Genomic DNA, 72,089 nt, shown 5'->3' with positions numbered 1-72,089 from the left:
ACTACATTATCTGTACTCAGAGATATCACTGTGTGATCTGTGGTGTTACATAGGACTGCAGGTGACATCTACTACATTATCTGTACTCAGAGATATCGCTGTGTTATCTGTGGTGTTACATAGGACTGCAGGTGACATCTACTGCATTATCTGTACTCAGAGATATCACTGTGTTATCTGTGGCGTTACATAGGACTGCAGGTGACATCTACTACATTATCTGTATTCCGAGAGATATCACTGTGTTATCTGTGGTGTTACATGGGACTGCAGGTGACATCTACTACATTATCTGTACTCAGAGATATCACTGTATTATCTGTGGTGTTACATAGGACTGCAGGTGACATCTACTACATTATCTGTATTCCGAGAGATATCACTGTGTTATCTGTGGTGTTACATAGGACTGCAGGTGACATCTACTGCATTATCTGTACTCAGAGATATCACTGTGTTATCTGTGGCGTTACATAGGACTGCAGGTGACATCTACTACATTATCTGTACTCAGAGAGATATCACTGTGTTATCTGTGGTGTTACATAGGACTGCAGGTGACATCTACTACATTATCTGTACTCAGAGATATCACTGTGTTATCTGTGGTGTTACATAGGACTGCAGGTGACATCTACTGCATCATCTGTACTCAGAGAGATATCACTGTGTTATATGTGGTGTTACATAGGACTGCAGGTGACATCTACTACATTATCTGTACTCAGAGAGATCACTGTGTTATCTGTGGTGTTACATAGGACTGCAGGTGATATCTACTACATTATCTGTACTCAGAGAGATATCACTGTGTTATCTGTGGTGTTACATAGGACTGCAGGTGACATCTACTACATTATCTGTACTCAGAGATATCACTGTGTTATCTGTGGTGTTACATAGGACTGCAGGTGACATCTACTACATTATCTGTACTCAGAGAGATCACTGTGTTATCTGTGGTGTTACATAGGACTGCAGGTGACATCTACTACATTATCTGTCCTCAGATATCACTGTGTTATCTGTGGTGTTACATAGGACTGCAGGCGACATCTACTACATTATCTGTACTCAGAGAGTTATCACTGTTATCTGTGGTGTTACATAGGACTGCAGGTGACATCTACTACATTATCTGTACTCAGAGATATCACTGTGTTATCTGTGGTGTTACATAGGACTGCAGGTGACATCACTACATTATCTGTGCTCAGAGAGATATCACTGTGTTATCTATGGTGTTACATAGGACTGCCAGTGACATCTACTACATTATCTGTACTCAGAGATATCACTGTGTTATCTGTGGTGTTACATAGGACTGCAGGTGACATCTACTACATTATCTGTACTCAGAGATATCACTGTGTTATCTGTGGTGTTACATAGGACTGCAGGTGACATCTACTACATTATCTGTACTCAGAGAGATATCACTGTGTTATCTGTGGTGTTACATAGGACTGCAGGTGACATCTACTACATTATCTGTACTCAGAGATATCACTGTGTTATCTGTGGTGTTACATAGGACTGCAGGTGACATCTACTACATTATCTGTACTCAGAGAGATCACTGTGTTATCTGTGGTGTTAAATAGGACTGCAGGTGACATCTACTACATTATCTGTACTCAGAGAGATATCACTGTGTTATCTGTGGTGTTACATAGGACTGCAGGTGACATCTACTACATTATCTGTACTCAGAGATATCACTGTGTTATCTGTGGTGTTACATAGGACTGCAGGTGACATCTACTACATTATCTGTACTCAGAGAGATACCACTGTGTTATCTGTGGTGTTACATAGGACTGCAGGTGACATCTACTACATTATCTGTGCTCAGAGATATCACTGTGTGATCTGTGGTGTTACATAGGACTGCAGTTGACATCTACTACATTATCTGTACTCAGAGAGATATCACTGTGTTATCTGTGGTGTTACATAGGACTGCAGGTGACATCTACTACATTATCTGTACTCAGAGAGATATCACTGTGTTATCTGTGGTGTTACATAGGACTGCAGGTGACATCTACTACATTATCTGTATTCAGAGAGATATCACTGTGTTATCTGTGGTGTTACATAGGACTGCAGGTGACATCTACTACATTATCTGTACTCAGAGAGATCACTGTGTTATCTGTGGTGTTACATAGGACTGCAGGTGACATCTACTACATTATCTGTACTCAGAGATATCACTGTGTTATCTGTGGTGTTACATAGGACTGCAGGAGACATCTACTACATTATCTGTACTCAGAGATATCACTGTGTTATCTGTGGGGTTACATAGGACTGCAGGTGACATCTACTACATTATCTGTACTCAGAGAGATATCACTGTGTTATCTGTGGTGTTACATAGGACTGCAGGTGACATCTACTACATTATCTGTACTCAGAGATATCACTGTGTTATCTGTGGTGTTACATAGGACTGCAGGAGACATCTACTACATTATCTGTACTCAGAGATATCACTGTGTTATCTGTGGTGTTACATAGGACTGCAGGTGACATCTACTACATTATCTGTACTCAGAGAGATACCACTGTGTTATCTGTGGTGTTACATAGGACTGCAGGTGACATCTACTACATTATCTGTACTCAGAGATATCACTGTGTTATCTGTGGTGTTACATAGGACTGCAGTTGACATCTACTACATTATCTGTACTCAGAGAGATCACTGTGTTATCTGTGGTGTTACATAGGACTGCAGTTGACATCTACTACATTATCTGTACTCAGAGATATCACTGTGTTATCTGTGGTGTTACATAGGACTGCAGGTGACATCTACTACATTATCTGTACTCAGAGAGATATCACTGTGTTATCTGTGGTGTTACATAGGACTGCAGGTGACATCTACTACATTATCTGTACTCAGAGATATCACTGTGTTAACTGTGGTGTTACATAGGACTGCAGGTGACATCTACTACATTATCTGTACTCAGAGATATCACTGTGCTATCTGTGGTGTTACATAGGACTGCAGGTGACATCTACTACATTATCTGTACTCAGAGATATCACTGTGTTATCTGTGGTGTTACATAGGACTGCAGGTGACATCTACTACATTATCTGTCCTCAGAGAGATCACTGTGTTATCTGTGGTGTTACATAGGACTGCAGGTGACATCTACTACATTATCTGTCCTCAGATATCACTGTGTTATCTGTGGTGTTACATAGGACTGCAGGTGACATCTACTACATTATCTGTACTCAGAGATATCACTGTGTTATCTGTGGTGTTACATAGGACTGCAGGTGACATCTACTACATTATCTGTCCTCAGATATCACTGTGTTATCTGTGGTGTTACATAGGACTGCAGGCGACATCTACTACATTATCTGTACTCAGAGAGTTATCACTGTTATCTGTGGTGTTACATAGGACTGCAGATGACATCTACTACATTATCTGTATTCAGAGAGATATCACTGTGTTATCTGTGGTGTTACATAGGACTGCAGGTGACATCTACTACATTATCTGTACTCAGAGATATCACTGTGTTATCTGTGGTGTTACATAGGACTGCAGGTGACATCACTACATTATCTGTGCTCAGAGAGATATCACTGTGTTATCTGTGGTGTTACATAGGACTGCAGGTGACATCTACTACATTATCTGTACTCAGAGATATCACTGTGTTATCTGTGGTGTTACATAGGACTGCAGGTGACATCTACTACATTATCTGTACTCAGAGAGATATCACTGTGTTATCTGTGGTGTTACATAGGACTGCAGGTGACATCTACTACATTATCTGTATTCAGAGAGATATCACTGTGTTATCTGTGGTGTTACATAGGACTGCAGGCGACATCTACTACATTATCTGTACTCAGAGAGTTATCACTGTTATCTGTGGTGTTACATAGGACTGCAGATGACATCTACTACATTATCTGTATTCAGAGAGATATCACTGTGTTATCTGTGGTGTTACATAGGACTGCAGGTGACATCACTACATTATCTGTGCTCAGAGAGATATCACTGTGTTATCTGTGGTGTTACATAGGACTGCAGGTGACATCTACTACATTATCTGTACTCAGAGATATCACTGTGTTATCTGTGGTGTTACATAGGACTGCAGGTGACATCTACTACATTATCTGTACTCAGAGATATCACTGTGTTATCTGTGGTGTTACATAGGACTGCAGGTGACATCTACTACATTATCTGTACTCAGAGAGATATCACTGTGTTATCTGTGGTGTTACATAGGACTGCAGGTGACATCTACTACATTATCTGTACTCAGAGATATCACTGTGTTATCTGTGGTGTTACATAGGACTGCAGGTGACATCTACTACATTATCTGTACTCAGAGATATCACTGTGTTATCTGTGGTGTTACATAGGACTGCAGGTGACATCTACTACATTATCTGTACTCAGATATCACTGTGTTATCTGTGGTGTTACATAGGACTGCAGGCGACATCTACTACATTATCTGTACTCAGAGAGATATCACTGTGTTATCTGTGGTGTTACATAGGACTGCAGGTGACATCTACTACATTATCTGTACTCAGAGATATCACTGTGTTATCTGTGGTGTTACATAGGACTGCAGGTGACATCACTACATTATCTGTGCTCAGAGAGATATCACTGTGTTATCTGTGGTGTTACATAGGACTGCAGGTGACATCTACTACATTATCTGTACTCAGAGATATCACTGTGTTATCTGTGGTGTTACATAGGACTGCAGGTGACATCTACTACATTATCTGTACTCAGAGATATCACTGTGTTATCTGTGGTGTTACATAGGACTGCAGGTGACATCTACTACATTATCTGTACTCAGAGAGATATCACTGTGTTATCTGTGGTGTTACATAGGACTGCAGGTGACATCTACTACATTATCTGTACTCAGAGAGATATCACTGTGTTATCTGTGGTGTTACATAGGACTGCAGGTGACATCTACTACATTATCTGTACTCAGAGAGATATCACTGTGTTATCTGTGGTGTTACATAGGACTGCAGTTGACATCTACTACATTATCTGTACTCAGAGAGATATCACTGTGTTATCTGTGGTGTTACATAGGACTGCAGGTGACATCTACTACATTATCTGTACTCAGAGAGATATCACTGTGTTATCTGTGGTGTTACATAGGACTGCAGGTGACATCTACTACATTATCTGTACTCAGAGAGATCACTGTGTTATCTGTGGTGTTACATAGGACTGCAGGTGACATCTACTACATTATCTGTGCTCAGAGAGATATCACTGTGTTATCTGTGGTGTTACATAGGACTGCAGGTGACATCTACTACATTATCTGTACTCAGAGAGATCACTGTGTTATCTGTGGTGTTACATAGGACTGCAGGTGACATCTACTACATTATCTGTCCTCAGATATCACTGTGTTATCTGTGGTGTTACATAGGACTGCAGGCGACATCTACTACATTATCTGTACTCAGAGAGATATCACTGTGTTATCTGTGGTGTTACATAGGACTGCAGATGACATCTACTACATTATCTGTACTCAGAGATATCACTGTGTTATCTGTGGTGTTACATAGGACTGCAGGTGACATCACTACATTATCTGTGCTCAGAGAGATATCACTGTGTTATCTGTGGTGTTACATAGGACTGCAGGTGACATCTACTACATTATCTGTACTCAGAGATATCACTGTGTTATCTGTGGTGTTACATAGGACTGCAGGTGACATCTACTACATTATCTGTACTCAGAGATATCACTGTGTTATCTGTGGTGTTACATAGGACTGCAGGTGACATCTACTACATTATCTGTACTCAGAGAGATATCACTGTGTTATCTGTGGTGTTACATAGGACTGCAGGTGACATCTACTACATTATCTGTACTCAGAGAGATATCACTGTGTTATCTGTGGTGTTACATAGGACTGCAGGTGACATCTACTACATTATCTGTACTCAGAGAGATATCACTGTGTTATCTGTGGTGTTACATAGGACTGCAGTTGACATCTACTACATTATCTGTACTCAGAGAGATATCACTGTGTTATCTGTGGTGTTACATAGGACTGCAGGTGACATCTACTACATTATCTGTACTCAGAGAGATATCACTGTGTTATCTGTGGTGTTACATAGGACTGCAGGTGACATCTACTACATTATCTGTACTCAGAGAGATCACTGTGTTATCTGTGGTGTTACATAGGACTGCAGGTGACATCTACTACATTATCTGTGCTCAGAGAGATATCACTGTGTTATCTGTGGTGTTACATAGGACTGCAGGTGACATCTACTACATTATCTGTACTCAGAGAGATCACTGTGTTATCTGTGGTGTTACATAGGACTGCAGGTGACATCTACTACATTATCTGTGCTCAGAGAGATATCACTGTGTTATCTGTGGTGTTACATAGGACTGCAGGTGACATCTACTACATTATCTGTCCTCAGATATCACTGTGTTATCTGTGGTGTTACATAGGACTGCAGTTGACATCTACTACATTATCTGTACTCAGAGAGATATCACTGTGTTATCTGTGGTGTTACATAGGACTGCAGGTGACATCTACTACATTATCTGTACTCAGAGAGATATCACTGTGTTATCTGTGGTGTTACATAGGACTGCAGGTGACATCTACTACATTATCTGTACTCAGAGAGATCACTGTGTTATCTGTGGTGTTACATAGGACTGCAGGTGACATCTACTACATTATCTGTGCTCAGAGAGATATCACTGTGTTATCTGTGGTGTTACATAGGACTGCAGGTGACATCTACTACATTATCTGTACTCAGAGAGATCACTGTGTTATCTGTGGTGTTACATAGGACTGCAGGTGACATCTACTACATTATCTGTCCTCAGATATCACTGTGTTATCTGTGGTGTTACATAGGACTGCAGGCGACATCTACTACATTATCTGTACTCAGAGAGATATCACTGTGTTATCTGTGGTGTTACATAGGACTGCAGGTGACATCTACTACATTATCTGTACTCAGAGATATCACTGTGTTATCTGTGGTGTTACATAGGACTGCAGGTGACATCACTACATTATCTGTGCTCAGAGAGATATCACTGTGTTATCTGTGGTGTTACATAGGACTGCAGGTGACATCTACTACATTATCTGTACTCAGAGATATCACTGTGTTATCTGTGGTGTTACATAGGACTGCAGGTGACATCTACTACATTATCTGTACTCAGAGATATCACTGTGTTATCTGTGGTGTTACATAGGACTGCAGGTGACATCTACTACATTATCTGTACTCAGAGAGACATCACTGTGTTATCTGTGGTGTTACATAGGACTGCAGGTGACATCTACTACATTATCTGTACTCAGAGATATCACTGTGTTATCTGTGGTGTTACATAGGACTGCAGGTGACATCTACTACATTATCTGTACTCAGAGAGATATCACTGTGTTATCTGTGGTGTTACATAGGACTGCAGGTGTCATCTACTACATTATCTGTACTCAGAGAGATATCACTGTGTTATCTGTGGTGTTACATAGGACTGCAGGTGACATCTACTACATTATCTGTACTCAGAGATATCACTGTGTTATCTGTGGTGTTACATAGGACTGCAGGTGACATCTACTACATTATCTGTACTCAGAGAGATATCACTGTGTTATCTGTGGTGTTACATAGGACTGCAGGTGACATCTACTACATTATCTGTACTCAGAGAGATATCACTGTGTTATCTGTGGTGTTACATAGGACTGCAGGTGACATCTACTACATTATCTGCACTCAGAGATATCACTGTGTTATCTGTGGTGTTACATAGGACTGCAGGTGACATCTACTACATTATCTGTACTCAAATATATCACTGTGTTATCTGTGGTGTTACATAGGACTGCAGGTGACATCTACTACATTATCTGTATTCAGAGATATCACTGTGTTATCTGTGGTGTTACATAGGACTGCAGGTGACATCTACTACATTATCTGTACTCAGAGATATCACTGTGTTATCTGTGGTGTTACATAGGACTGCAGGAGACATCTACTACATTATCTGTACTCAGATATATCACTGTGTTATCTGTGGTGTTACATAGGACTGCAGGTGACATATACTACATTATCTGTACTCAGAGATATCACTGTGTTATCTGTGGTGTTACATAGGACTGCAGGTGACATCTACTACATTATCTGTACTCAGAGAGATATCACTGTGTTATGTGTGGTGTTACATAGGACTGCAGGTGACATCTACTACATTATCTGTACTCAGAGATATCACTGTGTTATCTGTGGTGTTACATAGGACTGCAGGTGACATCTACTACATTATCTGTACTCAGAGAGATATCACTGTGTTATCTGTGGTGTTACATAGGACTGCAGGTGACATCTACTACATTATCTGTACTCAGAGAGATATCACTGTGTTATCTGTGGTGTTACATAGGACTGCAGGTGATATCTACTACATTATCTGTACTCAGAGATATCACTATGTTATCTGTGGTGTTACATAGGACTGCAGGTGACATCACTACATTATCTGTACTCAGAGATATCACTGTGTTATCTGTGGTGTTACATAGGACTGCAGGTGACATCTACTACATTATCTGTACTCAGAGATATCACTGTGTTATCTGTGGTGTTACATAGGACTGCAGGTGACATCTACTACATTATCTGTACTCAGAGAGATATCACTGTGTTATCTGTGGTGTTACATAGGACTGCAGGTGACATCTACTACATTATCTGTACTCAGAGAGATACCACTGTGTTATCTGTGGTGTTACATAGGACTGCAGGTGACATCTACTACATTATCTGTGCTCAGAGATATCACTGTGTTATCTGTGGTGTTACATAGGACTGCAGGTGACATCTACTACATTATCTGTACTCAGAGAGATACCACTGTGTTATCTGTGGTGTTACATAGGACTGCAGGTGACATCTACTACATTATCTGTGCTCAGAGATATCACTGTGTGATCTGTGGTGTTACATAGGACTGCAGTTGACATCTACTACATTATCTGTACTCAGAGAGATATCACTGTGTTATCTGTGGTGTTACATAGGACTGCAGGTGACATCTACTACATTATCTGTACTCAGAGAGATATCACTGTGTTATCTGTGGTGTTACATAGGACTGCAGGTGACATCTACTACATTATCTGTACTCAGAGATATCACTGTGTTATCTGTGGTGTTACATAGGACTGCAGGTGACATCTACTACATTATCTGTACTCAGAGATATCACTGTGTTATCTGTGGTGTTACATAGGACTGCAGGTGACATCTACTGCATTATCTGTACTCAGAGATATCACTGTGTTATCTGTGGTGTTACATAGGACTGCAGGTGACATCTACTACATTATCTGTACTCAGAGAGATATCACTGTGTTATCTGTGGTGTTACATAGGACTGCAGGTGACATCTACTACATTATCTGTACTCAGAGAGATATCACTGTGTTATCTGTGGTGTTACATAGGACTGCAGGTGACATCTACTACATTATCTGTACTCAGAGAGATATCACTGTGTTATCTGTGGTGTTACATAGGACTGCAGGTGACATCTACTACATTATCTGTGCTCAGAGATATCACTGTGTGATCTGTGGTGTTACATAGGACTGCAGTTGACATCTACTACATTATCTGTACTGAGAGAGATATCACTGTGCTATCTGTGGTGTTACATAGGACTGCAGGTGACATCTACTACATTATCTGTGCTCAGAGATATCACTGTGTGATCTGTGGTGTTACATAGGACTGCAGTTGACATCTACTACATTATCTGTACTCAGAGAGATATCACTGTGTTATCTGTGGTGTTACATAGGACTGCAGGTGACATCTACTACATTATCTGTACTCAGAGATATCACTGTGTTATCTGTGGTGTTACATAGGACTGCAGGTGACATCTACTACATTATCTGTACTCAGAGAGATATCACTGTGTTATCTGTGGTGTTACATAGGACTGCAGGTGACATCTACTACATTATCTGTGCTCAGAGATATCACTGTGTGATCTGTGGTGTTACATAGGACTGCAGTTGACATCTACTACATTATCTGTACTGAGAGATATCACTGTGCTATCTGTGGTGTTACATAGGACTGCAGGTGACATCTACTACATTATCTGTGCTCAGAGATATCACTGTGTTATCTGTGGTGTTACATAGGACTGCAGTTGACATCTACTACATTATCTGTACTCAGAGAGATATCACTGTGTTATCTGTGGTGTTACATAGGACTGCAGGTGACATCTACTACATTATCTGTACTCAGAGAGATATCACTGTGCTATCTGTGGTGTTACATAGGACTGCAGGTGACATCTACTACATTATCTGTACTCAGAGAGATATCACTGTGTTATCTGTGGTGTTACATAGGACTGCAGGTGACATCTACTACATTATCTGTGCTCAGAGATATCACTGTGTGATCTGTGGTGTTACATAGGACTGCAGTTGACATCTACTACATTATCTGTACTCAGAGATATCACTGTGTTATCTGTGGTGTTACATAGGACTGCAGGTGACATCTACTACATTATCTGTACTCAGAGATATCACTGTGTTATCTGTGGTGTTACATAGGACTGCAGGTGACATCTACTACATTATCTGTACTCAGAGATATCACTGTGTTATCTGTGGTGTTACATAGGACTGCAGGTGACATCTACTACATTATCTGTACTCAGAGATATCACTGTGTGATATGTGGTGTTACATAGGACTGCAGGTGACATCTACTACATTATCTGTACTCAGAGAGATATCACTGTGTTATCTGTGGTGTTACATAGGACTGCAGGGGACATCTACTACATTATCTGTACTCAGAGATATCACTGTGTTATCTGTGGTGTTACATAGGACTGCAGGTGACATCTACTACATTATCTGTACTCAGAGATATCACTGTGTTATCTGTGGTGTTACATAGGACTGCAGGTGACATCTACTACATTATCTGTACTCAGAGAGATATCACTGTGTTATCTGTGGTGTTACATAGGACTGCAGGTGACCTCTACTACATTATCTGTACTCAGAGATATCACTGTGTTATCTGTGGTGTTACATAGGACTGCAGGTGACATCTACTACATTATCTGTACTCAGAGATATCACTGTGTTATCTGTGGTGTTACATAGGACTGCAGGTGACATCTACCACATTATCTGTACTCAGAGATATCACTGTGTTATCTGTGGTGTTACATAGGACTGCAGGTGACATCTACTACATTATCTGTACTCAGAGATATCACTGTGTTATCTGTGGTGTTACATAGGACTGCAGGTGACATCTACTACATTATCTGTACTCAGAGAGATATCACTGTGTTATCTGTGGTGTTACATAGGACTGCAGGTGACATCTACTACATTATCTGTACTCAGAGATATCACTGTGTTATCTGTGGTGTTACATAGGACTGCAGGTGACATCTACTACATTATCTGTACTCAGAGATATCACTGTGCTATCTGTGGTGTTACATAGGACTGCAGGTGACATCTACTACATTATCTGTACTCAGAGAGATATCACTGTGCTATCTGTGGTGTTACATAGGACTGCAGGTGACATCTACTGCATTATCTGTACTCAGAGAGATATCACTGTGTTATCTGTGGTGTTACATAGGACTGCAGGTGACATCTACTGCATTATCTGTACTCAGAGATATCACTGTGTGATCTGTGGTGTTACATAGGACTGCAGGTGACATCTACTACATTATCTGTACTCAGAGATATCACTGTGCTATCTGTGGTGTTACATAGGACTGCAGGTGACATCTACTGCATTATCTGTACTCAGAGATATCACTGTGTGATCTGTGGTGTTACATAGGACTGCAGGTGACATCTACTGCATTATCTGTACTCAGAGATATCACTGTGTGATCTGTGGTGTTACATAGGACTGCAGGTGACATCTACTGCATTATCTGTACTCAGAGATATCACTGTGTGATCTGTGGTGTTACATAGGACTGCAGGTGACATCTACTACATTATCTGTACTCAGAGATATCACTGTGCTATCTGTGGTGTTACATAGGACTGCAGGTGACATCTACTGCATTATCTGTACTCAGAGATATCACTGTGTGATCTGTGGTGTTACATAGGACTGCAGGTGACATCTACTGCATTATCTGTACTCAGAGATATCACTGTGTGATCTGTGGTGTTACATAGGACTGCAGGTGACATCTACTACATTATCTGTACTCAGAGATATCACTGTGTTATCTGTGGTGTTACATAGGACTGCAGGTGATATCTACTACATTATCTGTACTCAGAGAGATATCACTGTGTTATCTGTGGTGTTACATAGGACTGCAGGTGACATCTACTACATTATCTGTACTCAGAGATATCACTGTGTTATCTGTGGTGTTACATAGGACTGCAGGTGACATCTACTACATTATCTGTACTCAGAGAGATATCACTGTGTTATCTGTGGTGTTACATAGGACTGCAGGTGACATCTACTGCATTATCTGTACTCAGAGATATCACTGTGTTATCTGTGGTGTTACATAGGACTGCAGGTGACATCTACTACATTATCTGTACTCAGAGATATCACTGTGTTATCTGTGGTGTTACATAGGACTGCAGGTGACATCTACTACATTATCTGTACTCAGAGATATCACTGTGTTATCTGTGGTGTTACATAGGACTGCAGGTGACATCTACTACATTATCTGTACTCAGAGATATCACTGTGTTATCTGTGGTGTTACATAGGACTGCAGGAGACATCTACTACATTATCTGTACTCAGAGAGATATCACTGTGTTATCTGTGGTGTTACATAGGACTGCAGGTGACATCTACTACATTATCTGTACTCAGAGAGATATCACTGTGTTATCTGTGGTGTTACATAGGACTGCGGGTGACATCTACTACATTATCTGTACTCAGAGATATCACTGTTATCTGTGGTGTTACATAGGACTGCAGGTGACATCTACTACATTATCTGTACTCAGAGATATCACTGTGTTATCTGTGGTGTTACATAGGACTGCAGGTGACATCACTACATTATCTGTACTCAGAGAGATATCACTGTGTTATCTGTGGTGTTACATAGGACTGCAGGTGACATCTACTACATTATCTGTACTCAGAGAGATATCACTGTGTTATCTGTGGTGTTACATAGGACTGCAGGAGACATCTACTACATTATCTGTACTCAGAGAGATATCACTGTGTTATCTGTGGTGTTACATAGGACTGCAGGTGACATCTACTACATTATCTGTACTCAGAGAGATCACTGTGTTATCTGTGGTGTTACATAGGACTGCAGGTGACATCTACTACATTATCTGTACTCAGAGAGATATCACTGTGTTATCTGTGGTGTTACATAGGACTGCAGGGGACATCTACTACATTATCTGTACTCAGATATCACTGTGTTATCTGTGGTGTTACATAGGACTGCAGGTGACATCTACTACATCATCTGTACTCAGAGATATCACTGTGCTATCTGTGGTGTTACATAGGACTGCAGGTGACATCTACTGCATTATCTGTACTCAGAGAGATATCACTGTGTTATCTGTGGTGTTACATAGGACTGCAGGTGACATCTACTACATTATCTGTACTTAGAGATATCACTGTTATCTGTGGTGTTACATAGGACTGCAGGTGACATCTACTACATTATCTGTACTCAGAGAGATATCACTGTGTTATCTGTGGTGTTACATAGGACTGCAGGTGATATCTACTACATTATCTGTACTCAGAGAGATATCACTGTGTTATCTGTGGTGTTACATAGGACTGCAGGAGACATCTACTACATTATCTGCACTCAGAGATATCACTGTGTTATCTGTGGTGTTACATAGGACTGCAGGTGACATCTACTACATTATCTGTACTCAGAGAGATATCACTGTGTTATCTGTGGTGTTACATAGGACTGCAGGTGACATCTACTACATTATCTGTACTTAGAGATATCACTGTTATCTGTGGTGTTACATAGGACTGCAGGTGACATCTACTACATTATCTGTACTCAGAGAGATATCACTGTGTTATCTGTGGTGTTACATAGGACTGCAGGTGATATCTACTACATTATTTGTACTCAGAGAGATGTCACTGTGTTATCTGTGGTGTTACATAGGACTGCAGGTGACATCTACTACATTATCTGTACTCAGAGAGATATCACTGTGTTATCTGTGGTGTTACATAGGACTGCAGGTGACATCTACTACATTATCTGTACTTAGAGATATCACTGTTATCTGTGGTGTTACATAGGACTGCAGGTGACATCTACTACATTATCTGTACTCAGAGAGATATCACTGTGTTATCTGTGGTGTTACATAGGACTGCAGGTGACATCTACTACATTATCTGTACTTAGAGATATCACTGTTATCTGTGGTGTTACATAGGACTGCAGGTGACATCTACTACATTATCTGTACTCAGAGAGATATCACTGTGTTATCTGTGGTGTTACATAGGACTGCAGGTGACATCTACTACATTATCTGTACTCAGAGAGATATCACTGTGTTATCTGTGGTGTTACATAGGACTGCAGGTGACATCTACTACATTATCTGTACTTAGAGATATCACTGTTATCTGTGGTGTTACATAGGACTGCAGGTGACATCTACTACATTATCTGTACTCAGAGAGATATCACTGTGTTATCTGTGGTGTTACATAGGACTGCAGGTGATATCTACTACATTATTTGTACTCAGAGAGATGTCACTGTGTTATCTGTGGTGTTACATAGGACTGCAGGTGACATCTACTACATTATCTGTACTCAGAGAGATATCACTGTGTTATCTGTGGTGTTACATAGGACTGCAGGTGACATCTACTGCATTATCTGTACTCAGAGATATCACTGTGTTATCTGTGGTGTTACATAAGACTGCAGGTGACATCTACTACATTATCTGTACTCAGAGAGATATCACTGTGTTATCTGTGGTGTTACATAGGACTGCAGGTGACATCTACTACATTATCTGTACTCAGAGATATCACTGTGTTATCTGTGGTGTTACATAGGACTGCAGGTGACATCTACTACATTATCTGTACTCAGAGAGATATCATTGTGTTATCTGTGGTGTTACATAGGACTGCAGGTGATATCTACTACATTATTTGTACTCAGAGAGATATCACTGTGTTATCTGTGGTGTTACATAGGACTGCAGGTGACATCTACTACATTATCCATACTCAGAGATATCACTGTGTTATCTGTGGTGTTACATAGGACTGCAGGTGACATCTGCTACATTATCTGTACTCAGAGATATCACTGTGTTATCTGTGGTGTTACATAGGACTGCAGGTGACATCTACTACATTATCTGTACTCAGAGACATCACTGTGTTATCTGTGGTGTTACATAGGACTGCAGGTGACATCTACTACATTATCTGTACTCAGAGAGATATCACTGTGTTATCTGTGGTGTTACATAGGACTGCAGGTGACATCTACTACATTATCTGTACTCAGAGATATCACTGTGTTATCTGTGGTGTTACATAGGACTGCAGGTGACATCTACTACATTATCTGTACTCAGAGATATCACTGTGTTATCTGTGGTGTTACATAGGACTGCAGGTGACATCTACTACATTATCTGTACTCAGAGAGATATCACTGTGTTATCTGTGGTGTTACATAGGACTGCAGGTGACATCTACTACATTATCTGTACTCAGAGATATCACTGTGTTATCTGTCGTGTTAAATAGGACTGCAGGTGACATCTACTACATTATCTGTACTCATAGAGATATCATTGTGTTATCTGTGGTGTTACATAGGACTGCAGGTGACATCTACTACATTATCTGTACTCAGAGAGATATCATTGTGTTATCTGTGGTGTTACATAGGACTGCAGGTGATATCTACTACATTATTTGTACTCAGAGAGATGTCACTGTGTTATCTGTGGTGTTACATAGGACTGCAGGTGACATCTACTACATTATCTGTACTCAGAGAGATATCATTGTGTTATCTGTGGTGTTACATAGGACTGCAGGTGATATTTACTACATTATTTGTACTCAGAGAGATATCACTGTGTTATCTGTGGTGTTACATAGGACTGCAGGTGACATCTACTACATTATCCATACTCAGAGATATCACTGTGTTATCTGTGGTGTTACATAGGACTGCAGGTGACATCTGCTACATTATCTGTACTCAGAGATATCACTGTGTTATCTGTGGTGTTACATAGGACTGCAGGTGACATCTACTACATTATCTGTACTCAGAGACATCACTGTGTTATCTGTGGTGTTACATAGGACTGCAGGTGACATCTACTACATTATCTGTACTCAGAGATATCACTGTTATCTGTGGTGTTACATAGGACTGCAGGTGACATCTACTACATTATCTGTACTCAGAGATATCACTGTGTTATCTGTGGTGTTACATAGGACTGCAGGTGACATCTACTGCATTATCTGTACTCAGAGATATCACTGTGTTATCTGTGGTGTTACATACGACTGCAGGTGACATCTATTACATTATCCATACTCAGAGATATCACTGTGTTATCTGTGGTGTTACATAGGACTGCAGGTGACATCTATTACATTATCCATACTCAGAGATATCACTGTGTTATCTGTGGTGTTACATAGGACTGCAGGTGACATCTATTACATTATCCATACTCAGAGATATCACTGTGTTATCTGTGGTGTTACATAGGACTGCAGGTGACATCTACTGCATTATCTGTACTCAGAGATATCACTGTGTAATCTGTGGTGTTACATAGGACTGCAGGTGACATCTACTACATTATCTGTACTCAGAGAGCTATCACTGTGTTATCTGTGGTGTTACATAGGACTGCAGGTGACATCTACTACATTATCTGTACTCAGAGAGATATCATTGTGTTATCTGTGGTGTTACATAGGACTGCAGGTGATATCTACTACATTATTTGTACTCAGAGAGATGTCACTGTGTTATCTGTGGTGTTACATAGGACTGCAGGTGACATCTACTACATTATCTGTACTCAGAGAGATATCATTGTGTTATCTGTGGTGTTACATAGGACTGCAGGTGATATCTACTACATTATTTGTACTCAGAGAGATATCACTGTGTTATCTGTGGTGTTACATAGGACTGCAGGTGACATCTACTACATTATCCATACTCAGAGATATCACTGTGTTATCTTTGGTGTTACATAGGACTGCAGGTGACATCTGCTACATTATCTGTACTCAGAGATATCACTGTGTTATCTGTGGTGTTACATAGGACTGCAGGTGACATCTACTACATTATCTGTACTCAGAGACATCACTGTGTTATCTGTGGTGTTACATAGGACTGCAGGTGACATCTACTACATTATCTGTACTCAGAGATATCACTGTTATCTGTGGTGTTACATAGGACTGCAGGTGACATCAACTACATTATCTGTACTCAGAGATATCACTGTTATCTGTGGTGTTACATAGGACTGCAGGTGACATCTACTACATTATCTGTACTCAGAGATATCACTGTTATCTGTCGTGTTACATAGGACTGCAGGTGACATCTACTACATTATCTGTACTCAGAGATATCACTGTTATCTGTGGTGTTACATAGGACTGCAGGTGACATCTACTACATTATCTGTACTCAGAGATATCACTGTTATCTGTCGTGTTACATAGGACTGCAGGTGACATCTACTACATTATCTGTACTCAGAGAGATATCACTGTGTTATCTGTGGTGTTACATAGGACTGCAGGTGACATCTACTACATTATCTGTACTCAGAGATATCACTGTGTTATCTGTGGTGTTACATAGGACTGCAGGTGACATCTACTACATTATCTGTACTCAGAGATATCACTGTGTTATCTGTGGTGTTACATAGGACTGCAGGTGACATCTACTACATTATCTGTATTCAGAGATATCACTGTGTTATCTGTGGTGTTACATAGGACTGCAGGTGATATCTACTACATTATCTGTACTCAGAGATATCACTGTGTTATCTGTGGTGTTACATAGGACTGCAGGTGACATCTACTACATTATCTGTAATCAGAGAGATATCACTGTGTTATCTGTGGTGTTACATAGGACTGCAGGTGACATCTACTACATTATCTGTACTCAGAGATATCACTGTTATCTGTGGTGTTACATAGGACTGCAGGTGACATCTACTACATTATCTGTACTCAGAGATATCACTGTGTTATCTGTGGTGTTACATAGGACTGCAGGTGACATCTACTACATTATCTGTACTCAGAAATATCACTGTGTTATCTGTGGTGTTACATAGGACTGCAGGTGACATCTACTACATTATCTGTACTCAGAGATATCACTGTGCTATCTGTGGTGTTACATAGGACTGCAGGTGACATCTACTACATTATCTGTACTCAGGGATATCACTGTGTTATCTGTGGTGTTACATAGGACTGCAGGTGACATCTACTACATTATCTGTACTCAGAGAGATATCACTGTGTTATCTGTGGTGTTACATAGGACTGCAGGTGACATCTACTACATTATCTGTACTCAGAGATATCACTGTGTTATCTGTGGTGTTACATAGGACTGCAGGTGACATCTACTACATTATCTGTACTCATAGAGATATCATTGTGTTATCTGTGGTGTTACATAGGACTGCAGGTGACATCTACTACAGTATCTGTACTCAGAGAGATATCACTGTGTTATCTGTGGTGTTACATAGGACTGCAGGTGACATCTACTACATTATCTGTACTCAGAGATATCACTGTGTTATCTGTGGTGTTACATAGGACTGCAGGTGACATCTACTACATTATCTGTACTCAGAGATATCACTGTGTTATCTGTGGTGTTACATAGGACTGCAGGTGACATCTACTACATTATCTGTACTCAGAGATATCACTGTGTTATCTGTGGTGTTACATAGGACTGCAGGGGACATCTCCTACATTATCTGTACTCAGAGAGATATCACTGTGTTATCTGTGGTGTTACATAGGACTGCAGGGGACATCTCCTACATTATCTGTACTCAGAGATATCACTGTGCTATCTGTGGTGTTACATAGGACTGCAGGTGACATCTACTACATTATCTGTACTCAGAGATATATCACTGTGTTATCTGTGGTGTTACATAGGACTGCAGGTGACATCTACTACATTATCTGTACTCAGGGATATCACTGTGTTATCTGTGGTGTTACATAGGACTGCAGGTGACATCTACTACATTATCTGTACTCAGAGAGCTATCACTGTGTTATCTGTGGTGTTACATAGGACTGCAGGTGACATCTACTACAGTATCTGTACTCAGAGAGATATCACTGTGTTATCTGTGGTGTTACATAGGACTGCAGGTGACATCTACTACATTATCTGTACTCAGAGATATCACTGTGTTATCTGTGGTGTTACATAGGACTGCAGGTGACATCTACTACATTATCTGTACTCAGAGATATCACTGTGTTATCTGTGGTGTTACATAGGACTGCAGGTGACATCTACTACATTATCTGTATTCAGAGATATCACTGTGTTATCTGTGGTGTTACATAGGACTGCAGGTGATATCTACTACATTATCTGTACTCAGAGATATCACTGTTATCTGTGGTGTTACATAGGACTGCAGGTGACATCTACTACATTATCTGTACTCAGAGATATCACTGTGTTATCTGTGGTGTTACATAGGACTGCAGGTGACATCTACTACATTATCTGTACTCAGAAATATCACTGTGTTATCTGTGGTGTTACATAGGACTGCAGGTGACATCTACTACATTATCTGTACTCAGAGATATCACTGTGCTATCTGTGGTGTTACATAGGACTGCAGGTGACATCTACTACATTATCTGTACTCAGGGATATCACTGTGTTATCTGTGGTGTTACATAGGACTGCAGGTGACATCTACTACATTATCTGTACTCAGAGAGATATCACTGTGTTATCTGTGGTGTTACATAGGACTGCAGGTGACATCTACTACAGTATCTGTACTCAGAGAGATATCACTGTGTTATCTGTGGTGTTACATAGGACTGCAGGTGACATCTACTACATTATCTGTACTCAGAGATATCACTGTGTTATCTGTGGTGTTACATAGGACTGCAGGTGACATCTACTACATTATCTGTACTCAGAGATATCACTGTGTTATCTGTGGTGTTACATAGGACTGCAGGTGACATCTACTACATTATCTGTACTCAGAGATATCACTGTGTTATCTGTGGTGTTACATAGGACTGCAGGTGACATCTACTACATTATCTGTACTCAGAAATATCACTGTGTTATCTGTGGTGTTACATAGGACTGCAGGTGACATCTACTGCATTATCTGTACTCAGAGAGATATCACTGTGTTATCTGTGCTGTTACATAGGACTGCAGGTGACATCTACTACATTATCTGTACTCAGAGATATCACTGTGCTATCTGTGGTGTTACATAGGACTGCAGGTGACATCTACTACATTATCTGTACTCAGAGATATATCACTGTGTTATCTGTGGTGTTACATAGGACTGCAGGTGACATCTACTACATTATCTGTACTCAGGGATATCACTGTGTTATCTGTGGTGTTACATAGGACTGCAGGTGACATCTACTACATTATCTGTACTCAGAGAGCTATCACTGTGTTATCTGTGGTGTTACATAGGACTGCAGGTGACATCTACTACAGTATCTGTACTCAGAGAGATATCACTGTGTTATCTGTGGTGTTACATAGGACTGCAGGTGACATCTACTACATTATCTGTACTCAGAGATATCACTGTGTTATCTGTGGTGTTACATAGGACTGCAGGTGACATCTACTACATTATCTGTACTCAGAGATATCACTGTGTTATCTGTGGTGTTACATAGGACTGCAGGTGACATCTACTACATTATCTGTACTCAGAGATATCACTGTGTTATCTGTGGTGTTACATAGGACTGCAGGTGACATCTACTACATTATCTGTATTCAGAGATATCACTGTGTTATCTGTGGTGTTACATAGGACTGCAGGTGATATCTACTACATTATCTGTACTCAGAGATATCACTGTGTTATCTGTGGTGTTACATAGGACTGCAGGTGACATCTACTACATTATCTGTAATCAGAGAGATATCACTGTGTTATCTGTGGTGTTACATAGGACTGCAGGTGACATCTACTACATTATCTGTACTCAGAGATATCACTGTTATCTGTGGTGTTACATAGGACTGCAGGTGACATCTACTACATTATCTGTACTCAGAGATATCACTGTGTTATCTGTGGTGTTACATAGGACTGCAGGTGACATCTACTACATTATCTGTACTCAGAGAGATATCACTGTGTTATTTGTGGTGTTACATAGGACTGCAGGTGACATCTACTACATTATCTGTACTCAGAAATATCACTGTGTTATCTGTGGTGTTACATAGGACTGCAGGTGACATCTACTACATTATCTGTACTCAGAGATATCACTGTGCTATCTGTGGTGTTACATAGGACTGCAGGTGACATCTACTACATTATCTGTACTCAGGGATATCACTGTGTTATCTGTGGTGTTACATAGGACTGCAGGTGACATCTACTACATTATCTGTACTCAGAGAGATATCACTGTGTTATCTGTGGTGTTACATAGGACTGCAGGTGACATCTACTACAGTATCTGTACTCAGAGAGATATCACTGTGTTATCTGTGGTGTTACATAGGACTGCAGGTGACATCTACTACATTATCTGTACTCAGAGATATCACTGTGTTATCTGTGGTGTTACATAGGACTGCAGGTGACATCTACTACATTATCTGTACTCAGAGATATCACTGTGTTATCTGTGGTGTTACATAGGACTGCAGGTGACATCTACTACATTATCTGTACTCAGAAATATCACTGTGTTATCTGTGGTGTTACATAGGACTGCAGGTGACATCTACTACATTATCTGTACTCAGAGATATCACTGTGCTATCTGTGGTGTTACATAGGACTGCAGGTGACATCTACTACATTATCTGTACTCAGAGATATATCACTGTGTTATCTGTGGTGTTACATAGGACTGCAGGTGACATCTACTACATTATCTGTACTCAGGGATATCACTGTGTTATCTGTGGTGTTACATAGGACTGCAGGTGACATCTACTACATTATCTGTACTCAGAGAGCTATCACTGTGTTATCTGTGGTGTTACATAGGACTGCAGGTGACATCTACTACAGTATCTGTACTCAGAGAGATATCACTGTGTTATCTGTGGTGTTACATAGGACTGCAGGTGACATCTACTACATTATCTGTACTCAGAGATATCACTGTGTTATCTGTGGTGTTACATAGGACTGCAGGTGACATCTACTACATTATCTGTACTCAGAGATATCACTGTGTTATCTGTGGTGTTACATAGGACTGCAGGTGACATCTACTACATTATCTGTATTCAGAGATATCACTGTGTTATCTGTGGTGTTACATAGGACTGCAGGTGATATCTACTACATTATCTGTACTCAGAGATATCACTGTTATCTGTGGTGTTACATAGGACTGCAGGTGACATCTACTACATTATCTGTACTCAGAGATATCACTGTGTTATCTGTGGTGTTACATAGGACTGCAGGTGACATCTACTACATTATCTGTACTCAGAAATATCACTGTGTTATCTGTGGTGTTACATAGGACTGCAGGTGACATCTACTACATTATCTGTACTCAGAGATATCACTGTGCTATCTGTGGTGTTACATAGGACTGCAGGTGACATCTACTACATTATCTGTACTCAGGGATATCACTGTGTTATCTGTGGTGTTACATAGGACTGCAGGTGACATCTACTACATTATCTGTACTCAGAGAGATATCACTGTGTTATCTGTGGTGTTACATAGGACTGCAGGTGACATCTACTACAGTATCTGTACTCAGAGAGATATCACTGTGTTATCTGTGGTGTTACATAGGACTGCAGGTGACATCTACTACATTATCTGTACTCAGAGATATCACTGTGTTATCTGTGGTGTTACATAGGACTGCAGGTGACATCTACTACATTATCTGTACTCAGAGATATCACTGTGTTATCTGTGGTGTTACATAGGACTGCAGGTGACATCTACTACATTATCTGTACTCAGAAATATCACTGTGTTATCTGTGGTGTTACATAGGACTGCAGGTGACATCTACTACATTATCTGTACTCAGAGATATCACTGTGCTATCTGTGGTGTTACATAGGACTGCAGGTGACATCTACTACATTATCTGTACTCAGAGATATATCACTGTGTTATCTGTGGTGTTACATAGGACTGCAGGTGACATCTACTACATTATCTGTACTCAGGGATATCACTGTGTTATCTGTGGTGTTACATAGGACTGCAGGTGACATCTACTACATTATCTGTACTCAGAGAGCTATCACTGTGTTATCTGTGGTGTTACATAGGACTGCAGGTGACATCTACTACATTATCTGTACTCAGAGAGGTATCACTGTGTTATCTGTGGTGTTACATAGGACTGCAGGTGACATCTACTACAGTATCTGTACTCAGAGAGATATCACTGTGTTATCTGTGGTGTTACATAGGACTGCAGGTGACATCTACTACATTATCTGTACTCAGAGATATCACTGTGTTATCTGTGGTGTTACATAGGACTGCAGGTGACATCTACTACATTATCTGTACTCAGAGATATCACTGTGTTATCTGTGGTGTTACATAGGACTGCAGGTGACATCTACTACATTATCTGTATTCAGAGATATCACTGTGTTATCTGTGGTGTTACATAGGACTGCAGGTGATATCTACTACATTATCTGTACTCAGAGATATCACTGTTATCTGTGGTGTTACATAGGACTGCAGGTGACATCTACTACATTATCTGTACTCAGAGATATCACTGTGTTATCTGTGGTGTTACATAGGACTGCAGGTGACATCTACTACATTATCTGTACTCAGAAATATCACTGTGTTATCTGTGGTGTTACATAGGACTGCAGGTGACATCTACTACATTATCTGTACTCAGAGATATCACTGTGCTATCTGTGGTGTTACATAGGACTGCAGGTGACATCTACTACATTATCTGTACTCAGGGATATCACTGTGTTATCTGTGGTGTTACATAGGACTGCAGGTGACATCTACTACATTATCTGTACTCAGAGAGATATCACTGTGTTATCTGTGGTGTTACATAGGACTGCAGGTGACATCTACTACAGTATCTGTACTCAGAGAGATATCACTGTGTTATCTGTGGTGTTACATAGGACTGCAGGTGACATCTACTACATTATCTGTACTCAGAGATATCACTGTGTTATCTGTGGTGTTACATAGGACTGCAGGTGACATCTACTACATTATCTGTACTCAGAGATATCACTGTGTTATCTGTGGTGTTACATAGGACTGCAGGTGACATCTACTACATTATCTGTACTCAGAAATATCACTGTGTTATCTGTGGTGTTACATAGGACTGCAGGTGACATCTACTACATTATCTGTACTCAGAGATATCACTGTGCTATCTGTGGTGTTACATAGGACTGCAGGTGACATCTACTACATTATCTGTACTCAGAGATATATCACTGTGTTATCTGTGGTGTTACATAGGACTGCAGGTGACATCTACTACATTATCTGTACTCAGGGATATCACTGTGTTATCTGTGGTGTTACATAGGACTGCAGGTGACATCTACTACATTATCTGTACTCAGAGAGCTATCACTGTGTTATCTGTGGTGTTACATAGGACTGCAGGTGACATCTACTACATTATCTGTACTCAGAGATATCACTGTGTTATCTGTGGTGTTACATAGGACTGCAGGTGACATCTACTACATTATCTGTACTCAGAGAGATATCACTGTGTTATCTGTGGTGTTACATAGGACTGCAGGTGACATCTACTACAGTATCTGTACTCAGAGAGATATCACTGTGTTATCTGTGGTGTTACATAGGACTGCAGGTGACATCTACTACATTATCTGTACTCAGAGATATCACTGTGTTATCTGTGGTGTTACATAGGACTGCAGGTGACATCTACTACATTATCTGTACTCAGAGATATCACTGTGTTATCTGTGGTGTTACATAGGACTGCAGGTGACATCTACTACATTATCTGTACTCAGAGAGATATCACTGTGCTATCTGTGGTGTTACATAGGACTGCAGATAAGACCACTATGTTCCCTGTACTTATATCTGTGTTTGGTGTTGATGATTTCTGTTTAGAAAACATATCCATACATATATTATAAGCGCTGTGAGCTCGTCCTTGTATTCTGGATACGTTGTGTATTGAGCTCCTTGGAAGGTGGAATTCCCCTTTAATTCTCACTGTATATAATAGAGCTATATCTGATGTTCCTGATATTATTTTATTTCCAGAATCTTCCTTTTCCTCAGAATTCTTCTTGCATTTTCTGGATTCTTCTTCATCTGCATTATGTGACCTTTACAGAAAATGAAATGCAGAATGGCTCCTGATCCGTCCCATCGCTCCCCGCTCCCTCTGTCTGCATCTGTCCTCGCCTCCGCCTGCCATACACTCACTCCTCAGGAGCCTTCCCAGCTCTTCTCCCGTACTAGCGTATTCCATGCCGCCATTATTATGCTCCTCTGACCCAGTCCCTATAGACCGCCATATGACTGCCCATAGGAGTTATAATAGGGATATCAGGTCTGCATTATTCTGCAGATTATAGCGCTCTTCTTCTGCTCTGCATGTGTCAGTGTAAACTGTATTTTTTGCATTTTATTCCTGAACCCGAGTGTTAAAAAAAAAGCTGTAACAATCAGTGCTGAAATTCTAAGTATAGTGTGGATTAAAAGTAATATCAAGTAAACCACTAGACCACCAGGGACGGTATTATACCTTTTGGAGTTCAAGACATGGTATTATATTCCACTCTGTTCAGAAATATTCATGAACATATTAAGGTGCATTTAAAGCCCACTGGGACACCAGGGGTATTATAACGAGACACCAGAGGCATTAAAAAATAACGCACCAAAGCCACATCTAAATGCATGCAGTTTTGGTGCGTTTTTTGTCAGGGGGTACAGATTTAGTGCAGAAATGTCTGCACCCAAAAACTCAATGTCGACACATTGCCTAATCTGGTAATCCGGCATTGAGTTCACCTGAGGTGAGTTCACTGAGTTCAATGAGTTCACCTGAGGTCACAGCTGGGTTACTGTGGGAATCCCAACTGTGACTTCAGGTGAAGTCATTGAACTCAATTCTGGATTAACGGATAAGGCAACGTGCGCACATTGAGTATTTGGGTGCAGACATTTGTGCACCAAATCTGCATCTCCTGGCCAAAAACCGCATCAAAACTGCATGTGTTTTGATGCAGTTTCGGTGCATTATTTTTCCGGGATTTGCAGATTTGGTGCAAAAATGTCTGCACCCAAATACTCAATGTGAGCACATTGCCTAATCCAGTAATCGGGAATTGAGTTCAATGACTTCATCTGAGGTGAGGTCACGGAGTTCAATGAGTTCACCTCAGGTCAGTTCACCTGGGGTCACAGCTGGGTTACCATAGGAACCTCGAGCTGTGACATCAGGTGAGCTCAGTGCCGTGACCACTGACAGCTGCAGCTCAGTTAGTGTGACCCTGATGGCCGCAGTGACCAGTCACGTTTTATAATATGACTGTGTAATGTGACCTCAGGATGTAGCAGAGCTGGGATCGTCATAGAATCTCGTGTGGATTAAGTTGAACCTGCAGGGTGTTTTGGAGGTTAATAAAGTGGAGAAAGAGTATGGGGTTTTTTGGTATTTTTTTAAATAAAGGATTTTTCGCTGTGTTTTGTGTTTATTTCTTTTGACTTACAAGGTTAGTAGTGGGCAGGGGTCTCATTGACATCTCCCCATTACTGAACTCTGTTTTTTTTTTACAAATCCCAGCTGTCATTAAATCTCTTATGGTACCCCTATTGCCACCGTACAAGGGCAATCGGGATGAGCTGGGTAAAGTCTGATCCAATGGATACGACAATTCTGGGTGGCTGTAGGAGGCTATTTTTAGGCTGGGGAGACCCAACAAACATGGGCCTCCTCAGCCTGAGAATCCAAGCCCCCAGCTGTTGGCTTTATCTTTAAATTGTTTATTTAAATCATTTTTAAAAAGTTGCATGGGGTCCCACATATTTTGATACACAGCCAAGATAAAGGCACAGCTGGGGGCTATAGCCTCTAGCCATAAGCTTTATCGGTGCTGGGTATCAATATATGGGGGACGCTATGTAATTTTTTTGACTTATTTATTTATTTTTATACTCCACAATCAATTAAAGACGCCAGCAGTCTGACTGAAACCAATCAAAGACCCTTTCACAGAGGGTGGGTGGGGAAGCAGTGAATATGCATGAGGGTTAGTGAGCAGACCCGGAAGCAGTGTAATAGCCATGCGGGAGACTGTAAGTAATAATTCTCTTGCATTAATCTGTATTTTGCTTCATCTTAACTTTTTTATTATTTTAATCCATGTGGCCGAACCCAAACAGGAACCGGACGTAGAATAAAAACTCTCTGTTTGGGGCTCAGACCGGACACAAGGTGTCCACTATGGAGCCCAAGACTTACAGTGCAGGTTCACTCATCCCTAGTGGTCACCGAATACTGAGGATGGATGTGATGAGCTCTCACCAATTAATGAGGATGGAGGAGACGGGCGGTCACTGAATACTGAGGATGGAGGAGACGGGTGGTCATTGAATACTGAGGATGGAGGAGACGGGCGGTCACTGAGTACTGAGGATGGAGGAGACGGACGGTCACTGAATACTGAAGACAGGGGAGACAGGAGATCACTGAATACTGAGGATGGAGGAGACAGGCGGTCACTGAGTACTGAGGATGGAGGAGTCGGGCGGTCACTGAATACTGAGGATGGAGGAGATGGGCGGTCACTGAATACTGAGGATGGAGGTGACGGGCGGTCACTGAATACTGAGGACAGAGGAGACGGGCGGTCACTGAATACTGAGGATGGAGGTGACGGGCGGTCACTGAATACTGAGGATGGAAGAGACGCTTGGTCACTGAATACTGAGGATGGAGGTGACTGGCGGTCACTGAATACTGAGGACGGAGGAGACGGGCGATCACTGAATACTGAGGATGGAGGAGACGGGAGATCACTGAATACTGAGAATAGAGGAGACGGGAGATCACTGAATACTGAGGATGGAGGTGACGGGCGGTCACTGAATACTGAGGATGGAGGAGACGGGCAGTCACTGAATACTGAGGATGGAGGAGACGGGCAGTCACTGAATACTGAGGATGGAGGAGACGGGCAGTCACTGAATACTGAGGACAGAGGAGACGGGCGGTCACTGAATACTGAGGATGGAGGAGACGGGCGGTCACTGAATACTGAGGATGGAGGAGATGGGCAGTCACTGAATACTGAGGATGGAGGAGACGGGCAGTCACTGAATACTGAGGATGGAGGAGACGGGCAGTCACTGAATACTGAGGACAGAGGAGACGGGCGGTCACTGAATACTGAGGATGGAGGAGACGGGCAGTCACTGAATACTGAGGATGGAGGAGACGGGCAGTCACTGAATACTGAGGATGGAGGAGACGGGCAGTCACTGAATACTGAGGACGGAGGCGATGGGGGATCACTAAACACTAAGAATACTGAGAAAGGAAGCGATTTATCTTTTTTTCTTTTGTTCATTTGACACGCCCACACCGGGGCCGTGGTGGGGTGACTTGTTACTGGGTGGCGGTTCTGGCTCTGGGGCGCCGCAGTGGCGTGGCCTTGTTTCGTGACCCCGGCGGTGTCAATCAAAAGGGACGGGGAATTAATGGATGATGGGGATGGTAGTTTGTGACGCCACCTGTGGTATGTGGCAAGTGATGATGCCACCGCTGCGGGATGGGGGCCCATGGGGCAGATGGTGACGCAGTTTGGATGGTACAGCTCTCCACAGATAGAGCTCGGCCCCAGGGTGGATGGTGGTAGTAGTAGTCTATGATGGCGGACGCAGGCAAATAACGGAGCAACACAGGGGTGCAGTCTCAAGGTGTTTACTCACTGTAGCCAGTACACATATGCCAGGGACCACCTTTGGAGTGTCGGGATTCACCATGATGGGCTCCAGTCGATCCCGGGTGGTTCGGAGGTCGAGTCCGGTGCACCTTTATAAAGTGTACAATTTCCTGGCCGACTCCTGCACTTGCTTCTCCCTCCTGCGTTGCGGCTTCGCTCTTGTGGTGTCTAGGACCCCTTCAGTCTGTGCCTGGGCCGAGCGGTACCTATTCCAGGCCGCGGGTCTTAGCTCCTCCACTGATCCTCTGACTGAACTCCACACTTCACACTGTGTTCCCACTCCGCAGACTCCACCCCCCCAGCCTGGCTTCGGGTATAATTATGGCACCCCTGTGGCTCAATCGCCACAGGGTATTGCATCTGACTTAAGGTCCAATACTCATCCCGGGTAAGGAAGAGGTTAACCACTGGTTTTCACTTACTCAACACACACAGCTCAGGTGCTTTCCGTGCTGGTCACCATAAGAATGGGTTTTTCCCAGCCACCAGTGAGTCATCAGGAAGGTGGGGGCAGCACAGGGGAAGTGAGAGAACACACAATTTTTACCTCAGAATAGTCTGAGACTCAGAACAACACGGTCACTGTGGAGAGTGCTTCAGAGCTTCCACAGTTAGGACCCGGCAGACTGGAAGGAGGAGCGGATGACAGTCGAGGAGCTGGCTGATCGGTAACTCCTGTGGGACGAAGGAGAAACACAGTCGCCGAGGGGTGAGCTTGATTGCTCCCTCGGGACCGGCGCAGTCTAGGGTGCAGAGCCCTAAAGTGGTGCATACTTCAAGTTGTACCACCAGAATTTGCCAGAAAAGGGGGATTGCAGGTACCTCTGGCCATCACAGATCCCGGAGCACAGTGGCAGATAGAGACCAGCGTCATGATTACAGTCAGGCCCCCCTGACAAGGACTCGCGCTACCTGCAGACGGGACAGGAACTAAACAACCACTAAAGGGGACCCCGAGTAGCTTCACGCCTGTTGGCCCGCACACAAAACACCAGGAGGAAGGGCCCACAGACTACCGCATTGGTTCTGACCTTTGACTTACCCGGGATTGGCTGGAGCCCATCGCAGCAGAGACCGGTGCCTCCGGGCAGCCCACGAACTATAAGTAAAAGACCTGGAACCGCATTTTCTGTGTCCCTCCTTCATTGTTGGCCCTCGCCCCGCGCCAACGGCCACTACTACCTCCATCATCATCTCTGGGGCCTAGGTTCATTTGCAGGAAGCTGAACTATCCTAGCTGTGACACCATCCACCCCAGCGGACTGTGACCGCAGCGGGGGCTAATCCCTGGCCGCATACCGCAGGTGGTGTCACGAGACAACTCCCAACATCCTCATCAACACCGATCCTCATCCCATCCTTCATCCCTTTTTTCTGTACACCTCGGGGCCACGAAGCCGGGCATGGCCACCCGTGACATCCCACTGACCCGACGTCACCGGCCTGGCGACGAGTATTCATCCCCCTGCCCCGTGGGTGCTACATAATCACGCCCTTGCCATGTCTGATGAGGTGTTGCTGAGTCTGGGTGTCATACTTTTGTGTGAACCGGTGCTGACCTCCTCCTTACCCGAGATGGAATACCCCACCCGTGGCTGAGGTGCAGTACCTCTGTGGCGACTGAAGCCTCAGGGGCGCCACACAACCACTTTGCATCAATAATAAGGAACTATTAACACTTCTATTTTATCCGCATTCTTATGTTGCAGGATTTTTCCTCCCTTCCCTAAGAATTATGCACAGTATTTTATATTAGACCCACACTTAATAAAATACCCTCTGGGACCCCGGGCACTACTATTCTCACTGGATCCCAGCCACTAGGCCACCAGGTGCTTTGGGAACCCGCGGTTTACTACATGGGAACCAGTAGGGACTCATCCTTTATACCTGGTTTTCTTTAGGTGCCATCGGTGCGTGCCCATAATAGAGATCTGGGGCGACTCCGGTCACTATTTTTAGGAATGTAAGCGATGTTCCCCCCACTCATCAGTAAGGGGGGGTGCTCCGTCCGGATCCTACCCTGACCCTGGACCTCAGCACATCCCGCGAGCGACCTGAGATAACTGACACCGCTCGATAGAAGGCCCTGTGTTTGGTGGTGCGGAAGCTGGCGGTGCGCGGTGCCTATGGCTATATATAGGCCTGTAAAGTGTATGCACAGGAGGCGACATCAATAGGACAATTAGCGGCAGATCTCCGGCCCCGTGACTTGTTCTTTTTTTTCCACCCACGGAGCGCAGGAAATTCCTAGTTTGGATGTAGGAACCGGCAGTCAATTAGCGGAGCAGCCGCTGCCAAGTGCCGAGATGTCCCCTCCTTATGTAGATGATGCTAATTGTGGAACGGTGAATTGTGGGGGGCGAGGACCCTGCGCAGGAATGTGCAGTGATGGCCGCATTACTGATATGATGACTGGCGGCCCCTCTATTGTGGGGATCACACGGGCGCCCCATAAATCAGACAGGGGAAGACCCGTCTATCAATACAGCAGTAGCATTCCATTCATTCTGTTAATTCCCCCACACACATCAAGTCTTAGCTTCATTACACTCCGGAGCTGTATGCAGAATTCTGCCCCCTAGTAATCATATAATAATCATCTATCCAGAAAACCGGAGAGGTGTTTCTGGTGCCTGGATTACTGATTTCAGTATACACCCTTCCCTCACACCAAATCAGGAGCCTTAGTTTATTATAGTCCAGAGCTGTACTCAGAATTCTGCTGATTTTCCTGACCCCCTACTAATCATACATCAATCATCTGTCCAGTAACAGGATAAGTTTTCCTGTGTAGAAAGCAGAGGTGTCAGAACTCACCCATTCCCACTTCCAGACAGTAGTCAGCCCAATACGCTCCACAGCTGTACTCAGAATTCTGCTGATTTTCCTGACCCCCTACTAATCATACATCAATCATCTATCCAGAAACAGGATAAGTTTTCCTGTGTCCAAAGCAGAGGTGTCAGAACTCACCCATTCCCACTTCCAGACAGTAGTCAGCCCAATACGCTCCACAGCTGTACTCAGAATTCTGCTGATTTTCCTGACCCCCTACTAATCATACATTAATCATCTATCCAGAAACAGGACAGGTGCTTCTGGTGCCTGGATTACTGATTTCAGTATGCACCCTTCCCTCACACCAAATCAGGAGCCTCAGTTTTATTATAGTCCAGAGCTGTACTCGAAATTCTGCTGATTTTCCTGACCCCCTACTAATCAGAGATTAATCAACTATGCAGAAACAGGACAAGTTTTCCTTTGCCCAAAGTAGAGGTTTCAGAACACATCCATCCCCACTTCCAGACCCATCCCCCACTTCCAGACAGTAGTCAGTCTCAATATGCTCCAGAGCTGTACTCCAGAATTCTGCTGGCTTTCCAGGACCCCTACAAATCATGCATTTGGGTGGTCTATCCAGTAATAGGTCACATTTTCCTATGTCCAAGGTAGTTATTTCAAAATGCACCCATCCTCATCATCCAACCAGGAAACTTGGACTTATTGTATTTCAGAGCTGAACTCAGAATTCTGTGGGTTTCCTAGAACCTTTACATACATTGATGACATAACCAGAAACAGGACAAATTTGTCTGGCGCTCGAAGCACTGTTTTCAGCACCCTTGCCGCACACCAAACCAGGATACTGGTTATATTATAGTCCAGAGCTGTACTCAGAATTCTGCTGATTTCTCTGGACTTCATCCAATCACATTAAGAACTAACCCCCAATTAGGACAGGTTTTTCTCATGCCCATCAGTGGTTCCAGAATGTATCCACCCCCCACATCCAACTAGGTGACTAGTCTCATTACATTCCAGAGCTGTACTCAGAATTCTGCAGGTTTTCTATAATCCTTGCTGACCATACATTGATGGCCTATCCAGAAACAGGATTAAGTTTTCCTGATGCCCAAGATAGCGGTTTCATCCTGCATCCTCCCCCTTACACAGAGCCAGAAGCCTCATACTCTTTACGCTCCACAGCTGTACTCAGAATTCGTATGTTTTCCGAGAACCCATATTGATCACGTATTTCTGAAACCCCAAGACAGTAGTTTTAGAATTCACTAACATCTTTTTGTGCCCAATTCTTCAAATTGATGCACGATTCACAAATTTGACCCAACTTTAAAAATGCTGTTTTGATTGTCAGTGTTTTCAGAATTCACCCATCCTCTACAGTCAGCCAGGAGTTTTACTTTTATATTACTCCAGAGCTGAACTCAGAATTCTGCTGCATCCCTGAACCTCTACTTATCACACATTCATGGTGCATCTAGAAACAGGACACGTTTTCCCATGCCTAAGATAGTGGTTTCATAATGCATTCATCTCCCATACTCAGTCAGGTGTCTACTAATTATATACTCCAGAGCTGTGCTCAGAATTCTGCTCTCTTATGAAGACCCCTAATGGCTTACATAAAAATAGGATTTTCTTTTCTTAGTGCCCAAGCCATTGGTTTCATAATGCACCCACCCATACACCCAGGCTGTAGTTTTAGTTTTATTATCTTCAGAGCTGTATTTATAATTCTGCTAGGTGAAATCTCTTCCTATTCGATATCTACAAAACAATTTCTCTGCAGGACTTAGTCATTGCTCTTGTGAAGGTCGCCCCTACACTCATGGTATTAATCATTTGGCCTTGATCCCACTTTCTTCTTCTTTCTCTCTGGATCTGATATATATATATAGGCATTTGTACAACTTCTGTGCTCAGACAACGATGAGCGTAGAACGTGCTAGAAATATCCGCGGGGACGAGCGCTGACTCATGTCCAACAACAGCGTGCTCCTCCATTTATAGCTGCAACTATCGCACATCACTCACTACCCAGATAGATATGTCTCAAGCCATGGTAATGCTTTACACTGCAGCTCTGCTCCATTCATATGGGTAATGACTCCTGTCTAGCTGCATTACCTGTTAGCACCTTTGTTGCAGTCGATGTGATACAATGTAGCAGTCCTGTTTAATTCCTGGGACTTTTTGTGCATTGTGATAAACCCTGGTTAGTTCAGTATCATTCCCTGCTGTGATCCCAGGTGCTGCTGCTTCTATTTAAGCTCCTGAACCTTTGCCAGTTATAGCTTCTCTGTACCTGGTTCACCTCTCTGTGCTCGGCTCCTGCAGCTGCAGTGACTATTTCTGGTTTTACCTTGATCTGTTTTCTGACTTTTCTACTGTCTGATGATTTTCTTCCTTTTCTGCTCTCCTGGGTCTAACTCAGATACCTGACATTCCTGCCAGCCTGCACCACCGGCCAGCAGCTACTCCGAGAACTCAACCCAGGGACCACGGGCTGCATCACTATTACACATACATGATAGATTTCCAGGCAGCTGTCATTATCACATACAAAGCTCAGCTACAGCTACATGGCAGGAACTGTGCTACATGATAGATGAGCATGTGACTCATGTCATGTGACTGTATCACACATGACAGGATTAGATACACAGCTCAGCAGACAGTATCACACAGGAGAGGATTAGATACACAGCTCAGCAGACTGTATCACACAGGATAGGATTAGATACACAGCTCAGCAGACAGTATCACACAGGATAGGATTAGATACACAGCTCAGCAGACAGTATCACACAGGAGAGGATTAGATACACAGCTCAGCAGACAGTATCACACAGTATAGCATTAGATACACAGCTCAGCAGACAGTATCACACAGGAGAGGATTAGATACACAGCTCAGCAGACAGTATCACACAGGAGAGGATTAGATACACAGCTCAGCAGACTGTATCACACATGACAGGATTAGATACACAGCTCAGCAGACAGTATCACACATGACAGGATTAGATACACAGCTCAGCAGACAGTATCACACAGGAGAGGATTAGATACACAGCTCAGCAGACTGTATCACACAGGATAGGATTAGATACACAGCTCAGCAGACAGTATCACACAGGATAGGATTAGATACACAGCTCAGCAGACAGTATCACACAGGAGAGGATTAGATACACAGCTCAGCAGACAGTATCACACAGTATAGCATTAGATACACAGCTCAGCAGACAGTATCACACAGGAGAGGATTAGATACACAGCTCAGCAGACAGTATCACACAGGAGAGGATTAGATACACAGCTCAGCAGACTGTATCACACATGACAGGATTAGATACACAGCTCAGCAGACTGTATCACACATGATAGGATTAGATACACAGCTCAGCAGACAGTATCACACAGGAGAGGATTAGATACACAGCTCAGCAGACTGTATCACACAGGATAGGATTAGATACACAGCTCAGCAGACAGTATCACACAGGATAGGATTAGATACACAGCTCAGCAGACAGTATCACACAGGAGAGGATTAGATACACAGCTCAGCAGACAGTATCACACAGTATAGCATTAGATACACAGCTCAGCAGACAGTATCACACAGGAGAGGATTAGATACACAGCTCAGCAGACAGTATCACACAGGAGAGGATTAGATACACAGCTCAGCAGACTGTATCACACATGACAGGATTAGATACACAGCTCAGCAGACTGTATCACACATGATAGGATTAGATACACAGCTCAGCAGACAGTATCACACAGGAGAGGATTAGATACACAGCTCAGCAGACAGTATCACACAGGATAGGATTAGATACACAGTTCAGCAGACAGTATCACACAGGAGAGGATTAGATACACAGCTCAGCAGACAGTATAACACAGGATAGGATTAGATACACAGCTCAGCAGACAGTATCACACAGGAGAGGATTAGATACACAGCTCAGCAGACAGTATCATACAGGAGAGGATTAGATACACAGCTCAGCAGACAGTATAACACAGGAGAGGATTAGATACACAGCTCAGCAGACAGTATCACACAGGATAGGATTAGATACACGGCTCAGCAGACAGTATCACACAGGAGAGGATTAGATACAGCTCAGCAGACAGTATCACACAGGAGAGGATTAGATACACAGCTCAGCAGACAGTATCACACAGGATAGGATTAGATACACAGCTCAGCAGACAGTATCACACAGGAGAGGATTAGATACAGCTCAGCAGACAGTATCACACAGGAGAGGATTAGATACACAGCTCAGCAGACAGTATCACACAGGATAGGATTAGATACACGGCTCAGCAGACAGTATCACACAGGAGAGGATTAGATACAGCTCAGCAGACAGTATCACACAGGAGAGGATTAGATACACAGTTCAGCAGACAGTATCACACAGGATAGGATTAGATACACGGCTCAGCAGACAGTATCACACAGGAGAGGATTACATACACTGCTCAGCACATGGTATCACACAGGATAGTATTAGATACACAGCTCAGCAGACAGTATCACACAGGATAGGATTAGATACACAGCTCAGCAGACAGTATCACACAGGAGAGGATTAGATACAGCTCAGCAGACAGTATCACACAGGAGAGGATTAGATACAGCTCAGCAGACAGTATCACACAGGAGAGGATTAGATACACAGCTCAGCAGACAGTATCACACAGGATAGGATTAGATACACAGCTCAGCAGACAGTATCACACAGGAGAGGATTAGATACACAGCTCAGCAGACAGTATCACACAGTATAGCATTAGATACACAGCTCAGCAGACAGTATCACACAGGAGAGGATTAGATACACAGCTCAGCAGACAGTATCACACAGGAGAGGATTAGATACACAGCTCAGCAGACTGTATCACACATGACAGGATTAGATACACAGCTCAGCAGACAGTATCACACATGACAGGATTAGATACACAGCTCAGCAGACAGTATCACACAGGAGAGGATTAGATACACAGCTCAGCAGACTGTATCACACAGGATAGGATTAGATACACAGCTCAGCAGACAGTATCACACAGGATAGGATTAGATACACAGCTCAGCAGACAGTATCACACAGGAGAGGATTAGATACACAGCTCAGCAGACAGTATCACACAGTATAGCATTAGATACACAGCTCAGCAGACAGTATCACACAGGAGAGGATTAGATACACAGCTCAGCAGACAGTATCACACAGGAGAGGATTAGATACACAGCTCAGCAGACTGTATCACACATGACAGGATTAGATACACAGCTCAGCAGACTGTATCACACATGATAGGATTAGATACACAGCTCAGCAGACAGTATCACACAGGAGAGGATTAGATACACAGCTCAGCAGACAGTATCACACAGGATAGGATTAGATACACAGTTCAGCAGACAGTATCACACAGGAGAGGATTAGATACACAGCTCAGCAGACAGTATAACACAGGATAGGATTAGATACACAGCTCAGCAGACAGTATCACACAGGAGAGGATTAGATACACAGCTCAGCAGACAGTATCATACAGGAGAGGATTAGATACACAGCTCAGCAGACAGTATAACACAGGAGAGGATTAGATACACAGCTCAGCAGACAGTATCACACAGGATAGGATTAGATACACGGCTCAGCAGACAGTATCACACAGGAGAGGATTAGATACAGCTCAGCAGACAGTATCACACAGGAGAGGATTAGATACACAGCTCAGCAGACAGTATCACACAGGATAGGATTAGATACACAGCTCAGCAGACAGTATCACACAGGAGAGGATTAGATACAGCTCAGCAGACAGTATCACACAGGAGAGGATTAGATACACAGCTCAGCAGACAGTATCACACAGGATAGGATTAGATACACGGCTCAGCAGACAGTATCACACAGGAGAGGATTAGATACAGCTCAGCAGACAGTATCACACAGGAGAGGATTAGATACACAGCTCAGCAGACAGTATCACACAGGATAGGATTAGATACACGGCTCAGCAGACAGTATCACACAGGAGAGGATTACATACACTGCTCAGCACATGGTATCACACAGGATAGTATTAGATACACAGCTCAGCAGACAGTATCACACAGGATAGGATTAGATACACAGCTCAGCAGACAGTATCACACAGGAGAGGATTAGATACAGCTCAGCAGACAGTATCACACAGGAGAGGATTAGATACACAGCTCAGCAGATAGTATCACACAGGATAGGATTAGATACACAGCTCAGCAGACAGTATCACACAGGAGAGGATTAGATACATAGCTTAGATACAGATTGTCTCAGCATTGGTGTCTGGGATGATGTATTATTTGCAGTATGTACATTACATGCTGGGTGTTGTAGTTCTGCCTTTTTACTGTGTCCATCTGTAACTGGAGAGAATCTCCGGAAATGAGCGTCGGACACATAACGGTGCCCGTCCTGGGAGAAGCTTCATGTAAATGTGCGGATATCTGGGCCGTAGTCAGCGCTCGGTGAGGGAAGCCTCCGCCGCAGATCACACAGCGCAGGAAATCTCCTCCTTATAAGGCTCATTTCCGAGTCTCCTCGTCACCGGCGCGTGTATCACAGCCCTGCACCGACGTCAGGACAGCCCGGCACACCGGAGCCTCATCATCACCAGCATCCTCATCATTATCATCCTCATCATCATCATCATCCTCACCAGCATCCTCAGCATTATCATACTCATCATCATCCTCATCATTATCATCCTCATCATTATCATCCTCACCATCATCATCATCATCATTATCATCATCCTCATCATCACTATCATCCTCACCAGCATCCTCATCATTATTATGCTCATCTTCACCATCATCGTTATCATCCTGATCATCATCCTCATCATTATCATCCTCATCATCATCCTCATCATTCTTCTCATCATCATCATCATCCTCAACATCATCACCATTACCATCCGCACCATCATCCTCATCATCATCATCCTCATCACCATTATCATCATCCTCAATTATCATCATCATTTTAATCCCCATCAACATCCTCCTCCTCATCATCATCCTCATAACTATCATAATTATTATCATCCCCATCATCATCCTCATCCTCATCCTCCTCCTTCTCATCATCTTCATCCTCCTCCTCCTCTTCATCTTCATCCTCCTCATCATCATCCCCATCATCATCCACCTCCTCCTCATCCTCCTCCTTCTCATCATCTTCATCCTCCTCCTCCTCTTCATCTTCATCCTCCTCATCATCATCCCCATCATCCACCTCCTCCTCATCCTCCTCATCATTAGCTCCACCCCAGGATTCCTGTCATCACACTCATCCTCCGTCACCTCTGTGTTATCGGTGACTCTACACTCCATGTTACACCGGCGGCTCCAGAGAATAGAGTTGTAAGGAGTGTGTAACAGAACCCTTCCCCTCCTCCAGCACCGCTCCGCACACCTCCATCCCCTCCTCCAGCACCACTCCGCACACCTCCATCCCCTCCTCCAGCACCGCTCCGCACACCTCCATCCCCTCCTCCAGCACCGCTCCGCACACCTCCATCCCCTCCTCCAGCGCCGCTCCGCACACCTCCATCCCCTCCTCCAGAGCCGCTCCGCACACCTCCATCCCCTCCTCCAGCGCCGCTCCGCACACCTCCATCCCCTCCTCCAGCACCGCTCCGCACACCTCCATCCCCTCCTCCAGCGCCGCTCCGCACACCTCCATCCCCTCCTCCAGCGCCGCTCCGCACACCTCCATCCCCTCCTCCAGCGCCGCTCCGCACACCTCCATCCCCTCCTCCAGCGCCGCTCCGCACACCTCCATCCCCTCCTCCAGCACCGCTCCGCACACCTTCATCACCTCCTCCAGCACCGCTCCGCACACCTCCATCCCCTCCTCCAGCACCGCTCCGCACACCTCCATCCCCTCCTCCAGCACCGCTCCGCACACCTCCATCCCCTCCTCCAGCGCCGCTCCGCACACCTCCATCCCCTCCTCCAGCACCGCTCTGCACACCTTCATCACCTCCTCCAGCACCGCTCCGCACACCTCCATCCCCTCCTCCAGCACCGCTCCGCACACCTCCATCCCCTCCTCCAGCACCGCTCCGCACACCTCCATCCCCTCCTCCAGCGCCGCTCCGCACACCTCCATCCCCTCCTCCAGCGCCGCTCCGCACACCTCCATCACCTCCTCCAGCACCGCTCCGCACACCTCCATCACCTCCTCCAGCGCCGCACGCACACCTCCATCCCCTCCTCCAGCACCGCTCCGCACACCTCCATCACCTCCTCCAGCGCCGCTCCACACACCTCCATCACCTCCTCCAGCGCCGCTCCGCACACCTACATCACCTCCTCCAGCACCGCTCCGCACACCTTCATCACCTCCTCCAGCACCGCTCCGCACACCTCCATCCCCTCCTCCAGCACCGCTCCGCACACCTCCATCCCCTCCTCCAGCGCCGCTCCGCACACCTCCATCCCCTCCTCCAGCGCCGCTCCGCACACCTCCATCACCTCCTCCAGCACCGCTCCGCACACCTCCATCACCTCCTCCAGCGCCGCACGCACACCTCCATCCCCTCCTCCAGCACCGCTCCGCACACCTCCATCACCTCCTCCAGCGCCGCTCCGCACACCTCCATCACCTCCTCCAGAACCGCTCCGCACACCTCCATCACCTCCTCCAGCGCCGCTCCGCACACCTCCATCACCTCCTCCAGCGCCGCTCCGCACACCTACATCACCTCCTCCAGCACCGCTCCGCACACCTCCATCACCTCCTCCAGCACCGCTCCGCACACCTCCATCACCTCCTCCGGAACCGCTCCGCACACCTCCATCCCCTCCTCCAGCGCCGCTCCGCACACCTCCATCACCTCCTCCAGCACCGCTCCGCACACCTCCATCACCTCCTCCAGAACCGCTCCGCACACCTCCATCCCCTCCTCCAGCGCCGCTCCACACACCTCCATCACCTCCTCCAGCGCCGCTCCGCACACCTCCATCACCTCCTCCAGCACCGCTCCGCACACCTCTATCACCTCCTCCAGCACCGCTCCGCACACCTCCATCACCTCCTCCAGCACCGCTCCGCACACCTCCATCCCCTCCTCCAGCGCCGCTCCACACACCTCCATCACCTCCTCCAGCACCGCTCCGCACACCTCTATCACCTCCTCCAGCACCGCTCCGCACACCTCCATCACCTCCTCCAGCACCGCTCCGCACACCTCCATCACCTCCTCTAGCGCCGCTCCGCACACCTCCATCACCTCCTCCAGCACCGCTCCGCACACCTCCATCCCCTCCTCCAGCGCCGCTCCGCACACCTCCATCCCCTCCTCCAGCGCCGCGCCGCACACCTCCATCACCTCCTCTAGCGCCGCTCCGCACACCTCCATCACCTCCTCCAGCGCCGCTCCGCACACCTCCATCACCTCCTCCAGCGCCGCTCCACACACCTCCATCACCTCCTCCAGCGCCGCTCCGCACACCTCCATCACCTCCTCCAGCGCCGGTCCGCACACCTCCATCACCTCCTCCAGCGCCGCTCCGCACACCTCCATCCCCTCCTCCAGCGCCGCTCCGCACACCTCCATCACCTCCTCCAGCGCCGCTCCGCACACCTCCATCACCTCCTCCAGCGCCGCTCCGCACACCTCCATCACCTCCTCCAGCTCCGCTCCGCACACCTCCATCACCTCCTCCAGCGCCGCTCCGCACACCTCCATCCCCTCCTCCAGCGCCGCTCCGCACACCTCCATCACCTCCTCCAGCGCCGCTCCGCACACCTCCATCACCTCCTCCAGCGCCGCTCCGCACACCTCCATCACCTCCTCCAGCACCGCTCCGCACACCTCCATCCCCTCCTCCAGCGCCGCTCCGCACACCTCCATCACCTCCTCCAGCGTTGCTCCGCACACCTCCATCACCTCCTCCAGCACCGCTCCGCACACCTCCATCACCTCCTCCAGCACCGCTCCGCACACCTCCATCACCTCCAGCGTCGCCGCTCCGCACACCTCCATCCCTTACTCCAGCGCCGCTCCGCACACCTACATCACCTCCTCCAGCGCCGCTCCGCACACCTCCATCACCTCCTCCAGCGCCGCTCCGCACACCTCCATCACCTCCTCCAGCGCCGCTCACCTCCATCCCCTCCTCCAGCGCCGCTCCACACACCTCCATCCCCTCCTCCAGCGCCGCTCCACACACCTCCATCCCCTCCTCCAGCGCCGCTCCGCACACCTCCATCGCCTCCTCCAGCGCCGCTCCGCACACCTCCATCCCCTCCTCCAGCGCCGCTCCGCACACCTCCATCCCCTCCTCCAGCACCGCTCCGCACACCTCCATCCCCTCCTCCAGCGCCGCTCCGCACACCTCCATCACCTCCTCTAGCGCCGCTCCGCACACCTCCATCACCTCCTCTAGCGCCGCTCTGCACACCTCCATCACCTCCTCTAGCGCCGCTCCGCACACCTCCATCACCTCCTCTAGCGCCGCTCTGCACACCTCCATCACCTCCTCTAGCGCCGCTCCGCACACCTCCATCACCTCCTCTAGCGCCGCTCCGCACACCTCCATCCCCTCCTCCAGCGCCGCACCGCACACCTCCATCACCTCCTCTAGCGCCGCTCCGCACACCTCCATCCCCTCCTCCAGCGCCGCTCCGCACACCTCCATCACCTCCTCCAGCGCCGCTCCGCACACCTCCATCACCTCCTCCAGTGCCGCTCCGCACACCTCCATCCCCTCCTCCAGCGCCGCTCCGCACACCTCCATCACCTCCTCCAGCGCCGCTCCGCACACCTCCATCACCTCCTCCAGCACCGCTCCGCACACCTCCATCACCTCCTCCAGCTCCGCTCCGCACACCTCCATCACCTCCTCCAGCGCCGCTCCGCACACCTCCATCACCTCCTCCAGCTCCGCTCTGCACACCTCCATCACCTCCTCCAGCGCCGCTCCGCACACCTCCATCACCTCCTCCAGCGCCGCTCCGCACACCTCCATCACTTCCTCCAGCGCCGCTCCGCACACCTCCATCCCCTCCTCCAGCGCCGCTCCGCACACCTCCATCCCCTCCTCCAGCGCCGCTCCGCACACCTCCATCCCCTCCTCCAGCGCCGCTCCACACACCTCCATCCCCTCCTCCAGCGCCGCTCCACACACCTCCATCCCCTCCTCCAGCGCCGCTCCGCACACCTCCATCGCCTCCTCCAGCGCCGCTCCGCACACCTCAATCACCTCCTCCAGCGCCGCTCCGCACACCTCCATCCCCTCCTCCAGCGCCGCTCCGCACACCTCCATCCCCTCCTCCAGCACCGCTCCGCACACCTCCATCCCCTCCTCCAGCGCCGCTCCGCACACCTCCATCACCTCCTCTAGCGCCGCTCCGCACACCTCCATCACCTCCTCTAGCGCCGCTCTGCACACCTCCATCACCTCCTCTAGCGCCGCTCCGCACACCTCCATCACCTCCTCTAGCGCCGCTCTGCACACCTCCATCACCTCCTCTAGCGCCGCTCCGCACACCTCCATCACCTCCTCTAGCGCCGCTCCGCACACCTCCATCCCCTCCTCCAGCGCCGCACCGCACACCTCCATCACCTCCTCTAGCGCCGCTCCGCACACCTCCATCCCCTCCTCCAGCGCCGCTCCGCACACCTCCATCACCTCCTCCAGCGCCGCTCCGCACACCTCCATCACCTCCTCCAGTGCCGCTCCGCACACCTCCATCCCCTCCTCCAGCGCCGCTCCGCACACCTCCATCACCTCCTCCAGCGCCGCTCCGCACACCTCCATCACCTCCTCCAGCGCCGCTCCGCACACCTCCATCACCTCCTCCAGCTCCGCTCCGCACACCTCCATCACCTCCTCCAGCGCCGCTCCGCACACCTCCATCACCTCCTCCAGCTCCGCTCTGCACACCTCCATCACCTCCTCCAGCGCCGCTCCGCACACCTCCATCACCTCCTCCAGCGCCGCTCCGCACACCTCCATCACTTCCTCCAGCGCCGCTCCGCACACCTCCATCCCCTCCTCCAGCGCCGCTCCGCACACCTCCATCACCTCCTCCAGCGCCGCTCCGCACACCTCCATCACCTCCGCTGGGGGCTCAGGAGGGAGATATCCCTAGTGCTGGACACTAAATAGGGAACGGGTGGGATGAGCTCTTCATCAACCCCACTAAACACTATAGAAGACGGAGGGAGCACACAGGGGGAAAATGCAAGAACTACGTATCCACAGGTGACTCAGGCAGACGTTACATGGGACTGCTGGTAGCTTTATACTCGATGTTGTTGCAGAATTTATATCACCTTTGAATTGACATATTCCCATCTGCAGCGTCTGAATCGGCCTCGATAAATGACACACGGAGCTTCCATTCATTCCATGGAAAAGTAGAACATGCGGGAATAAATGTGAGGACAGCGGATCCCGGCGCGCTGTCCCCGGTGCTGAACCACATGCAGCAGCGCAGTACAGGGATATTCCCAGCTGTGACATTGCTGGCAAATCCGCAGGGTTCTTTATATGTTGTGTAAGGATCGGAGGTTCTTTAGGGATCCAGCGGATCACAAATCAGAGACACGGGCAGAAAGTTAACCAACTAAACATTACTGACAGGGTTGGGGGAGGGGAAGTGAAGAATATACAACAGTGCGCTGACTCTTACCCCAAATGAGCACAGCAATACCATACAGTGAGATATATGCCGCGCCCACGGGGTCTGAGGCTACCCGTTACCGGGCTGTGGTTCAGCTTCTGGGTCGCCGCCATGGCCAGGCCCGATTCCATGACCCCGGCGGTGTCAATAAAGATGGGGATGATGGGAGTAGTTGTTCATGACGCCACCTGTGGTGTGCGGCCAGTATCAGCCGCCGCTGCGGGAAGTCTCTCTTCTGGGGCAGATGGTGACGCAGCTCGGGTGTTGCAGCTCTCTACAGGCAGAGCTAAGCCCCAGGGACGATGGTGGTAGTAGTCGCCTCTGGCGCAGGGGCACGTTGGTTAGGGCGCCGGCAATGACAGGACGACAGAGGGTGCAGTTCAAGTTCTTTACTCACTGGAGTCACTGTGCCCTTGGACTGCCGAGTTCCGCTGCGATGGGCTCCAGCCGATCCCGGAGAGTTCAGAGGTCAAGGCCGGTGTTTCCTTCTGTGTGTCTTTCCTGATGGTCTTCCCTCCACCCCAGCTCCTGGGCCGTGGAACGGGTCATCGGGCCTGCTGCACTCCCCGCGCACCCTGGGATCCCCCTTCTTCCTAAGAACCCAGGTCGAGCGTCCAGCTCCAGACCACGGGCCCCTGTCCGGTCTCGGTCTGCTTCCTGACGTCTCTGCCTGAGTGTGACCTGGCACTCGCTACGCCTGGAGCTAACTGAATAATGTGTGAGATGGCTCCTCACTTCCCCTGCAGGTACCTCCCGGGTTGCTGAACTAGTGGGCAAGAGCTCCCATACCTCATGATGGCCACCCCCGGCTCCTAACCTGGCCCGGTCCCAGAGCTCCCGTGTTATGTGTTAGATGTGCTGTGGTGGTAGTTTACCGGCGATAACCTCACCCGTATCCGAGATGAATACTGCCCCTCGGGTGAGGTGCAGTACCCTGTGGCGCCTGAAGCCGCAGGGACACCACATACACACCTGGGTCGGTGTAGCCGTCTCAAGGTTCCCCAGTTTATGTTTCCCAGCAACCTGGAACAGATTTGCCTAATGCCTGCTTTACACGCTTCAATAAATCTTTCAATCCGTCGTCGGGGTCAAGTTGTAAGTGACGCACATCCGGCATCGTTCGTGACGTATCTGCGTGTGACACCTACGTGCAATCAAGATTGAACGAAAATACGGTGATCGCAAACACGTCGTTTATTCCTCATACATTGGACGTTTTGTTGTATGAACCTAGTGAATTGTAACGTGTGACATCCCTCATACGATTTCGGTGTCTGAGGCTATGTGCGCAGGTGTGCGCTCTGCACCGCAGCTTAAAAAAGCTCTGCTTCAGAGCGCAGCTGAAAAGCTGCGCTCTGAAGCGCCTCACAATGTCTGTCATTCACTAATCTCTGTCAGTCGGTCACTATCTCTGTCCCTCACTCTCTGTCCATGTCAGTCTATCCCTCTTACCCCCTCTCTCATACTCACCGATCCCCGTCTCTGCACGGCATTCACACTGCTCCGGCGGCTTTTACTGTTTTGAAAAAGCCGGCCGCTCATTAAACAATCTCGTATTCCCTGCTTTACCCGCCCACCGGCGCCTATGATTGGTTACAGTGAGACACGCCCCCACGCTGAGGACAGGTGTCACACTGCACCCAATCACAGCAGCCGGTGGGCGTGTCTATTCTGTGCAGTGAAATAAATAATTAAATAATTAAAAAAAACGGTGTGCGGTCCCCCCAATTTTAAAACCAGCCAGATAAAGCAATATGGCTGAAGGCAGGGAATTCTCAGGATGGGGAGCTCCACGTTATGGGGAGCCCCCCAGCCTAACAATATCAGTCAACAGCCGCCCAGAATTGCCGCATACATTATATGCGACAGTTCTGGGGCTGTACCCGGCTCTTCCCGATTTGCCCTGGTGCGTTGGCAAATCGGGGTAATAAGGAGTTATTGGCAGCCCATAGCTGCCAATAAGTCCAAGATTAATCATGTCAGGCGTCTCCCCGAGATTCCTTCCATGATTAATCTGTAAATTACAGTAAATAAACACACACACCCGAAAAATCCTTTATTAGAAATAAAAAACACAAACATATACCCTGGTTCACCACTTTAATCAGCCCCAAAAAGCCCTCCTTGTCCGGCGTAATCCAGGATGGTCCAGCGTCGCATCCAGCGCTGCTGCATGGAGGTCACCGGAGCTGCAGCAGACACAACCGCTCCGGTCACCTCCACACAGCTAATGAAGACAGCCGGCGATCAGCTGAGCTGTCACTGAGGTTACCCGCTGTCACTGGATCCAGCGGTGGCCGCGGGTAACCTCAGTGACAGCTCAGCTGATCGCGCTACTCACCTCAGTTGCTGCGTGGAGGTGATAGGAGCGGCGGTGAGTAGCGCGATCAGCTGAGCGGTCACTGAGCTTACCCGCGGCCACCTCTGGATCCAGTGACAGCGGGTAACCTCAGTGACAGCAGCTGATCGCGCGGCTGTCTTCATTACCTGCGTGGAGGTGACCGGAGCGGCGGTGTCTTCTGCAGCTCTGGTCACCTCCATGCAGCAGCGCTGGAAGCGACGCTGGACCATCCTGGAGTACGCCGGACATGGAGGGCTTTTTGGGGCTGATTAAAGTGGTGAACCAGGGTATATGTTTGTGTTTTTTATTTCTAATAAATGATTTTTTTCGGGTGTGTGTGTTTATTTACTGTAATTTACAGATTAATCATGGAAGGTTTCTCGGGGAGACGCCTGACATGATTAATCTAGGACTTATTGGCAGCTATGGGCTGCCAATAACTCCTTATTACCCCGATTTGCCAACGCACCAGGGCAAATCGGGAAGAGCCGGGTACAGTCCCAGAACTGTCGCATATAATGTATGCGGCAATTCCGGGCGGCTGCTGGCTGATATTGTTAGGCTGGGGGGCTCCCCATAACGTGGAGCTCCCCATCCTGAGAATACCAGCCTTCAGCCGTATGGCTTTATCTGGCTGGTTTTAAAATTGGGGGGAACCGCACGCCGTTTTTTTTAATTATTTAATTATTTATTTCACTGCACAGTATAGACACGCCCACCGGCTGCTGTGATTGGGTGCAGTGTGACACCTGTCACTCAGCATGGGGGCGTGTCTCACTGTAACCAATCATAGGCGCCGGTGGGCGGGGAAAGCAGGGAATACGAAATTGTTTAATGGGCGGCCGGCTTTTTCAAAATAGTAAAAGCCGCCGCAGCAGTGTGAATGCCGTGCAGTGCCGGGGATCGGGGATCGGTGAGTATGAGAGAGGGCTGCTCAATTCAGTTACTCAGGAGTTTAGCGGTCACCGGTGAATCCTTCACAGGTGACCGCTAATCAGGGCGCGACACAGACAGACCCACAGCATGACCATGAAGTCGGGTGAAGTTCACCCGAGTTCATTCTGACAGTGCGGCTCTGTCTGTGGCTGCTGTCATCGGCCATTCAGCTCTGCTACATGGCTGTCTGTGTCTGTGGCTGCTGTCATCTGCCATTCAGCTCTGCTACATGGCTGTCTGTGTCTGCTGCCATCTGCCATTCAGCTCTGCTACATGGCTGTCTGTGTCTGCTGTCATCTGCCATTCAGCTCTGCTACATGGCTGTCTGTGTCTGCTGTCATCTGCCATTCAGCTCTGCTACATGGCTGTCTGTGTCTGCTGTTAGCGGCCATGTAGCAGAGCTGAATGGCAGATGACATAGTAAAAACGCATCCCTACACATTACACACGCTTGGCAAGTCAATAAATAAAAAATAAAAAGGTGCCCAATGCATACGTCACAGATCACATGATCTAAAGGATCGCACATAACATTGATCAATTTAACATAGACTACTAACGCACGTGTGACAGCAAATGAACGACCTACGTGCAATCTCATTCAATCGCATATGCGACCTGGGCGTGTCACATCGCATACGAGATCGCATCCCTAATTGTAAGGTGTAAAGCTGGCTTAACAGTCTTCAATCTGGAACAACTAGCACAACAACGGGGTGTAAATCATGAGTGCGGCTAAAGGGGGATCCTTCAGACTCCACACCAACTTACAACTTATCTGCCGAAACTGTAACACAACACCCAGAGACTGTATATGCGCATATACTATAAGCAATTTGGGTCTACCCGGGTATAACTGTACCGAAGGTACGATACTGCCTGGCAGAGTCCGTCACAGGCCTGTGAAGCGTCCCATCCTCACTCACTCTCTGGGGTCTTCTGCGCCAAACAGGAGATCAATCCAGATGTCCACAAGCAGATGTGTCCTCTCTCCTCCTCAGCGTCCTAGAGCCTCTGCTCGGATGTCTTCTTTTGCAGGGGTCCTCTGCCCTTGGGTGTTGTGGCGATGTCCTGGCTAGCAGCAGACCTTCACCTAAGGCTAGTTTCACACTTGCGTTTTTTTCCTTCAGTTGCAATCCGCCGTTTTGGAAAACAGTGAAATCCACTAACGGATTCCGCTGCTTCCCACAGACTTGTATGGACGACGGATTGCGGCTGATGGACCTGCGTTGCTTCCGCTGGCCGACGCTGCGTTACTTCCGCCGGGCGGAAGGAACGCAGCGTGTAACGTTTTTTCGCGCGTTAAAATGACGCAGAGCGGTGGATTCCGTCGGCGTCCATTGTTTTTATAATGGACATCTATGGTGGCGGATTCCGTTCGAATCCGCCATTTGATGGATTTCGTTAACGCATCTGTCTTTACACAACTGCGCATGCCCAGATGTGTATAGTCAAGAAAAAAAAATACTATAATGGATTCTGTTGTTTTGTACGATTCGTTGCATCCGTTGCATCAGTCACACAATGCAATGCAACGGATGCCGTTCAACGCAAGTGTGAAACTAGCCTAAGCAAGAGCTACCGACCACAGTTCCCGGAGCTCCCGACAACAGCTCTCCACAGGTCTTTCCACAACTCGCCCCTTCAGCTTGTCTCTCCACACCCTGCACACGCGGCTCCCTTCTCCTCTGGCCCCCAACTTTGGCAGGGAGGAGTTTCCCATTTCCGGTAGCTCTCTCATTCCTCTCCACACACAGGAATGTCAGCATTTGCGGCCTGTTACATGTTGTAGCCACATGAATTACTCAACCAAAGGGGCACAGGTAGCAGTGCGGTCTGAGAGTGAGCAGAGCCTGCAAAGCAGAGGAGAGTTTGCAGAGCATGCAGAGCGTACACAGCGGAGCATGGAGAGAGTGCAGATTGGAGCAGATGGTGCAGAGCACAGTATGCAGAGCGGAGGAGAGTGTGCAGAGCGTACACAGCAAAGCATGCAGAGAATGCCGGTTGAAACAGAACATGCAGAGCAGAGGAGAGCATGCAGAGCATACACTCAGAGTAGAGCAGAGCGTACAGAACAGAGCAGAGTTCACAGAGCAGAGCATGCAGAGCGGAGGAGAGCGTGCAGAGCATACACTCAAGAGTAGAGCAGAGCATACAGAACAGCAGAGTTTGCTGAGCATGCAGAGCGGAGGAAAGTGTGCAGAGCGTACACAGCAAAGCATGCAGAGTGCAGATTGTAGCAAATGGTGCAGAGCATGCAGAACGGAGGAGAGTGTGCAGAGCGTACACAGCAAAGCATGCAGAGCGTGCAGATTGGAGCAGATGGTGCAGAGCGGAGCAGAGTGAACAGAGGAGAGTGTGCAGAGCTCACACAGCAAAGCATGCAGAGTGCAGATTGGAGCAGAGCGGAGCAGAGTGCACGGAGCAGAGTGTGTCGCCCTGGGCAAGCCAGGGGTCACAGGTCACAACACCACCACACCCCACATCCCAGGTAGGCACACCTAAGCTGAACCAAAAATCCTTGTTGCCTTCCTCCAGAGGCTGATGATTCACACCAGGGGGTGGGCCAGGCGGTTGGCTCCGCCCACCAAGGAGATCACAGCTCTGGAGGCAGGAAGTACCAGGCAGATAGAGTTTGGAGGAGGAAGTGGAAGGAGTGGAGGAGTAGCCCAGGCAGGGCTAAAGTAAAGAGCAAGTGGAAAGTGAAGGAAGGAAAAGTGGAAAAGGAGGAAAGCAAGAAGTGGTGACAGAGCAGAGAGTGTGCCAAGCCTGTGAGCCCAGCTTTGTGTAGGGCCAGAACAGCAAGGTCAGCGACGGCGGTGACTGTCCGGAGGGGGACCGTTTGGAAGTTCCTGGAAGGACCCCGTTGGCTGTGTGCCCGGTGGTCTGGAGCAGTGTTCCGAAGGACAGTCAGCACCAGGGCAGGGGCCTCTCGGACCCTGGCAAGGCTAGGAGTCGCCAAATTTGCCGAATCCGTCAGTGAAGGGGACGTAGATTCCCCCAACAACCAAGTCCCGATTGAAGGCAACAGCCCAACCTGTACAACAGAGACACCGCCACCGCCAGGGCACCAGTCTCTGAGGGCCAGCGCCTGCGGGCAAAGTGTAGTGCTCCTCCGGCCCAGCTTGAAGCCGGGGAGCGGGTTACCGGTGGGGACCCATCGCAACCAACCGTACATACAGGTGCAAGGAAGAGGGACATCACCGTCACCTGCCGGGAAAGCAAAGCAGCCGTCTGTGGGACCGTCCTACCAGCCGTTTGGTTTACCGTACAAACTGTGTCCACGTCTCAGGCTGAGTGAGTACCACAGTGCCGCAAGGCACAGCGCTGCCCCCGCGTCCCTGCGCCCACCAAGCCCTGCACCTCCCAAGCCATCACCGGGCCCCAGGATCACCAACCCCTACCCACGGAGGGGCAACACAACACCTGGCTGCTCCCCATCACCATCCCCGGGATCCCCGCATTAAGCAGCGGTGGTGCTACACATCACCACAACCGTGGGTGGCGTCACGACCATTATCCCAACATCCCAAAACCCCCTTTCACTCACGGGCGAGGAGTGTCGCTCGAGGAAAACCCCCGGGATCCGGCCTACGGCTCGAGCCACCACTGAGCAGCCGGACCCGAGCAGAAGGGGTGAGCGCGGTGTGCTGACACCCTCCTCCCCGCCCGCGACAACTTGGCGTCACGAACAGGATCTTACCGCTCTGCCGTCTGGTAGAGGTGCGCCTTGTTACCGCCGGAGGGATCCGGCAGAAAAATTTCAGAAGCCGCCATCCTGGGCGCGAAAAGTTCCCGCTCGAGCGTCTTCTCGAGCAGTAGAGGCGCGAAGGCCAGAACCCCGCCCCGAGAGAGGAGGGGCCGGAAAGAGCTAAGGGGGACGCGATGGCGGCTGGCCGCATGTAGCTGCGGCTATAAAAGCAGGGACGCCAGGACCCTGCAAGCAAACCGTTCCTGGAAAGAAGAGAGAAAGTCACCATGTGGATGCCGTCCCGAAACACCGTGGGCCCCGCGCCGGGAACCGCAGCGTGGGTGGAAATCCGGACCTCGCAGCTCCACCTAAGGCTGCAGGTCAAGATGCAGCTCCTCTTGGAGGAGTGGGAGACCGACATGGCGGACGTTATAGCCACCGTGCGGAGACGCGAGGAGGAAGCGGAGGAAGGGAGGGTGAGTGACCCACGCCCCTATGTCCCGGAGGGACCGGTCGCTGCGGCTGAGGGACCCGGTCCAAGCCCTCTCCCCCCGTTGCCTCCCTCGCCACCCGTCTCGGGGGCCGTGACCCCGCCACTAGGCACGCTACCACCGCAACCGGTAGCGATACCCAGCCCGTCCGCCCCAGCGGACCGACCTGTAGCCGGAGCCCGAAGCAAACCGGAGGCATTGCCATGGAAGGCCCCGAAGATTGTGCCAGAGACAGTTCCCGAGCAGTTCCCCGAGCCGGAGCCGATGACCCGCTCCGAGCCAAAGGCCCAGCTGCGGAAAGCCCCTGTGCCCATCCCCCACACCTCGGCTGGGGTGGCGCCGGGTTGTTGCTGCAAGGCAGCGCCCAAGGCCAAGACACCGCGGGACATGCCACCCGTAGTCCTGACAGTGGGTAATGTCCAGGATGTCCCGCGGGGCCCGACCCGTGCGCCGGCGCTGGCGGCAGCGCCGTACTGGGATAGGGAGCCGACAAAGCTGGGCCTGGAGATCGCGGAGAGGGAGAGAAGGAAAGCCGAGCTGGTGGCCCGAGCCATTCAGGAAAAGGAAAACCTGCGGCAAGCGACCTTCCGTGTCCGGGGCCCGTTCTACGAGGGGCAGGTGAGGCGGTTTGATGTCCGCCGGGGCTACGGATTCATATACGAACCGGGCCTGGAGGCCGAGGTGTTTGTGGCCCGGCGGGACGTGAATGCCCATCTGCCCGAGGAGCATCCTGGCCGCAATCTCATACCGGGAGACATGGTGCGGTATACCCGGCACTTCGGAGAGAGGGGGTGGTTTGCCCTGGATGTAAAGCTTAGGGGCAGCCCGGAGAGCAAGGTGAGCTCTGCACCCCCTCCCTCGGGTGAAGCAGCAGGAGGACCGGAGTAGGGCAGCGGATGCCCGTTGCACCGTCCCCGTTGGGACCACCAGAAGTTTGAGTTGTTGTTTGTTTGAAAAGTTTGCAATGATAATGAAAATGATCACACCGAAGAAGTCACCTGATTTGTTTGTTGATTTGGAACCGGCTGGAGCCGGCACCGTTGTCCCCGTGGGGACCGTTTAAAAATGCATGGGAACTATCCATGGACAAGCCCGTGAACTTGCAGGGCAACCACAAACGTTAGTGGCTTGTAAATATGTTGGTTACCGTTACCGTTTCCGCAATGCCGCCTCCGGAGAGGCAGGTTGGAGGGAGGGCCCTGAGCAGAGCAGGCCAGGGCCCAGCCGCCAAAGGAACCGGTGGCTACCCTCTGGAGGGAAGGACAGATCCCGCTCGGGTACCGTGTGCTGGACTGTGGGTCAAGAGGTGCTGCCTGGGTTTTAGGGGCAGCATCAGGGCCAGGTTACTTGGGTGGGAGAGAGCGGAAACCGTAGCCGTAAACCGTTGCAACGTTTAAAGTAAATGTGCCTCCCGTTTTGGGAAGAATTTATTAAAAATGTTATGCATGTTGTTTAACCCTGTTATCCCCTTTTACAGAAAAATAAAACCAGTGTAGGACGGCAGCCCGCGGACGGCCTGCATTTTGCTAAGGGGGAATGTGTCGCCCTGGGCAAGCCAGGGGTCACAGGTCACAACACCACCACACCCCACATCCCAGGTAGGCACACCTAAGCTGAACCAAAAATCCTTGTTGCCTTCCTCCAGAGGCTGATGATTCACACCAGGGGGTGGGCCAGGCGGTTGGCTCCGCCCACCAAGGAGATCACAGCTCTGGAGGCAGGAAGTACCAGGCAGATAGAGTTTGGAGGAGGAAGTGGAAGGAGTGGAGGAGTAGCCCAGGCAGGGCTAAAGTAAAGAGCAAGTGGAAAGTGAAGGAAGGAAAAGTGGAAAAGGAGGAAAGCAAGAAGTGGTGACAGAGCAGAGAGTGTGCCAAGCCTGTGAGCCCAGCTTTGTGTAGGGCCAGAACAGCAAGGTCAGCGACGGCGGTGACTGTCCGGAGGAGGACCGTTTGGAAGTTCCTGGAAGGACCCCGTTGGCTGTGTGCCCGGTGGTCTGGAGCAGTGTTCCGAAGGACAGTCAGCACCAGGGCAGGGGCCTCTCGGACCCTGGCAAGGCTAGGAGTCGCCAAATTTGCCGAATCCGTCAGTGAAGGGGACGTAGATTCCCCCAACAACCAAGTCCCGATTGAAGGCAACAGCCCAACCCGTACAACAGAGGCACCGCCACCGCCAGGGCACCAGTCTCTGAGGGCCAGCGCCTGCGGGCAAAGTGTAGTGCTCCTCCGGCCCAGCTTGAAGCCGAGGAGCGGGTTACCGGTGGGGACCCATCGCAACCAACCGTACATACAGGTGCAAGGAAGAGGGACATCACCGTCACCTGCCGGGGAAGCAAAGCAGCCGTCTGTGGGACCGTCTTACCAGCCGTTTGGTTTACCGTACAAACTGTGTCACGTCTCAGGCTGAGTGAGTACCACAGTGCCGCAAGGCACAGCGCTGTCCCCGCGTCCCTGTGCCCACCAAGCCCTGCACCTCCCAAGCCATCACCGGGCCCCGGGATCACCAACCCCTACCCACGGAGGGGCAACACAACACCTGGCTGCTCCCCATCACCATCCCCGGGATCCCCGCATTAAGCAGCGGTGGTGCTACACATCACCACAACCGTGGGTGGCGTCACGGACATTATCCCAACATCCCAAACCCCCCCTTTCACTCACGGGCGAGGAGTGCCGCTCGAGGAAAACCCCCGGGATCCGGCCTACGGCTCGAGCCACCACTGAGCAGCCGGACCCAAGCAGAAGGGGTGAGCGCGGTGTGCTGACACTCTCCTCCCCGCCCGCGACAAGAGCATGTAGAGCGGAGCAGAGCATGTAGAGCGGAGCAGAGCATGTAGAGCGGAGCATAGTCCAGTCCATAGCTGGACCCAGTGGTGCTGCCTTGTCCTGTTCGAGTGAAATCCCAGCGTCACTGAGGTGGAGTCTCTTTTTTATGTACTCTGATGTGCAATGGTGGACGATGAAGTCACTGACCAACCTGGGAGCTGCCATACAGAGCGGAGCGAGGACAGCAGCGCAGAGGGGGAGGAATCTGTAGCACCGCAACAGGCAGGCACTGGGGAGGCCAGAGCGAGAAGATGGGCAACGCTTCCCCAGAGCACTCACACTGGCCAAGATCCCAGGCCAAGGCTTAGGTGTTCCCCATTCACCTTTTACAAGAATGTCTGCATTATAGAAAAAAAAAATGGTCATTTGCAACCTGTGCCATACCAAGATGTGCACGGGCCAGACCACCGCTAGCCTGACCACCTCCAGCCTGACCACCGCCAGCCTGACCACCACCAGTATGCTCAGGCACGTCATCACAGCACCAGATAAGGTGGGCCGAACGCCTGGATCCACAGTCTGTGTCTGCAGGTGACAACATTGCCTCTTCACCTGTGCAATGTGCTTGCCAATCTCCTGGCCAGGACGGAGGTGTGAATGTCGCCCGCCACGCACCTTTTATTGCACATTCACAAACCATCATCTGCAACCTCATCCATATCCTTGTCCCAGTTCAGCTGTCCCTAGCCCAGCCCTTGGAATACAAAAATCCCTTTGAAGCTTCCCGGAGGGAGCCACGCAGGCAACATTCCCACTAAAGGTCCACGGTCCCTGGCTCAGGGCACTGTGTGTGGAGGCGCAGGACAGGAGGGTGAAGTCAGCGCAGAGACACGGCCAGGAAAGGCAAACAGAGAGAGAACCGGCACTGGCCTCGGACTTACTCGGGATCGGCGGTTGCCCATCAACGGGGATCCCAGCACACCGTGGTGGAATAAATTGATTGTCATCCTGAAACCGGTACCGTGAGTAAAAGACTGTTATTGCAAAGCCCCGGTGTAGTCTCCATTCCTCCTGCGTCACAACCTGCCCTGACAGACTTTTCAAATCCCAACGGTCGCCCCGGGGTCTTGCTCCATCTGTGTGGAGCAAGAACACCTCAGCTGCGCCATCATTACCTGCCCCGGGGAACCCACAACACAACCACAGGTAGCGTCACAAACTTTATTTTATTTTAAAATATTTAAATGACACCGGCAGGGTCACAAAGCCAGACCCCCGCCACTGCTAACAACCCCGGTTCCGAGTGCCCTGGCCTTGGAGTGGGGCGTGTCATATAATAATGCAGCCCCAGCCTCCCCAGGCCTCCATGTATAATGCAGCCCCCAAGACCTCTGGCCACCGTGTACTCACTAATTTTTATATATATATATATATATATATATATATATATAAAAACAACAAGTACTCACCTCTCCTCATTCACCCGCTGCTGTCGTCACCTCTCTCCTCGTTCCCCTGCTGCTCCGGTCAGCGTACTCCCGCCCTGTGCTCTGTGCTCTCAGTACAGCAGTTGCACAGGAGTGACGTCACCGCACAAGCACGGGGGGGGGGGGGGGGAATGATGATGCATAGAGTGGCATAGGCTGTTCTATGCTTTATCATTGCTGTACGTGATAACGAGAGAAGGGGCCCCGGTGCTGCCACAACTGACAGCGGGCAGGGGGGCCCGGTGGCAGCGGGTCATATAGTGGCCGCGTGGTCTGCGACAGATCAGCGCAGCTCCTCTCTCACTGAAAGAAGCTGGCTGCTGATCTGCCGGGCGGCCACGGGCCCCTAATCTCCCATGTCCGGTCAAAATGGCGACCTCTGTGAGCGTGGTAGTTATGCTCCTGCTTCCTTGTTACTTCTGCAGATCCTGAGGCATCTGAGGTACTGTGGGCTGCGTGAGAAACAGCAGCAAATAACAGCTCACACTCAGAGGAACCCATGTCACTGGTTCATAGGGTCACAACAGTACATCATCACCGTGTGCCGCCTACAGCAGGACTGACGAAGGGACGACTTTCCTCTGATGCTCCATTGTCCCGGCTCCAGTGTCAGGCTTTGCTGCCTCCTTCCTTGGCAGTCAAATCCCTCTACTGCAGTGTGCATCTTATTAGGATGGTAACCTGGAGTGCACCTCTGACGGCACTGCCATAGGCCTTTTTTAAGGCCAGGTCAGATGGCGGTATTCCCCCATAGTATTCATGTAGCAGGTTGATATTGCTGCCTTGATGCTGTTACCTTATCTGACCTCCAGTCTCAGTCCCCGCAGCAGGGGACGTGGTTAGACACAATCCTTCAGTTCCAGGATCCCACGTTACACCGTTCCAGCAATTTATTCTACTTGGGGGCTCCACTCCACACCTCCCACAGGTGTGGTGTCTTTCTCTCCTACCGGGACTCTCCAGCCCTTTTCTTACAGCTCCTGCTTTTTGTGTATCTTGCTCCACCCCACTAACCTTTTCCTATCCCACAGGACCAGGGAAACGGCCGAGCACACCATAGCCATCTTGTGGCCATGCAATAAAATTACACAGTAATACCCAATACAAACAGTAGAACTACAGGTCACAGCCAGTCTTCTGGGCTGGGCCGAACCCTGCACCCTCCTACCTAAGCTCATCACCAGATAAACACAGCTCTGTTGAATACCTGGAGTTTGCTCTATATTCTCCTAAGACCGGAGTCAGACTTGGGAGAGACTCGCGCGAATCTCACATTGCATCACCTGGGATAGCCTCACGTTCTGCTGACAGGAGCAGGACGGCTGCATGTATTTCTAGGCAGGTGAGACGCTCATGTCTGGAGAGTGTGCAACCGTGCCGGATGCAGTGAAAGATTCGCGAGTCTCTTGCAAGTCTGACTCTGGTCTTATAGAGACCCTTGGCTAAGTTATCTCTACTAAACCGCACACTCGGGTCTGCTGCTCTACAGTACATCTGCACACTCAGCTCTGCTGTTCCAAGGTTTCTGCATATCCAGCTCAACTGTAAAACATTGTTCCATACGCCATCCAGCATATCCAACGCCACTGTTCGATGCTGTAACGTGTGCCATCCAGCATATCCAACGCCACTGTTCGATGCTGTAAGATGCCATCCAGCATATCCATCGCCACTGTTCGATGCTGTAACATGCCATCCAGCATATCCAACGCCACTGTTCGATGCTGTAACGTGTGCCATTCAGCATATCCAACGCCACTGTTCGATGCTGTAACGTGTGCCATCCAGCATATCCAACGCCACTGTTCCATGCTGTAACATGCCATCCAGCATATCCAACGCCACTGTTCCATGCTGTAACATGCCATCCAGCATATCGAAGCCACTGTTCGATGCTGTAAGATGTGCCATCCAGCATATCCAGCTCAACTGTTACTTTGTCATGATCCAGGACCGGTACTCTCCACTCCAGAGTTTCCCAGACCCGGCCTGGTCATGTGACGAGTTAACTCCCATCAGCCTCGTTCTGGTTTCAGGAGACGCTATATCTGGTCTCAGCACTGGCATTCCTGTGCTGGTTATAGTTTTGTTCTGCAGCTTGTGACTGGTTCTGGTGAGATTTACTGTTTGATCTGACTCCTTGTTACCATACCCTGACCTGTACCCTCCCCCGTTCATCAGTCTGTCCTAGTCCCTGACTTCCCGCTCCTGTCTGTTGTTTGTGCTTCCCTCTATATACCTGATCTCCTGGCGTCCGACTCGGTTCTGTTTTTTTACTTGATTTTGATCCTCCCTCTGCACTGACTTGACTTTCCTGGCTAAACCCTGACTGTTTGACTACTCTATTGCCCCCTGGTGGTTCAACTGTTTACTGCCTGCTGAAGTTACTCTGCTGTACTTCAGCTATCTTTCTGTTACAGTGTTACTTTGACTCTCCTTCACTACTCTGCTGCCACCTAGTGGGGAACACACTGTACTACGTCTTACTACCCCTTTGTACAGCGTGACATACCTGATGTTCAATGTGCGATCAAGCTTATAGAGCTCCATGGTATCTCACTGCATCAATGCATTTGGTCTGTGTTGCTCATCAACATCTACGGCTTTGTGAATCCACCTCACTCGGAGAGCCATAACATCCTAGTATTTGCAAGAGCTCCTCCAAGTAACCATCTCATGTTATTTTCTCCATAGCAGACTGGCCCTTGGGGGTCCTCTGTCCTCAGATGAAACCTCATCAGCCTCGCTCACCTTCCAATGTGAAAATGAGATCAGCTGCAATACTACAGGTCTCCTGTGACCAAGTATGGCAGTATTTTTTAGAAGAAAGCCTCCATGTTTTCTTACCTGACCTATATTCATATTCCCTCTTATTAGTCACATCAGAGAGGAGACCTGAACTCATCCAGCCCATGACTAAGAGGGACATGTAATATCGACAAACCCGTGCCCCTCAATCCTAATGCTCTGGCCCCTTTAAGTGATCAATGTAAAGACTAAATGTCATGGGCGTTGCGCTCAGCATTGTGTATTCTATAGATAGGAGCCTACGAGACACCCAGAATATATTTGGCTGCTCCTAAGTGCAGCTGCACACAGGACAATACCAGCCCCGTGGAGAGACAAGTGGGCGAGATCCAGTGTTCCCAATGCCAGTTATAGATTATATAAAGAGATCATAATAACAGCAGAAGCGACTACCCCGGAACGTAATCTCTATATAATTATCCGGTATAAGCAGCCGCTCCCATTCTTCACAAGTTTGACAACTTCAGAATTAGTAAAATAGAAAAAAAACTAAAAACTTAGAGAAACAGAAATTTTACAGAAAAATAGGAATTAATCCGCGGCTCAATATGGAAACATCATCAGGTTTCCGCTGCTTTGCAGTAAAAGGCAGAACAAATTTCCAAGTCAGACGTCAGCTCAAATTTCCTGAAGATTCTGCAAATCCCTCCACCGTGAACTGATCTTACTCCGGTCACATCCAAGGCAGCTTTGGAACTTCTACCTATTGCTTCAAGGGAACTGTATTTGAAAGCCTGAGTTGTACTGAAAAAGGAGCAGAATTGTGAGTACAGCTGTGGATGTGATTGGAGAACAGGTCTTTTTGATGGCATCCATACCCTGTCATGCAAGGTACAAATAACTAATTTCTAATTAGCAGAATTATACAACATGATGCTCAAATATTTGCACCATATATTGGCCCTATAACACTTCCATACTGCTGTGACGACCCAGCGTCTGGCCACTTGTGTGAAGGTGAACTGTTCTTAATTAGGCCAGCAGTATGGGTCGTATTGTTTGTTAATCAAGAGAAGTTAACCATTGTCTCTTCCCAGACTGATCGGAGCCCTATTGTCTGTAAATGTGTATTGCCTCAGCCCCTCTGACTGTATGGATCAGAGAATAATTATACAGTCGGATTGAACTTGCAACCAATGAGAGAGCAGCCACATTCATCAATCCTGTAAGAGAATTGAGTGGTATTAAAGGGCCTTGCTTCTGTCACCAGGGTGAGATTCTACATTGCCTCAGCTGAGGAGCTTCGGTTCCAGCTGGGGGAATCACTAAACTGCTTCACTTTAGGAGAAGGATTCTACATTATCTCAGCCGAGGAGCTTCGGTTCTGACTGAGGAAACACAGAATTACTCCACTTCAGATATTCTACAGGATTTCAGCTTAGGATGCAGTTTCAGCGAAGGCTCACAGAACCTTCCTAAGCTTGCCGCTATCTCTTCTCAGTGGATGCCCACCAAAAGCGGGGTGCTGCTGGACTGGGATAGCCGGCTCTGGAAACTCTGAAGTCACAAAGCCTCTAATCCCTGTCGAGACAGCAAAAAGGTGAGTACCATCTTGTGTTCTTGCTGGGATCTCTCACGATTGATCAGTTTGGCTGGACGGCCGGGTCTAGGAAGAGTTCTGGTGGTCCCAAACTTCTTCCATTTAAGGATTATGGAGGCCACTGTGCTCTTAGGAACCTTGAGTACTGCAGAAATTCTTTTGTAAACTTTGCCAGATCTGTGCCTTGCCACAATTCTGTCTCTGAGCTTCTTGGGCAGTTCCTTTGACCTCATGATCCTCATTTGGTGTGACATGCAGTGTGAGCTGTGAGCTCTTATATAGACAGGTGTGCGCCTTTCCAAATCACGTCCTATCAGTGTAATAACACACAGCTGGACTCCAATGAAGGAGTAGAACCATCTCAGGGAGGATCACAAGGAAATGGACTGCATGGGACTTACATATGAGTGTCTGAGTATTATTGAGCTGAGCAGCACATGGTTAATCTTGGGATGCTGAAAGGAGCTGAATGCGCTCTGGAGTGAATGGGCCACTGGAGCAGAGATGAAGCTTTTGGACCTTTTGTCTTTGTCCTCTTTCACACGCCCGTGAAAATCACGCACGTGTTTCATGGACGTGTCAAAGATGTGGATTGTCCTCGGTGAGCTGTGTTTATGGCACACGTGTGTTCTCCGTGTGTTATCCGTGATAACACACGGAGAATGGGAACTTTCTACTCACCTGTCCCTGGCGTTGCTGTCCGTGGTGCTGTTCTTCAGTCTCCGGTCCTGCCGACTCCCCGCTGCTGCTGCTTCCGGCCGCAGTGAAGTGAATATTAAATGAGCATAATGAGCGGCGGTTGGCAGCAAGTGACAGCAGCGGCAGAGACAGGAGGGCTGGAGAAGGTGAGTAAAGTTTTGTTATTTTTTAATAGACACATCTTTTCTCTGGTGCGTGTCACATGGAACCCATCCGTGTGGTCCATGTGTGTTACGTGTGACACATTTGCGTTCCGTGTGACACCCGTGATGCCGGAGAAAAACGGACATGTCGGCGTATGGAGCACACAGACACACGTTCCATGCAAAAATACTTACGTGTGCCCGGAACTATAGGAAAACATATGTCAACGTGTGCCCGTGTCTCCGATACGTGAGAAAACTGTCCATACACGTACCGGAGGCGGTCGTGTGAAAGAGGCCTTTAGGTGTGTTCTGGGTAATGAAGGATGATTTGGGATCACCATTGTTGTGATGTTCGGTGCTTTTGACAATAAAGTTGTTTGCTGTTGAGCACTCGAGATAGTTTGTGCTTAGTTTGGGTTTTCCCTCCATGCATGGTCAGTCACAGAGACAATGTAGAGTTAACTCCCAGAGTCATGGTTATTAATACTTAGTGGGCACTTCTGGAATACTACATTGACCCAAGTCACGGAGGTGAGATTGCCTCAGCGGAGGCGGGTATGCCCACTCATAAGCAGAGGAGGAGAGACTGGTGGGAGTCCAGTTTCTGAAGTAGCTGACTAGTGAAGATGTTCCACTAGCTACGGGAAGTACCAAGGGAAGGGAAACCCTGTGTCTAGGGAAAGGGAAGATGGTGACCCCTGACCAAACCTACCGCTGGCCCCTGGGGTCCCTCACCACCCTAGATAGGTTCCGCACCTATGCGCTGAGCCGGATATCTGTCCCTAGATATCCCTAGTGCTGGACCCTAAATAGGGAACGGATGGGATGAGTCTTCGTCCACCCCACTAAACACTAAAGGAGACAACAAAGAGGAAGCACAGGGGAAAAAGCATGAACCACTTATCTACAGATGACTCAGGTTCAGAAAAAGTTCAGCAATGACACTACAGATGAGTATTTAAGCACAAGGGGAGTATCAGCAGCTGGATAAAAGGAGAGCTCAGCTGGGTCCTAAAGGGGAAGAGATGAAAATCCAGCAGGAAAGCTACCTATACCAATGAATACTGACAGCAGGAACAAGAGAAAGTCAGGGAGTATTTTGCGCAGCCAAACGTTGTGACCTTCACTGTGAGCATGAGAATTGGACAGTCGCAAGTGTGTGAACAAGTCCTATTGTGAAGAGGCTGGAAACAGCCAATGTGATGGGGTGTCCTGAGCTCTGGTGTGCTGTCGGAGAGTGGAGTATCGACCAATCTCAAAAGCAGGGATTGTAAATAGTTACTGGGATATTATCAAGTTTGGAAATGAACACCTATCAATAGGATAGGGGATAACCTACAGATTACTGAGGGTCCGGCTACCAGGACCTTCACCAATCTCAGGAACCAGGGATCTGCTGGCCTCCATCATTCTGCTCCCTCCCTACAGGACTCTTCACAGCTCCAATATTCGGGATCAGTTTCAGACTCCTATTGGTCAGACTCACAGTGATTGACAAGTGATCTCCTATCTCATGGATACAGGATAACCTTAGACTCTTGAGAATACCCATTTAAACTCATGACACAGTGAACCTCCATCATCGGAGTGGTGACCCCAACAATACAAAGAGAGATGTGCAGTTAAGTGGGTTTTGTTACACAGAGTTTTGGACAAACTTCACCAACTGTCATGGCGGTGTTGGGCTATGTTCACATTACAGATTCTGACACTCGATGGTTTCTCTGGTATCTGGAATTAACACAGGCAGACTCGGGCATCGACCTGCTGTATGCTGATCCATAGGCAGGGTAACGGGAGTTACTCTCTGCAAGTCTGCTTGTTAGGTTCCTTTGGTCACATGTTGTGGGGAGGCCAATCCCATCTGCTCCCCATCTATTTATGCTGGTTGAATCCTTCCACCCATGCCAGCTATAGTTTCTATGTTGGTCTGTGAGGTTTGGTGTCCCAAATTCTCAGGTGAAAATTGTGCTACTTCCTTGTTGTAGTTGTGGAGTTCACCCCTGTTGTTTTGTAGCTTCCCTCCTCCTCTTGAGTTTCCTCCTGGATCTCTTATCGTCCTTCCCTATGTGTGTGCTGTGACAAAGTATTTGTTTTCCCTTGATTTTCTTTATCTGTGTTTTGTACACACTCCTGTACTTCCTCAATGGGGGGAGAGGGAGGGGGAAACAGATCAGGACTAGTCATAAGCAGGGCCAGGAAGGACACTCAGGCATCCCCACCATTAGGGGTATCCCTAAAAATAGGGATAGCATAGGGCCCCCTAGCTTGACAGACAGCTTAGTAGCCCCGGTTCCTGCTATCCCAAAGTCAACATGACAGGTATGTGAAAAAAGATGATTGAATAGTTATTTCTCCAGATCTAAAATCCCAATGCCTTTCCATTCTGAGCAGAGCCGTGCTACCTGACTGCTACGACTGAGGCTTGTACAGTGTGGGAGGAGATGATTAGCCCTGGGGATGGGGCGTCCGCTTCAGAGGAATATGAAGCTGATTGGATTTATGTAATCCAGCCGGTAATTGTTGCTGAAGATTGTGCTGAGACTTCCTGCTGTGAGAGGGGGAGAAGCTGCTTCAGAAACAGATTAGACACAGAGACCGACAGAACTGATGGAAAGACGTCACAGTGTGAAATGCCGGCAGCTTAGAGGAAAAGCTGATCACCGTGTGTGGAAAAATGACAGTAATTTACATACACATTAGAGAAAAGGGATTTTTTTTTCACTTTTGGGTTGGACAAGGAGGCATTTTCTGCCTCTACTACCCTCTTAGATCACCATGGATAAGATGCAGGGAATTCTCTCACGGAATTCCTCAGATCATGCACAGTGCATCTTTAAAGGGTTTGTAAACTTTTGCAATTATTTATTTTTAAGTGGTCATTAGCCATAGTTAGCCCTAGCCAATCAAACCATGGATGTCCATAAATTGAGTGATGTGCAATAATGAGAAATTACACAAGGAAAAGTATTGAACACATGATGAAAGAGAGATGAAAAAATTCCTGGAAAGTCATGACACCAGCCAAAATCTATTGGTGATTAGAAAGTAATCCTGTCACTCAGTGACAAATAATATCAGCTGGTTCTACTGATGGCCAATAAAAGAGATGTCTCATTACCAAGGTGCCACACAAGAAACATCTCATGATGGGTAAAATTAGTGAGCTGTCTCAAGACCTTTGCAACCTTATTCTTGCAAAATATACTGATGGTATTGGCTACTGAAGAATTTCAAAACTACTGAAAGCTCCAATGAGCACTGATGGGACCGTAATCCGGAAGTGAAAAGAACAACATTTCATCATATAACAGCCACGACCAGGTGCTCCCTGCAAGATTTCAGAAAGAGGAGTGAAAAGAATTTTCCAAGAGCCAAGAACCACTTTGGAGAGCTACATAAAGATCTGGAATCAGGAGGTACAATTGATTCAGAGAAAACAATAAGTAATGCACTCCCCCTCCATGGCCTGTATGCACACTCCTGTATGCACGCTCCTGTATGCACGCTCCTGTATGCACGCTCCTGTATGCACGCTCACCATGCAAGACTCCAAAAAGCAGGTTGTAGAGCATTTAAAGTTTACTCAACATTTAGACAAACCTGTGAAATACGGTGAGAATATCATCTGGTCAAGTGAGATCAAAATTCAACTGTTTGGAGGCCATAATACACACCATGTTTGGAGGGCAAAAGGCAAATCATCCCCCAAAAACACCAACAACAGTGCAGTGTGGAGGTGGGAACATCACGGTGTGGGGCTGTTTATCAGCAGACGGCACTGGTAAACTTCATAATTGAAGGAAGGATGAATGGACGAAATGTACCGAGACATTCCGGATTACAATCTGCTGCCATCTACCAGGATGATGAAGATGAAACAAGGGAGGACATTTCAGCAACACAACAACCCCAAACACACAGCCGAGGGGAGAGAAAATAAATCTGCTAGAATGGCCGAGCCGATCACCAGAGCTGAATCCAATAGAAAATGTCTGGAAGAAACTAAAGCTCAGAGATCATAGAAGGAGCCGGGACCTGCAGTGTGTGAGGAGTGTGTGTGTGGAAAAATGGGCCAAAATAACACTGGAGCAAAACATTTTGGGGCCTGGCAACACCAAATGTATTGTGAAATTTGAAGTGAAAAAATGTACTCAAATGTAATTACCCTGTTGGGGTGAACACTTTGAAATTTTCACTGGTTGCCTGCTCCTGACCTAATTGGTGTGGATCAAGTGCATGCGTGAAGGAATTGACACCAGACAAATAGTCAGATGTGAATCTCTCCTTGATCAGAGAATGGCACGGGGAGAGTTTAATTTAGCAGAGCATCAACTTACATAAACAAGTAAAAGGGCATGGTCGGCTCTACAGTGGGCATGCCCGGATGTGTCCATTGGTGGTCAGTGGATTAGTCAATGAGGTCATCAGTGGGTTGGTCCATGAGGTCAGCAGTGGGTGGGTCCATGAGGTCATCAGTGGATGGTTCCTTGAGGTCATCAGTGGGTTGGTCCATGAGGTCATCAGTGGGTTGATTTATGAGGTCACCAGTGGGTTTGTCCTTGAGGTCATCAGTGGGTTGGTCCATGAGGTCATCAGTGGGTTGGTCCATGAGGTCATCAGTGGGTTGGTTTACAATGTCGCCAGTGGGTTGGTCCATGAGGTCATCAGTGGGTTGGTCCATGAGGTCATCAGTGGGTTGATCCATGAGGTCATCAGTGGGTTGGTCCATGAGGTCATCAGTGGGTTGGTCCATGAGGTCATCAGTGGGTTGGTCCATGAGGTCATTAGTGGGTTGGTTTATGAGGTCACCAGTGGGTTGGCCCATGAGGTCATCAGTGGGTTGGTCCATGAGGTCATCAGTGGGTTGGTTCTTTGGGTTGGCTAGTGGCTCTTCTTCTTATAAGGTGATCTTCTTACATCTGGACATTCCCTGCATTCCTTGCATACCAGGGTAGGGTGTAGAGGACAGGAAGCAGCAGCCATCTTTGATCTGTGTCACATGTATGTATCTGAATAAACTATGTAAGCTGAAATAATACGTTTCATTGGTGATTTCTCACAATCCCCTACGTCTCATGGTTAATTAGGTATTTGATCCAATAACCCTCCTTAACAACCCCAAGAGCGGAACTGTGAAGTGCCATGTTTGAGTGAAGCAATGGTCTTCTATGTGCACCATCGCTCCATTAATTCACTATGGGACGAGCACTGATCTCAACTACATGGGTGAATGGAGGCATGTGCACCACGTCGGTCCATTTATTGTGTATCAAATTGCCAGAAGTGACCAGAAGAAATGTGATGCCCTGGACTAGCCAGGTTGTCACGGGTAGTCCCATACACACACACGCCCCTCCCCTTTTAGAAAGGTGACAGCAGCTAAACTACAAAACCTTGTCACCACCCTCCGGGTTTGATGTTCACACCAGGGGGCAGAGCCAGGCGGTTGGCTCCGCCCACCGAGGAGTTCCCAGGCCCTGAAGCGGGAAAAACCAGTGTGAAATTGAGCTTTGACAGTGAAGTGAGGTGGAGTGAAGTTCAAGGGCAGACCTGTGCCGAGGTCTGCCATAGTTTACACCAGGTATCTGGGTTGGAGCCCAGTCACCTCTGGCAAGGAGGCAGACGGTGGTGGCCACTTACAGGAGCTGGGTTTACAGCCGGTGGAACTGTAGGGACCGGGGACGGGCGGTGGCCCGCTGGTACCGAACCGGGGAACCGATTGGAAACCGGAGCACCAGGAGGGGTACTCAGACCCTGTGCGAAGCCCAGAAACAACCGGGCTGAGTCAAATCAACTGATTGAGGAATGGACTTAAGGACCTATCCCATCTAAGACCTGAAGACAACAGCCCAACCATTTAGGGTAACGCCACCGCCCAGGCATAGAGACCCGAGGGGCCAGTGTCTGCGGGCAAAGAGGGCTCTCCCGGCACGTACCAAGCCGAGGAGCGGACTACCGGTGCTTAGGCATAGGAGTCGACGTTTTCTACATAAGTAAGGTGCAGGAGAAAGGCGGAAACCACCAACCTGATAAGGGGAAAACTGCAGCCGGCTGCGGGCACCGTTCACCATCCCATTTAGTTTACCAGAGACCCCAGCGTGTATGTGATAGTGAGTACAACAGTGCCTTCGGGCCGCGCACTGCGCCGCACCGACACCCCAGCACGCATCCATTTCCCCGCCTCAGCACCTCCTTCGGGCCCCCGGGACCATCACTCCCCCCTACCCACGCAGGGGTCAACACCAAGCTGTGCAACACCGTCCCTGGTAGCCTAGTCAATGGCAGCGGTGGTGTCCATCCATTCACCACAACCCGTGGGTGGCGTCACAAACTCAAATCCCCTACAAGCAACCGCGTCCCTGGCCGTGGACCTCCCCACTGAAGTCCCTACGTGTAGCGCCAAGCCCCCCCTTTCAGAGCGACGTGACCACCGGGTCCGTGAGGAGCTCGAGCCACCCACCGACGAGCAAGGATCCGAGCAAGAGAACAGAAGAAGAGCAACAATATATTATATATTCAAGTTGCGGGTTTTTAGCTTATTCTATGCCTCCTGAAAATTGTATCAGCTTTTGCAGGAGCTGCCTGACATTGAGCTGTGATTAGGGGAATTCTCATGCTATGATGGCACCATTATAATTTGAGCTGTAAATAGAAATGTTAGAAGTACGGAGCAACTTAGAACGTGCAAACATAATCTCTCCACCAGACGAGTCCCACCGTACTTCCGCTATTAAAACCGCAAACAACATATTGACAAAATATCAAGGGCCAAATCCGGGCAGATAATTCCGGGAATATTACAATAAACATTTCATTAAATTTAATATGACCTGAAAGCATCTCGGGAAATTCATTCATTAAAAGTGCAAATGCTCCTGAATGAAGCCAGCGGGTGAGGGGGCCGGACAGATGGGATCCACGTCCACGGACAAGATTAAATCTCACAAACCGCCATAAATGAATTCTTAATTTCTCCAATTAATTTGTGGTTGGCATTTAGAGGCTTCTCTGGGATGTTCTATCTTGTTGCATTCATTATGAGGCAGTAAACACATTAATGCATGTATATGAAAAGGTCCCCAAATTCCACACGCCCTTGGTGAAGACGTTTTACCTTTTGGGGAATTTTTTTATGTAAATGTAAATTGGGGCTAAATTTTTGGGGGATTTTTTTTTTTTATTAAAATTGTGCACCATTCTTTCTTCCCACTCTATTTGATTCCCTTCACATTGCTTTCTGCAAAATGAGTAAACTGGAACTCTGTCAGTGAGCTCATTCTGTGTTTGCAACAATTTAATCTTTCTTTTTCTGAACTCTTCTATACTAATGTATGGCCAGAGACAAATCAAGGTTGAGTTAAACTTTAACATGGCTATAAGTCATCGCAGAGGAGCTCAGAAAAAGACAGATAGAGCTACAAAACAAAAATAAAGCTCACTGACAGATTCTCAGTTAACTCATTCTGTGTCTCTTTATGGTTCTGTGTAAATTTGGAGGTGCAGTACGTAACCATAGAAGTCTATGGAAGTGGAATACATTCAGGACTACCAGTAACTAAATATTAGAATGGGAATTGGCAGCTTGTTTTATACAAAACTACTTAAAGGGCTTCTCCAGGATTAGAAAAACATTGCGCAAAAATCGGTTCATGTGGCCAAATCGGTTCTTGGGGCATGTGCGGTACTGTCGCTAAAGCTCCATTTTTCTCCTTAGCTCCATTTGTGGACACGTTTGCAGCTGCTTCTCATTAGAGCCATGTTTTACTAATCCTGCTCCATCCAGACAAGTCACAAAGGCCTCTTTCACACGTCCGTGCCTCCGGTATGTGTTTGGTCCATTTCCTCACGTACCGGGGACACGGGCACTCGTAGACCCATTAAACTCAATGGGTCTGCGTTCACGTGCGTATTCTGCCATGGACCGTGTGTACGTGTGGAGCATACGTGTGTCCGTGTGCTCCACACGTAGACATGTCCGTTTTTCTCCGGCATCACGGGTGTTACATGGAATGCAAACGGACCACACGGAATGCAAACGGACCACACGGAATGCAAACGGACCACACGGAATGCAAACGGACCACACGGAATGCAAACGGACCACACGGATGTGTTCTGTGTGACACGCACCGGAGAAAACACATGTGTCTGCGAGAAAAAAAAAAACCTTTACTCACTTTCTCCGGCCCTCCTGTCTCAGCCGCTGCTGTCACTTGCTTCCGACCCCCGCTCATTATGCTCATTGAATATTCACTGCACTGCGGCTGGAAGCAGCAGCAGCGGGGAGTTGGTAGAACCGGAGACCAAAGATCAGCACCACGGACAGCGAAGCCAGGGACAGGTGAGTAGAAAGTTCCCGTAGCCCACACGTAGCCCATAAACACGGCTCACGGAAGACAAAACGCACCTTTAACACATCTGTGAAAAACGTGAGTAATTTTCACGGACGTGTGAAAGAGGCCAGGTAGGGAGCAGTGGTAGATTTGGAGGTAACGTAACGTCCCGGCGGTAACCAGGTGTCACAAAAAATAAGGTGACAATTAAGGTAACAGCCCTAGTCCACCATAACTGTGCCAGCCACTACACACACACTAGCACACCAGGACATTGACACTCGCTGTACCCGGCTGGGAGCATCAGCTAGCCAGAGGATAGGGCTGGGCACTGTGAGATAACAGGCGGCCATCGGGGAGGAAGAGACCAGACCTGATAGTGACCTGGGGAGTGTGGGTAGACTGTAAGACAGTCAGTAGAATTTAGGACGAGGAAGTGGAAGGTTGGAGTGAGCAGTCTGCAGTAGGAAGTGAGAGAGGAAGGGTGTCAAGATAGAGCAGAGACTCTGGAGACACATAGAAAGAAGGAAAGACATTGCAAATACCTGAGTTGTAAGAACAGCCACTCAGAGGAGGAAAGTAGCTGTGGAGTGAGAGAGCAAACCCCAAGGGCAGAGGGATCCTGTGGGGTGGACATCCAGGGCTCACAGTACTTTGCACGCACGGGGTGCAGATCCCCAGAACAGACCAGGACTTCAGGCCATCTGTTAACTCTGCCAGGCTGGTGGGTTTCCAGGACTCATCTGCCACCCTTTAACGTCCGAGGCATCAGCAGCAAAGAGGGGACTGGGACACATACCCTTAAATAGTCCAAGCTACCTGTGGCAGGACTCAGACATCAGACGGACCTCCAAGTGCTCCACGCCAGGGAGGACCCACATACACCAGAGTGTACAGGTGGAGAGTGGCACCAGGTTGGCTGGCACAGCCATAAGGACATGGGCGCACCTTGGATCCAGTACATCTCAGGGTGTTGAACCAGTGAGTAAACACCATCAAACTGCACTTCTCTGTCTGGACTGCTTCATTGCCGCGCGCCTCCACGTTAACCCTTCACCTACTCTTGGGGAAAAGCCCTGCTCGCGGAGGGCTCCAGCATCCACGCTGCCCCCATCCATCATCCCCAGTGGGAACCTGCAGCGGCGGCCCTGTTATCTGTGGCCGCAAACCGCGAGTGGCGTAGTCGGACTTTTATTTTCATTTTTCATTTAAAAACTGTTCGACGGTGCCCCCAGGTCCGGGACCCCTCGAGCCACGAGCCGGATCCGAGGAGCCTGGCTGCCCCAGGGAGCGACAGTAGCACAAAGTGTTATGTTGGGATTGGTCTCTGTGGTGGCGGATACTGTCAGGTGGACTGTGGGAAGGTCCATTACTCTACCTAAATCGTGATAATGCTACCTCATGGGGAAGAAACAAGTCTCTGTAACTCTGAAAAGCAATCCCCTTTAGACTCGCTTATCTTGGGCAGCGCCTCTCCCTAATGATACACCGACACAGCAATCCGGTGATTGCTCTCCTTGGCTCCCTAATAATATACTGACACAGCTGTCAGATCTGGTGACCTCTCTCATTGGCTCCATAGAAATTCAATGGCACAGCTGTCAGATCTGGTGGCTCCTCTCCTTTGGTTTCCTATGTATACACCGGCACAGCTGTCAGATCTGGTAGCTCCTCTCCTTTGGTTTCCTATGTATACACCGGCACAGCTGTCTGATCTGGTGGCTCCTCTCTTTGGCTCCCTATGTATACACCGGCACAGCTGTCTGATCTCTTGGGTGACTCCTCTCTTTTGGCTCCTTATGTATACACCGGCATAGCTGTCAGATCTAGTGGCTCCTTTCTTTTGGTTTCCTATGT

Source organism: Anomaloglossus baeobatrachus, chromosome 6 (genome assembly GCF_048569485.1).
Source record: "Anomaloglossus baeobatrachus isolate aAnoBae1 chromosome 6, aAnoBae1.hap1, whole genome shotgun sequence".
NCBI lineage: Eukaryota > Metazoa > Chordata > Amphibia > Anura > Aromobatidae > Anomaloglossus > Anomaloglossus baeobatrachus.
This window is presented reverse-complemented; position numbering follows the sequence as displayed.